Source organism: Ammospiza caudacuta, chromosome 2, assembly GCF_027887145.1.
Source record: "Ammospiza caudacuta isolate bAmmCau1 chromosome 2, bAmmCau1.pri, whole genome shotgun sequence".
Classification (NCBI taxonomy): domain Eukaryota; kingdom Metazoa; phylum Chordata; class Aves; order Passeriformes; family Passerellidae; genus Ammospiza; species Ammospiza caudacuta.
This window is the reverse complement of record NC_080594.1, coordinates 15,827,042-15,890,653: the sequence shown is the minus strand read 5'-3', so window position 1 is coordinate 15,890,653 and position 63,612 is coordinate 15,827,042. Positions and strand designations below refer to the sequence as shown.

General features: G+C 43.0%; 1 protein-coding gene and 1 non-coding gene across 2 annotated transcripts; one reads left to right on the top strand and one right to left on the bottom strand.

Moving 5' to 3' along the window:
• The first annotated feature begins 3,833 nt into the window (after nt 1-3,833).
• THAP12 (THAP domain containing 12) lies at nt 3,834-18,758 on the top strand. The gene is made up of 5 exons (XM_058825220.1): nt 3,834-4,064; nt 12,922-13,042; nt 14,547-14,654; nt 15,600-15,636; nt 15,920-18,758. The coding sequence occupies exons 1-5, from the start codon at nt 3,976-3,978 to the stop codon at nt 17,863-17,865; spliced, it is 2,301 nt and encodes a 766-aa protein (XP_058681203.1). The 5' UTR covers nt 3,834-3,975; the 3' UTR covers nt 17,866-18,758.
• A 31,582-nt stretch (nt 18,759-50,340) lies between these two features.
• Nucleotides 50,341-50,522, bottom strand: LOC131555003 (U2 spliceosomal RNA). Its single transcript, XR_009274498.1, has one exon. It is a non-coding gene; the product is annotated as a U2 spliceosomal RNA (small nuclear RNA).
• Nucleotides 50,523-63,612: the final 13,090 nt, after the last annotated feature.

Genomic DNA, 63,612 nt, shown 5'->3' with positions numbered 1-63,612 from the left:
CACTAACACACAAAATTCCTTTAAGAATAGTTTATTAGAATACAGCTTATATGTTCAACACTAATACAGTATATAATCCCTGTTAAATGTTCCTTAGGCACACTTGGAAACACACTGTGAATAAGACTTGAATAATCAAGAGGATTATTTAAAATATGTATGTGCACTTCAGAGGCTACTGTACAGGAAGAACTGTTTCAGGGATTTCTGCACTCTAAACAGAAGATAATTTTTGAAATTTCTAAGTAAGTAGTAATGTAAACTAATTTTTATTTTTAAAGAAAGTGCTTCTAGTATTACTACTGGGTTTTGAAAACTATAAAGTCTATTAAGTCTATTTTCTTTCCATTATGTAGAAGGCACTTAAGAATAAGTCTCCACATAAAAACCACTATCCAGCAAACCTCAGTAAGTCCACTTTATAAACAAGTCCTTGTGTTCATTAAATTTCATTAGGATAGTTCCTATGCAAATATACACATATCTAGAAGGTAACAGCCATACCATACTTTTATAGTGCTTCAAATGATACAACCAATATCATGGAGACTTTGGTCAGAAGTGGCAGCTCAGAAATATGGCTAATTTAATTTTAATACTGCCATTCTGATCTGACTTGCTCAGAGCCCCAGAAAGGAGTTTAGCATGCCAGTACTTCTGTTTTGTGAAGCAATTTGGAGGAGAAAAGGTCTTTCAATATTGGGCAGAACATAAAATTTTCTTATTAGTTATATGAGAAGAAGTAATTTTTTTCCTACTGAAACAGATTTTCAGTGTTTTAAAATTCACGCTAACATTATGTAATTGTGCTCCTATACTATTGCTACAATTGAAAATGATCCTGCTCTCTTTTTTTTTTTAAATTTCCTTGTATCAGCATGAACATTTATGCAACCTGCACAACAGATCAGATGGCAGCTATCTGGACTAAATCTAACCTGAGTTTATTTTAAAAAAGTTTACTTATCTGATTAACTCATTTATACAGTTCACTGTCCATGAATGTTGGTGGCTGCCAAGTAAAGTCAAACCAATGGGGTGCAGCAGTTATCTTTAGCATTAACTTAAATGACCACTCAAAACTACTTCAGCTACATACCCAAGGTAGAATTCAGGCAAACAATTAATGCCAAGTAAACAGATGTTATTATGATTGGTCAGGAGCACTTGATGACAAGACTTCCTCATGTAAAAGACACCTTTAATCCTGCTCATAGTAAACAAAGGAAGCTTAAAATATTTGAAGCTCAAAAGGAATCAAATAAGGAGGGTTTTTTTGTTATTTTTCCTTGGAAAACTTTTACTTTTGACCATTTTATGTCTTCGGATTGCGGTTCCCAGAGCCCAGCACACCCCCAGAACAGTAGGACTTTTAATGTGAAGATACATAAAGGATGTATCACAGCTGAATTCTTAAAACAACAGCAGTATTACACCTGAAACAATCATCACTTGCCATCAGGATTTGTAATTTCACAGGTGCTCTACCTACTTTTAAACAGGACATATTTGGTGAGGGAGCCCTTACCCACTCCCTACCATCCAGTTTTCTGTATCCTGTTTTTTTTTCTAAGCTTTATTTATTTTTTTACCTAATAATGTCTTCTGAACAGTACAACCTCTATATAATTATTTCATTACCTGAAAAGCTTGTGGCTTTTACCATTACTTCTTTAACTACCTGAAAGGAGTTTTAGCCTCTTCTTCCAGGCAACCAGCAACAGGATGAGAAGACAGGGCCTTAAGCTGTGCCAGGGAAGGTTTAGGTTGTACATCAGGAGGAATTTTTTTTCACAGAAAGGGTGATTAGATATTGGAAGGGTCTGCCAAGGGAGGTGGCAGAGTCACCATCCCTGGAGATGCTGAAGGAAAGCCTGGATGTGCTCTGGTCCAGTTGACAAGGTTCTGATCCATCACAGGCTGGACTCAGGGATTGCAGAAGTCTTTTCCAACCTAATTGATTCAGTGATTCTGTGTGGCACCATCCATCAGGCTGCAGAGTAACAACATCCTCCTAGAACCAAACAGAAGAAAATAAGACAAGAGAACATCATTACCACCTCGATGTCCACCCTATGCCTGGCTTTAAAGCAGACACAGTGTAGCACATATACAGATGGGAAGCAGCCCTGCCCTGTTCCATTCACACCTCTGTGAGTTTCCTCAGGGAGGGAAACTAAGGAAAACTTAGCCCCAAATGATCAGAACTGTAACAATGAGGTTGGCTGGCTGGCTGGAGACCTGTGGCTGGTGACCAGGAGCTGTGAGCAAAGAGAGGGGAGAAACCAGTCGTGGAGTTAATGGGGGAATGGGAGGTACTGTGCTTGGAGAGTGGGGGTTAGACGAGAGAACTATGTAGGCTGCAAATACATGAATGAAGAAAAAGAGATGATGTGGCAGGAGAGAGCAGGGAGACCAGGCTGACATGAATAAGCTGGACTGGAGAAGAAAGAGCTGTGGAGGAGAGAAAAGAGCTTGTCTGTACAAAAAATGTTATGATCCCCCTCCTACACTGGGTTCGGAGTGGCCACGGTGTAACACACGCATGCTGCGACATGTGCAGGCACACTTGGTGTCACACATGAGCACACGGCATCACACGTATAGTGCAACACACACACATGCTGCAACACACATGTGGCGTTACACACCCGGTGTAACAAGTATGCACATGGTGTAACACACACACACACACACACACACACACACACACACAGAGTGTAACACATGCGGTGAAACACACCCATAGCATAATGCCTACACAGTGGCACACAGCCACACATACAGGGTGGCACACATGGTGTAACAAATATGCACACGCTGTAACACACACACACACACACACACACGGTATGACAAATATGCACACACTGTAATACACACACACAGTGAGATGGACACATGCATAGCATGATGGACCCACACACGGTGGGATGGACACATGCACGGTGTAAGGGAACATGCATGGTGCGATGGACACATGCATGGTGTGTGACAGACACACGTGGTTAACACATGCATGGTGTAAGGGACACACGCTGTTAACACATGCATGGTGGGATGGACACATGCACGGTGTGTGACGGACGCACGCCGTTAACACACGCATGGTGCGTGACGGACACATGCCGTTAACACATGCACGGTGTAAGGGACACACGTGGTTAACACACACGGTGTGACGGACACGCTTGGTTTAACACACACACAGCATGACGGACACATGCACAGTGTGATGGACACGCGGTTAACACACGCACAGCATGACGGACACACATCGTTAACATACGCATGGTGTGTGATGGACACATGCACAGTGTGATGGACACGCGGTTAACACACGCCTGGCGTGATGGACACACGCACGGTTAACACACGCAGGGTGTAAGAGACACATGAGGTTAACATGCACGCTGTGTGATGGACACGTGCCGTTAACACACGCACGGTGTGACGGACACCCGCACAGTGTGTGTGATGGACACACGCCATTAACACGCGCACGGTGTGACGGGCACACGCGCCCTTAACATACGCACGGTGTGTGAAAGACACACACGCCGTCAACACACGCACGGTGTATGACGGACACGCGCCGGTAACACACTTGGTTTAACACCAGCACGGTGTGACGGACACACACAAGCCGCTAACGCACGGCGCAATTCACACACAGAGCCCGACACCCGGCGCATGCGCGCCCCCGCCGTGCCCGCTCCTCGCGCGCACGCGCAGGGCCGTGCCCGCCGCGGGCGCGCGCGCGGTGCAGTGTGGGAAGGAGGTGGCCCCGGCCCGGCGGAGCGCGGCGCTGAATCCTCCCGGCCGCTCACAGCACTGTGGAGCCGCTTCCCGCCCTGCCTCCCCTCCGGCCGCCGCCACCTCCTCCTCCTCCACCCCACACACGCACCCTCCCCCCCCGCCCCCCTCCCGCCGGCCCGCCGATTTAAAGGGGCAGCGGCGCCGGCCGGGGGAACCATGCCGAACTTCTGCGCGGCGCCCAACTGCACCCGCAAGAGCACCCAGTCCGACCTGGCCTTCTTCCGCTTCCCCCGCGATCCGGCCAGGTGAGACCACCGCGGGAGGGGCGGGCTGGGGGAGGCGCGCCCGGCTCTCCCCCTCAGGCCCCGCCGGCGCACAGCGCTGCCAGTCTGAGGAGACACCGTGCGGAGAGCCGGCTGCCTTCCCCCTGCCCGCTCTGCCTCTCCTGCGCCTCCCTGACCGCGCCTGCCTCCTTACCCGCGGGGCCGGCGGGCGCCCGGACCGCCGATGGTGCCTGCGGAGGCCGCGCTCGCTGCGGCGGGGCGGGGCCGGGGGACCCTCCGGGCGGTGGCGGCGGGAGGCGGGCGGGCGGCTGCGCCTGCGCCGGGGCCGCGGCGGCTGAGGCTGCCGCCCCTCGGGGGAGTGCCGGGCACGGCAGCGGCGCCGCTCCGGGAAGCGGAGGGAGGAGGGCACCTGTCCCGGACCGGGGTGGGGCTGTGTGTGGGGTGGTGCAATGGGGTGTACGGCTGAGACATGTGGGGCAGCCTGAGGGGTGCCGGAGCCATGGGCTCAGGTAGGGGAGCCCTCCCCGCGCAGCCTCAGCGCTGGCTCAAGCAGTGAAAGGTCCATCAGTCCTGCTCGGTGTGTTTGGCGATGAGGTGTGTGCGTGGCAAATGGGACACTCCTGCGACGGGAGGAACTGTCACAGGATTGCTGGCGTGGTGGCAAAGCGTCATGACCGACAGCAGAGGTGATGGCAGAAATTCCCAGTGGGGGAAAAGCAGGGGTGGTGTATTGGTAGAGCAAAAAGTGTGTGAGTGGGAGACACTGGAAAACGCCATGAAAAATAAATAATGTACTCAGACATAGAAACCCCCATGTAAAGGTTCACCCTTAAATCGAGATGACCCTCTTCAAATCACTTGATTTAACATGATGCTCACAATACTGAAGGGGACATAGGCACAGAGCAATACCAGTTACCTCTTTTTGAACAGTCAGTAGTTAAAGCTGGCCTTTTCATTATTTATACATGATATTTACTTCCTTCTTTGAAGATGCTTGACCTGATTTTTGGAAAAATCGAAACCCCGTGGGAATTATGCGTATGTAGTATTTCCTAAGGAAACAGACCCTCCAAGCAATTTCAAATGAAGATACAAAAAGCTTATATAGGTAGTAGCTGCTCTCTAAAGTTGTGATTTTGGATATGTTATGAAATTCTCTTGGGTGAATGCAAGGCCTTGCTGTAAAGGTTGCCCAGACCTCTTGATGTCTAGTACATGCAAGATATGTAATACAATCCATATTCTATATGATTTTGCTTTAATAAGAACTGAAATAAAATTGCTTGCTTATGTACTCTTATTCTTTCATTTTCATTATTTGCTCTTACTGTTGTCTCTTTCTACCATCCGTCCTGTGAGACCCTTAGGATCTCACACAAAGGAATGTCTGCAGTTTGTTTGGAATTTAGGAAAATTGGCAATGTCTCAGCTTCAGTCTTAATTTGTAAGAGGTCCATGCTGTAAAATGTGAGTCACATCAGGCTGTACAGAACTCCTCAGTAGATGACAGTTTGCTGTATGAAGAAAATACCCTCTGCAGTTTATAATTTTTTTTAATGGAAGGACATTTTGAATGAGTGTTTCCCATGGTGGCAATGTGGAGAGGTAGTTAAAGGTGTGCTACCAAATGATTACATTTTAAAGATTACTTTTTTTAAAACTCTATTTTATAAACTCTATGATGGTTTGGGTTGGAAGGAACCTTAAAGCTCATGTCATTCCAGGCCATGGGCAGGTCCACCTTCCATTAGACCACCTTTCTCCCAGCCAACCCTTGGAACACTTCCAGGAATGGGACAGCCTCAGCTTCTCTTGGCAACCTATGCCAGGGCCTCCAAACCCTTCCTGTAAAAAATTTCATTCATGTGTCTAACCTAAATTTCCCCTGTTATAGTTTGAAGGCATTTCTCCATGTCCTGTCACTACAGTTCCTGATGCAGAGCTCCTCTCCTCCTTCTCTGTAAGGCCCCTTCAGACACTGGAAGATGCTCTGAGGTCTCCACACAACCAGGCTGAACGGCCCTGACTTCCTCATCCTGTCTCCATATGGGAGATGCTCCAGTCCTCTTGCCAGCTTTGTGGACTTGGTCCAACATTTCCATGTCTGTCTTTATATTGGGGCATACTGTACACAGTGTTTCAGATGGGGTCTCACAAGATGGGCAGGAGGAAGGAGAAACTCTACATAAACTGTGGAAAGCGAAGGGAGACGACCCATCCTTTGATCAGCATCGAACTCCAATTTATTGATCCCACTTACACACTTTTATAGTGGTGTTAATTAAGCTTATACATATTACAAAACCCGAGCTCATCATTGGCCACAGATTACACATTAACCCCTCCTTTTGTTTTCAATACCTGTGGTTTGTTATTGAAACCAAGATTTGTTTTCTCACCCTGATATGAATGGTTCTCAAGGCCTCCATGTTTGTCACTTTTGCTTTCCCATACCTTATCCAAGGACAAGATATTTACTTGTTATTGAAGACAGGCTTGAGAACTCTTGCTGTTTACAGAAACGTGCCTGGGAAACAGGCTTGAGAATTAGCTGGTTACAGCTGCCTTTTACTTTTCCATCAGCTGTATATTTTCATGGCCTTTTTTCCTTCAAGCCATGTCTGAGCAAAATTCTCCAACAATAAACTGTTTATAGCATCTTTGTACTCTTAAAAACAGTCAGTGCCAAAGATGATGTTCTAGGTTCTCTAGAAGTTCCCCCCTTAATATTTTGCAACTTTCTGTCCAAAGTTGATTATATATTCTATTTTACCAAGAGCATTTAGAGACTGATAAATCTGTGCATCCTTTTGGTTTACAGACTTGAGGGTGTTTTATTCTGTGGGCTGGTCTACAGCAGTCTGCAGATGGAAATGAAAATATGTTCCTTGTAGTGCTTGCTCCCACTTTTGTAGGTCAGACTGGGATGGTGAGCAAAGTGCATTGTCCCAAAATGTTATTTGCACTTGGCAGGTTGCAAAGGGAAAGCTAAAAGTAAAGTTGTTGTAATACATCTTAAAATAAATTTTAATTTTAAAAAATCATTGATGGTAAATGCATAGTCTGGGTAAATTGTTTCTACTCCCTTACTGTTTTCAGTGTTTCCATAATAGCTGGTTAATTGCCTTTAATGTTTTCCCAGTTGAGTGCTAAGCAGTTCCAGTTAGACATTCCAAGTCTGATCTTTCAGGTGTTAGGAAGTCAGTGAGAGCTAACCTGTTAAGACTACCTGCTTTCATTTTGGCTTCTTGAGAAGATAAAGGGTTCAGAGATCAGCCTTTGGAGAAGAGCCACCAGTATTTGATGGGTGGCATATTGTCTTTTCATATCAAACTAGTGTAAGCAGCCTCAGCTACCTCCATAAGGTTTACAGTTTTATGCAGTCTAGGCAGTGATGCTCACAGTAAGGTATGTTTGTTTAACTCTCATCTGTGATTGTGACTCTGTTCATCATGGTGGCTCAAGTTACAGCTATGAGTGAGCTGAGCTATGAGTGTTTGTTTAGAACAAAATACTTCTTAAGCAAAGAGATGCTGTTCTGCTGCAGTTCACCAGTAGTTAGGTAATAGATACTCTAGCTGCAACTCAGTAAAATGCCATTTCAGCTTCCATGAGATGTCAGCAGATCTCTGAAAATGTAAAGTTTGTGACTGAAGAAAACCTTCTGAAAAGCAAATGAGCAATGCCTAAGAGGTATGCAGGAAACTTTCCTGCCTGACCATTCAGGAGCCACCCTGGGAGTCCCTTTGCACAGCCCTAGACTTTACTTGCCATGAGCAAAGCCCCCATTCAGGCCAGGGGGCTCCAGCCTCAACCCTGGGTTCTGGGTTTTCTCTAGCAGTCTCAGATGTCTGGTTCCTTTCAGCACTTCAATCATAATGTGGTAACAGCTTGAGCTGATGCCTGTGGGGATTGTCCCTGAACCAAGAAATCCCTGGGCTTTTATATCCCTACAGTCTCTGCACCCATTCTGTGAGTGCTGCCCTTATGTACAGCATTATTCCAAGTACAAATATAACAAAGCCAACAGCATTACCATAGGGTAGAGTGCAACATACCATAGAATAGAGTGCAACATTATAGATTCCAGAGCACAAATACTTTAATTATTACCAATAAAAAATCACAATCAACTGGTTGGTCATCCACTACTCGTTTGATGTGGGAATGGTGTATCCAGTTTCCTTACCTAAAATTTACAGCAAATAGTATATGGCAGTATATGGTCCTTCCTATTTAACTTCCAATTTGGATTTTACTGAAAATACCTTAGTTAATGTATGTCATGTAGCTGTATTTTGTTTTATTTATTATTTTGTGTGACGTTGTCTCCAACCATTTATTTTCTATGAGGCTGGTCCTGGATATAATTCTCTGCCAAACACTGTTCCTGTTGATGACCACTGTAGAGGCTGGTGAGAGTTATTTCCAATATCTTGCTATCCCATAGTACTGCTCCTAAACTCCAGGACTTTTAAAATCTACCTGTCTAAAAGTTTAAGCAGTTTTATTGTTTCTTTGTTTCACAGGAGCCTTTGGTATGAGCTGGACAGTGTACTAAAGTGATTTCTCTTGTAAACTTGGTAGCTTCCAGCAGCACTTGTGTTTCAGTTCCAGTAGATACATTTTTTTCTGCTGAAGTAAAGAACTGTGGTTCCTTCAGTAGTGTAGAGGTATGATGCTCTCCAAAAGCTAATTTAGAATTAGGATAGTTCACTCATTAATTACATCTCCACCAATTACATCTCTCTTCCTAATGCAAGGTAATTCAGCCTCTTGGGCATTCACCAAGGGTTGTAGAGGTTCTGCTTTATGCACTCCAAGTTTCTCATTCCTGTGTAGCCTGTGTGTCATTTGCCATTCGTGTATGAGGATCCATTGGAGAATGGGATTAGATCCAAGTTCTCTAGAGACTGATCATGCATATCTCTCCCTGTAGGTGGCTGAAGTGAAACACTACCTTAGCACATCATGGTGCAGCTCACTGGGAAGGGAATGGGAAATAAAGTTCTGGATTAAAAAAAAAATCTCGAACTAATCTGTGTATTTAAAATAATTTATTCACAACGATATGCTCTCCGTGGGGATGATACTTGTGAAGCATGTTTAAGAATCATGTCCATTTCATGTATATGTGCTTGTTGGGTTACTTGGACTTAAGTTTGCTCCTTTTCATGGTAATTGCTGTTTCTGCTATTGCTTTTAACATAGGGATTATTCCCTGCTGCTACAGCACCCAGTTGAGTTGAGTAGGAAGACTCAGGGCAGTGTTGTGGATGTAGGTTTTGCATAAGGACTTCACAAGCTCCATAAGCCTGTCTTCTCATGCAGAAGTAGTTGAATTCTGAAAGATTTGATAAAAGTTAATACATAATTTTATTCAGAGATCTTTCTAGTTGCTTCTTGGATAATACCATGCAGAGCTATAGTGGGTGATCTCAGGGGTCTGACTTTGTTTTTCTTTGTTATTCCATTCCTCAGAGAGTGTTCTGTTTGAAACCAAACTCACAGTGAGGCTGAAGGGCTGAATTCAGACTCAGATGGAGTTTTTAGGTTTGAGTTCAGTCATATAAACTGTCATCTCCTTTTAGTCCTGTAGCTCCCTGAGAGAATGTCAACATTTCAGCCTTTGCCATTAGAGCTTCCTAAATTTCTAGAACTCTGGTTGCTGATATGCTGCTCCAGTGGGTTGAGAAGCTTGGTGCCCATGTCTGATCCATGATATGAAATAGGGGAAATTTAGATCAGGTATTGGGAAGAAATTCCTCCCTGTGAGGTTGGTGAGGCCTTGGCACAGGTTGCCCAGAGAAGCTGTGGCTGTCCCACCCCTGGGAGTGCTCAAGGCCAGGCTGGATGGGGCTTGGAGCAGCCTGGTCTAGTGGAAGGTGTCCCTGCCTATGGCAGGGCCTGGAACAAGATGGGCTGTAAGGTCCTTTCCAACCCAAACTGCTCTAGGATTGTGTACTTCGGATCCTCAAATGGGGCTCTGAACACCAAGGGCTCATGTGCTCAGGTGATGCCTTAAAGGACCTAGAAATAAAACAACATACTCCTGAGATAATATTAGTATAGGAGGTAACACAAAGGCTGGTCTTCATTGGAGGCCTCCAGGGGCAGATATGGAAAAATGTCCACAAAATGCCCACCCTCCATGTGGTGAATACAGTTTTAAAAGTTTAGCAAATCAGCATAATTGAAAAAAATCACCAATTAGAGACATAAGAGGTGATGCCATTTCCCTTGGTCCAACCTTCTCTGAATCCTGCCTGTGCTCTCCCCGCCTTTCTCCTTTGATAGGAACTAAATGTTTGTGAAAATGTGTCTTGAAGAGCTGGTTTTTGGCCTTGGTTCCCAGAGAGAGCCAAGATAGGCTTGGAGTAGACTAGGGGGCCTTGGAATGTGGGTTTTTTTCTGCTTGGAAAAAGGTAGGGTAAAGTACTGGGGAAAACTAACCACAAATAGAACAATAGGCTACAAAGTTACAAATATATGTGTAAGAATACAGAGAATATATAAAAGAAAACAGGCAAAATAATTTGGTATCACAGGCAGTGTTTACTTCAGCACAAAACGCAGCAGCCACAGCCAGTTTTTGTGCAACTGTTGAAGAACTTTGTAAGGAAATGATGCCTTGAGAGGCCACCTAGAACAGAGGCTAGACTGTGTTAAAGGAATAAAGTAAGTATTTATTAAAAAGGCCTTCAAAGGATACACCTTGGGCAGTACAAGAGCCTGGCTGAGGCTACACCCATGTTGGACAAGAGGTCACACATTTTCACACTTTTGTAAGTTTTGGTCCATTTCCATATTAGGTTTACTTGTCCAGTTACAGCTTCAGGTGATGAAGTCCCATCCTCCCAGATTGCTCTCCTCAATTTGCTGTTGTTTGTACTTTTTGGGCCTGAAGCTGCAATGGTGTCCTTGGTTCTCAGGCTGGAAAAGCTTGTTTTGTCTAACTAAACTGTGAGGAGGACTTGCTAACACTTTATATGAAGTTCAGTTATATACTAATGCAGTACAAAATCTGGATAATATGAAAGCTAAAGTTTAAGGCATCAGGAGAGGAGTATTGGGTGGTTAATGAAATCTGTAAAATCTTTTTTGAGTAAGCCCCCTCTGAAGAGCTGGTGGTATCTCTTGTCACTCATTGATCTGATCCTTGACTATTACTAAGTACTAGGTAGTACTTACTGAGTACCTACTGAGGTTCTTTGATTGGCCAAAGAATTCAGGTTGATGTTTGCCTGCCCTTGACAACTGTGTGCCAGTTCTGAATGCACCATTCCTGCCACCAGTTTGTGTTCCTGTGATTGCCAGACGGTGATTCAGGGGAATTAACATGATGTAAGGAGCTCTGGCTCTGCTCTCCCTCAGTGTTTGTCAGCATCCCTGAATCACTGAGAGAAGCAGGTAAGACCATGGGGTCAGGCTCTTTCTCTGCACTGAAACCTTCCCCACTAACTATAGAGGAGGCTGATCAGCCTCTGTGGTCACATTTAATGAGTTGTTTAGTAGTCAACACCCACTGAGAAAGTCTGAGAGCCAGAGGCAATGTAATTTACATGCTACAGGTCTCCCAGTTTAAGAGATTGTTTATATAATTTGATTAAGTGAAGAAAGCTCCCCTGTTCTCTTTTTGGGGTGATTGCACTGCCAAGATTGCACTGTTGTGCCAAAAAATCAGATTTTTTTAAACATTGTTTTCTTTCCTTATTTTAAGTCATTACTAAGCATACTGTGTATGGATCTCCAAGAGCAATATTAGAAATTATTTTGATTTATGGCATTTGCTATCACTGTTATTTTAATATTTTGCATGAGCAAAAAATTGAGCTTTGCAAATGGTTCAGCCAGCAGAGATCAGAATCAGATTCTTCTCTTTCATCTGCACAATTGCCCTTTACTGAGCTAAAGTAGAGGTGAATCCACTCAGACCTGTGATTTTCTCATCTGGGCTGCCCACCTAAACATCTGACAAGACGGCTTTTGTTCTTATAGTTGTTTTTCTCCCTCCTTACTGCTATAAACCATAATTTCATGTTTGCAATCAAAAGAAATAGTAAAATTGCTTTCTTCTAACTTCTAGCAACAGAACAAGTAACTTTGTTGCTCAGAGAGTGGTGGCATGTACCCCATTAGGGGAAGCTGAAGCTCACTACTGTATTTGCATCAATTACTGCAAGTGGTTTACTCACCAGAAGAGGCAGTCTCTTGCATACCTAAGTGGAGTCCTGTCAGTAAAGGAAATATTTCTTTATCCTTGTGGTATCTCTTGGAGAACTAGTCCAAAGCAAAAGTAAATACATGTAAAAAAACATATCTAAGGAGAACTTCTGGAGTGGAAGCACTGTCTGTGGAATGGTTGCTTTTCTATTGTTATTATTTCACTTTCATAAATTTACTCTAAACTCCCCCAGTGACCACAATAAATAAGAAGAATACTATATTTTGAAGGGAGGTGGAAAAGGCAGCTATCTTAAAAACTGCCTAGAAAACGTTATGACTTTAGACTACAAGCACAACTCTTTGGTTTTTAATTTTTCCTTTTAAGAGCAAATTCTTTAGAATTAAATTGTTAAGTTTCATGAGCACCTGTGCTACAATCTGCTCTGTGTGTGTGTGTGACAAAGGCAAGAATATATTAATCAAGGGAAAAGACTCCTGAATTTGATGAGGTAATGTTGAGTGGTGAGCAAAAGTAGAAAAAGTAGTTTTTACAAAAATTTGATGGGATGTTCCAAAGGAAGTTGTAAAGAACTTTCCCAAGTCTTGTATCAAGGTCACTTGCACTCACCTGTGCTCCATTTTGAGTATGGTTTGAATTTGTAAGGGATTTTGTTTTATCCTATTACCTATTTCTTCTCCTTACATGCAGATGTCAGAGATGGGTAGAGAACTGTCGAAGGGCAGATTTAGAAGATAAAACTCCAGATCAACTCAACAAGCATTACAGATTGTGTGCTAAACATTTTGAGACTTCTATGATATGCAGAAGTGTAAGTAAAAACAAGCATTTGTTTACTGCATCTTGCAAAATGTGATTGACATTTTTCACCAGAATGCTGCCTTTTAATCTTTGAGCTCCTGGGTAATTCGTCCCTAGGAAAATTAATTTCTTAGTCTTAATTGGGATCACTGCCATTGTCTGGGGTTCCACACAGGCTCTCAGCCATTGAGAATGATAATAAAGATGAATAGTCAGAGGAGAGAGAAAAAATGGTGTTCCTGGCAGTTTAATGTGTTAGTTGAATACTGTCCCCACTGCAGTGCTTTCCTTGTTTCACTTGTTTCACTAGAGATTACAAGATTATATAAATTTATTGGGTGTAATTTTGCATTTCTCTAATTATTTAAACTTATTAATGTCCTGTTCCTGAAGAGTGTACATGGTGTGATTTGGTTAAATTACACTCTGTTGTGGCCATAAGATTTAAATACTCTTTACATCTGTCAAGCTATAATTTCCTGTTACATTTTCATCCAGCTAAGGTCAAGGCACTGTTTTTTATTAATGAAGTAACAGCTTTCAGTTCTTTTTGTCAACAATATGATTTTAACAGCTTGCATAAGAGTAGGAAAAGGTGAGATTTTGTATCAAGTTTTCATTTCTAGGCTGAATTTCACTCTGGTACATAAGCAAAACAGATATTTTAGTTATGAAGGATAATTAAAATATGCAGGTCAAGCTCTGAAGTCCTAGTGATATTACACGTGATGAGGTCTCTAATTAGCCAGCATCCCTGAAAACAGATGAAAATTGGAAGTAATTATGACTCTGAAAGGAAACACTATGAAGATGGGTTTGTTTGAAATGTATTTCAATCTAATGACAAGATGACATCAGTTACAATTTTGTACTTGGTAGAAATTAGCCAGGGTAGGCAACACAGGTTTACAGTGTATCCAAATATAACATTTTACTTTAAATGTTTTTTTTAACTGGGAGCACTTACATGGTCATCTAGAAGTCTTTTCTTCTTTTTTTTATTCACAGATAAATTTTCCCTCAATATGATCTTTCACAGTAGTGCTTGGTGGACTTCATAGTTCTACAAAAAGAAGCAATTGAACATTTTCACAACTAAGTGTTTCCAGAATTGTGAAATAAGTGATTAAACCTAAAACACAGTAGTGACAAAATGTTTCCTTTCTGATGCATAAATGTGTTTTTATCCAGAATGTTTATTTTTTTAAAAATAAATTAATATTAAATATTAAAATTATTGCACACAGGGTCTTTGATACAGAGATAATGGGGACAAAAAAAAGGGTTTGTAGTTTGGATTGGAGTTTTCTGTAGTATCTGTCTTCCTATTTTCAGTGTTCTCTTTATATCCCTGAAATGTAAATTGCATAGCTTAGCTTTCTCTTTGGTAACATCAAAAAGTCAAAGTACTTTAGAATAATAACATAAACAAGAAAAGAAGGAGAGGAAAAAAAGGGCACAATGTGTGGAATTTCTCAAAGAATTCCCTAATGGAGATGTCTGTTTTCTTACAGAGCCCATACAGAACGGTTTTACGGGATAACGCTGTGCCAACTATATTTGATCTTACAAGTCACCTGAACAATCCTCACAGCAGACATAGGAAAAGGATAAAAGAGCTGGTAAGTTTTTTATGTAAAATTATTGGTTTATTATTAAAAGAAAAGACGACGAGTAAGTTAATGTGAAACTTTTACACAAAATGTGAAATAAAAATATTTAGTCACTTGAGTGTTTGTATTTTCTATGCTGCCTATTCCTGTATTGTTTTTGTTGATTATAAGTTAAAAGCATGATAAAAATTTTATCTAAAGAAGTCTTGAAGAAATAATCTGGAAAATTAAATGTGCTGGTCCAGAATTGATTCTTTCATCCACATCAAATGTATAGTTTTCTTTTCCTTGTTACTGCAATGCCAACTGACCACAACTGAAGCTTGATATCCCAAAATTCTCGCTGCATATTGATCGTGATCTTTGGTTCGCCCATTTAACTTCTGAAATCTGAATCAATTCAGACATGCTTGTTTTAGCTTATTGTTGTGAAAAAAGGGTGCATGGATAAAATCAAGATTGAGAAGTTTTTTGTGGGATTGTGTCTTTTGTGTCATTTGGGGGAGACAGCGTCTCCATGGTTAGAAGTATACTGACAATTAACAGGAATTCCACTCATAATCTCTTTTTATACTTGAAAAATTGCAGACAATTTCTAAATACTTCTTTGTGAGTTTGGTTGCATCTGTTGACTGTTAATGGAGTTAAAGATGGTTCTGTCTACTGGCAGCACATTACCAAATTGCAATAGAAACTATTTAATGGAATCTATTTACTAATGATTATACATATTGAAGAACCTCCTAATACAACTGTTGTCATGTAGTTGGTAGATACATGTCATGGCTGTAATAAACTACCTCAAGAAACCTCCTGGTGTTAAAATTTCTAGCACTTTTTGGCAAATGTTAACTGGTCTCATCTACAGTATTTGTATCTCATCTTGATATGTTAATATTTTAAGGTCACATGTTAAACATTGTCATCAATATGAGTTTTTTTTGTTTTTTTAAGAGTGAAGATGAAATAAGAACATTGAAGCAACAAAAGAGTAAGTAATCAAAATAATTGAGGTAATAACTTTATTTCCTAAGGCTGATGAGGTAATGCAGGACTCATAACTATTAGTTTATATATAACTATTAGTTTATATTAGTTTAGCAGGAGGATAATTGACTTCCTTCTTGATTCAGCCAGCCAGTCTAAATTGTTTCCAAAATACTCATTCACTTTTAAACTGGAAACATTCTTCTCTGGAGTTTGGTAACTGAAAGGTACTGGGCAAGTAAATGTTATATTTTATTTTTGACACTTACAGTATTTTCATTTTGTAGTTGACGATGCTTTTGAACGGAAGCAGGCAACTCAAGAGTCAAATGAAAACAATGAGCAAAACACTGTCTCAGAGGAAGGAGGGGAAGAACAAGAGGAAAAAACCGTCCCCTTAACACTGGAAGAAAGAGAAAACAAAGATTACCTTAAATCATTATTTGAAATTTTGATCTTAATGGGTAAACAAAATATTCCATTGGATGGCCATAATGCTGATGAACTTCCAGAAGGCATTTTTACTTCAGATAACTTTCAGGCTCTACTGGAATACAGAATAAATGGTGGTGATGAAGTTCTGAGGAAACGATTTGAGATGACTGCAGTCAACCTCGAGTATTGTTCAAAAACTCAGCAGAAACAAATGCTTGAGATCTGTGAAAACTGTATTAGAGAGGAGACACTGAGGGAAGTAAGAGACTCACACTTCTTTTCTATTGTCACCGATGAAGTCGTGGACATAGCAGGAGAGGAACATCTGCCGGTGCTGGTGAGGTTCGTTGATGAGTCTCACAATCTCAGAGAAGAATTTGTAGGGTTTTTACCATATGAAGCTGATCCTGAAATTTTAGCTGTTAAGTTCCATGCAACTATTACTGAAAAGTGGGGTCTAAACATGGAGTACTGTCGGGGTCAAGCCTACATTGTCTCCAGTGGATTTGCTTCTAAAATGAAAGTTGTGGCTACAAGACTCTTGGAAAAGTATCCGCAAGCTGTGTATACGCTGTGTTCCTCATGTGCCTTAAATGTTTGGCTGGCAAAATCTGTTCCTGTTGTTGGCGTTTCCATTGCATTAGGAACAATTGAAGAAGTTTGCTGTCTTTTTAATCAGTCTCCACAATTACTAGTAGAACTGGACAACACAATTTCTGCTCTTTTTCAGGACAATAATGAAAAAGGTAATGAGTTGAAGAAGATCTGTCGTTCTCAGTGGACAGGCAGGCATGATACTTTTGAGGTATTAGTGGACCTCCTGCAAGCACTGGTGCTGTGCTTGGATGCAGTGAGCAGTGACTTTTCTGTCAGGTGGAACAACTTCATTGTCGGTCGAGCTTTTGTACTTTCAAGTGCACTAACAGATTTTGATTTCATTGTCACTATTGTAATTATGAAAAATGTTCTGTCTTTTACAAGAGCATTTGGAAAAAATCTCCAGGGACAAACATCAGATGTGTTCTTTGCAGCTGGCAGCTTAACAGCAGTATTGCACTCTCTGAATGAAGTGATGGAGAATATTGAAGTTTACCATGAATTTTGGTTTGAGGAAGCCACAAACTTGGCTACAAAACTGGATGTACAAATTAAACTCCCAGGAAAATTTCTCAGGGCACAACAGGGGAACTTTGACCCTGATATGACATCAGAAAATTACTACAAAGAAATCCTAAGTGTCCCAACAGTAGAGCATATTATTCAAGAACTAAAAGATATTTTCTCAGAACAACATTTAAAAGCTCTGAAATGTTTATCATTAGTGCCCTCAGTCATGGGACAGCTCAAATTCAACACATCTGAGGAGCATCACGCTGACATGTTCAAAAATGACTTGCCCAATCCAGACACACTTTCTGCTGAGCTTCACTGTTGGAGAATCAAGTGGAAGCACAGAGGAAAAGATATTGAACTTCCAGCTACTATTTATGAAGCACTTCACTTGCCCGACATAAAGTTTTTCCCTAATGTTTATGCATTGCTTAAAGTCTTGTGCTTACTTCCAGTGATGAAGGTGGAGAATGAGAAATACGGACTAGGACGAAAGCGCTTAAAGGCATACCTGAAAAACACCTTGACAGGGCAAAGGTCAAGCAACCTTGCTTTGCTCAACATAAACATTGACATAAAACATGACTTAGATTTGATGGTGGACACTTACATTAAACTCTATCCAGATAAAGTGGAATTTCAAGACTGTATTCCTTCAAACAATTCTGAAGTAACAGATAATGCCTAACTTTTTAAGCTCTAACCAATCTATAGAAACAGCTTCTTCTTAATTAAGTTTCAAAGCTGGGGAGAAAAACCGGTGAAATCTTAAAAAATCACTGCAATTGTGTTTCCATTTTAGGCCTTGGGCTGAGCAAGCTGTGGTCAAAGACCTAAATTATGTGGTGTTAGTCCATACTAAATGTGTTTGGCAAACAAAATCAAGCCTGACACAAGCCCATGCTCTTGGCAGAGGTGCTTTTTACATCTGATTGGCTTAACTAGGTGCTCTTTTACTTTATTGCATCGTGGAAAAAGTACATTATGATTGTAGATCTGATGGGGCTGTTACATATTCACCGATTAATTAGGATAAGAAAGAAATTCAAACTATTAAAAAGAATATAATCTATTTCAGTTCTGTTACTTAGGATTTTTTTAAAAAACCCAAACTTTTAAGGAAGTCTTTGATGTATATTTAAGTGGCATTTTGGAGAATGGATTCAACTATTGCACGATGCCCATGCTGTGGACAGGTCTCGGTGTAAAGTGAATGTCAGTGATATAGGGGTACGTTTACGGTTTTGTTGGAAGAGTCAACCTCTTTAATCTCTTGATGACTGTTTACATTCCTTTGTGTCAGACACAAAACTTTTTTTCTTTAGGCTTAATAGGCATGGCAGGGTATTTAAGTTTTTAAAAGACACTAAAAACTTAACATTTATTCCACAAATGTTTAAATCTCTTTGCTCTGCCCCAACTCTGATGCAAATGCCATCCATATTATGGTATGTTTATTTGTAAACTCACTCTGGAAAGATGAAAATAAGAGTTTGTTGTTTGTCTAGAAGTAAGATTGGAAATATTGCTGTTATTTTTGGTGAGAATGAAACCTTTTTGTACAGTTTATGGAAATTTAAAATAAAATGTGAATTGCTTTTTACGTAGCATTGGATTTCCTAGTAAAGCTGCGCCTCTGGAAATGTGTTCTGTAAAGGTGCCTTTTTATTTTAGCAATTTTTTCTTCATTATTTTTGCAATTCTAGTGAGCAGCATTTTCTGAAGACGGAGGAAACTGTGTGATAGTACCACTGATCTGCATGTTCTGCAAGGTTTTTTAAAGTATTTTGAGATAGCACCAACTACAGTGCTTGTACTGATAGAAGATCTGACAATCAGGCATAAAGAGATTAAATTTGAAATGGTTCAAAAGTAAAGTTTTGCAGTATCTGATAAATGATGGGTTTATAATTTATTTATTGAATCAAACATCAAAAATCAAATGGCTTGGGTTGAAAAGAACCTTAAAGCACATCCATTTCCAACCCCCTGCCATGGGCAGGGACACCTTCCACTAGAGCTGGCTGCTCCAAGCCCCATCCAACCTGGCCTTGAATGCTTCCAGGAATGAGGTATCCACAGCTTCTCTGAGCACCCTGTGCCAGGGCCTCACTGCTCTCAAAGCCAAGGATTTCCTCTGCTATCTAATGGAAAATTTCCCTCTTTTGGCTAAAAGCCATTCTCCCTTGTCCTGTCACTACAGTTCCTGATGCAGAGTCCCTCTACAGCTTCCCTGTAGCCCCTTCAAATACTGGAAGGCCCTGTGAGGTCTCCAGACATCTTTCTCTTCTCCAGGCTGAATTCTCCAGGCTGAACAGCCCTGACTTTCTTGTCCTGTCTCCATATGGGAGGGGCTCCAGTCCCATTACCAAGTTCATGTCCTTATGTTGGGGGTAGGTGGGAAATTGCAGTACTTTTATGTACTTTGCAGCTGCAGTGAAAAAGGCCCCCAGCAAACAGCAAATTGAATGATTCTAAAGAATATGAGTTTGTAGTGCTCTAATGTAGCCAAAATAATAAGATCAAATTTGGAAAAAACCCCACCTTTTCTAAACATTTTCTTTCCAGCAGTATTTGTATATGCTTTCTGACATACTTTCATGTTAGTGCAATTCTTGTCTCAATAGTAAAAAGTATTTCAGCTAATAGCTTTCTCTGTTCCCCTCAATATATGAAAATTGCTGCCAAATCTTGGTTAATGCTATAAATAAACCATTTTAAAATTAAAAGTCATATGGAAAATTGGCTCTTTTTAAAGATTATCTCAATTACAATTTTAATAAATAAAAAAATATCTCCCATCTTGGAGTTGTGAGTTCCCCTGCTAAACACAGCAACATGGTGGTCATGACATCAGAGGTCGTGAGCCCTCTGTTAGTAAAGTCAGGTTGGACGAGCCTTCAGGCAATCAGAGAAGGAAAATTTGTATCCAGTACCACAAAATTGGCCAAAAGAGCTGAAGACTGCTTTCTGACTGGGTTAATGAGGCCTTTCTAACCAGTGCACTGAGACAAATTGAAGAAGGGAAGTGCAGTAAAACTGCTAAAGTTACTAAGTGTCTGCTGGAGCTCAGCTGAAGACACATGCTTGTGATAAGCGTTGTTAAATAGCTGGCTCAATGTTTTGGTTTTGAACTGCCTTTCACAGAGATATTTAGCTTGTCTGTAATAAATCTGGAGCTCCTGAGCTCCTGATTTATTACAATTTGATTTGTCCTGTTAGGTGAGGAATCTCTTGATTTTTTGATACCTATAGGAGTTAGTCTGAATAGTGATGATTTGGTAGGATGCTGAAAACTAAAAGAAGGGAGATTAGGATTAGATGCTGGGGGAAATTCTTGTCTCTGTGGGTGGTAAAACACTGGCACAGGTTGCCCACAGGAGCTGTGGCTGCCCCATCCCTGGAAGTGTCCAGGGCCAGGTGGGACACAGGTTGGAGCAACCTGGTCTAATGGCTGGTGTCCCTGCCCAAGGCCAGGGGGGTGGATTGAGATGGTCTATAAGGTCCCTTCCTACCCAGGTCATTCTGGGATTCTGTGATTGGTCTGTGATGTGGAGGAGCAAAGGCATAGCAGGTTGCAATGATAGGTGCCTCTTCAACAGGAGCGGTTTCTGTGGAGGAGAACAATTTACTGAAACTACAGTGTTTCCCATGTGATTTCTAGGGGTGCCCAGAAAGAATGCAACTGTAGTGTAATCCAGTTACACAATTTTGCTACAGCAGGTCTGAGAGTGATAAAAATGTGTCTGAAAATGAAACAATCACTGAAGATAAACTTGGATTCTGTTTTGTTGAACAGATTCTGGAGACAGGGAATTACAGTTTTTAAATAGTCTGTCAATGCAGGGCAGCGTATATTTCCAAGTTGTATGTGAGGTGTTTACCTTAGTTTGACCTGGCATTTTTGCACAATCTGTGCAATGAAGTAATTGGTCTGTTACAATTAGTGTAAGTATTGCTGCTCAGATTTAATTTTTATTGAAAGAAGACTTCCATAGCTGCTCAGCCTGTTGTGCTCTGTGAAAACAATGCTTGTTTTAATAGACAAAATGTATTTCCTTTTCCCATGCACAGAATTCCTGCTAGAAACCAGTATTGATACTTTGAAAAAGAGTATATATCATTTTGTCTCTTATAGTGTTATTTCTGTCATTGTCTTCAGAAATCCTATATCCACTTGTTCAGGTGCCAAGGTTGTGCTGTAAAGAAGTGGAGGAGCAGAACCACTTATGGATTCTAGGTGCAACTATTCTGTCTTCCACAATCACTTTCTGTGCAATACTGCAAAATCTCAGAATGGCCAGAAACATCCCAATTACTCTTAAACAGAGGAAAATAAATCTCTTTATTGCATGTTTCAAGAAACAGCCACTAACCTAGAATAAAAATAGGTGTTGTCCCAAAGAAGCTTAACATTCTGTCATCTCCAGACCTGTAGTGCTCTCTACTTTCCCTAAGGAAAACAGTTCCAGGAAGGAATAGGGATCTCCCCAACATTTTGCCTAAATGTAATTACTGAGACATCAGCAAAAAAAAAAAAAAAAAAAAAAAAAGGGGGGGGGTTGGAAGTTTTAAACACGTAGTTTCAAAACATGTGCATGCTCTTTATAAGGTTTCTTTACTTTGAAAAATAACACTGTTAAATAGAATTCAGTGTGCATGTTCTGTGACACAGTAATTGTTAATTTGGTTTTTGCCATATTGTGCAGTGTTTCTAATTATTTATTTTCCTGCAGCAAACTTGCTTTTTCTAAAACCATGCCAATGGGTCTTCTGTTTAAGCTGGCAAGAATTATCCTTGGAAGTGTCCTTGCAGTCAATGTGAGTACTAGAGCAGTTTGTTCAGGGAGATTGAGAAGCAGCAGTGACAGAGTGGATGTCCCTGTAATCCCCTATTCCTCTGTTTTGTATTGTCCCAAAGTTAAATATATCAGTGAGTAAACTGGCCATGTGACTGCTCATGGGATCTTAAGAGTAAAGGATATTCTTGAGTTGCTCCCAATGCCCCCTGCCCCCCATGCATGTTAGCTGACATAAATATCCTGGGAAGAAATTTGTTTTCTAATTGTAGAATTTGAGGTACAGAGTAGATGATGGCTGTTATTATCCCCCAAGGCCACCCAAGCACTCTACAGACCTTCCTCAAACCCTCATGGCCACAGGCTCCAAAGAGCAACACTAATAAAAAATATGTTATTAGCATACATAGCATTAGATGTATTAGCAACACTAATAAAAAAGATGAAAACATCTAATTAAAAGATGTTTTTCAAAACCAGTTATTTTATATAGGTGCCTACTTGGATTCTTGCTATGATACCATGCTCTCAGCCTGGCACATGGAGTCCCTGCTGGAGCCCAGGCTTCCCTTAGGGCACCCAAGAGAGGGGCCTGTGGCAGCTTCAGCTTTATTAAATGGTGCTAAGAAACACTGATTTACATTTAAAAATGGAGATTCCTGTGAAAGCCAGTGCTGGAGGCAGCTCAGTGCGTCTGCCAATAGTTTCAGGTGTCTCATGGCATCTTTTTCACTCAAGAGGGGACCGTGGAGTCTCTCATCATCTGTGGCAGTCTACAGATGGAGCTGTAGACTGCTGGGACCACACACCACCGTTAGAGTGAAAATTCAGCTTGTCACCTCTTCAGCCAGCAAACATCTGAGGATCTTGGCAAAGGAGGGTCTTTCCTTGCCTCTGGAAGAACCTATAGATCAGCAAGAGAATACCCCAAAACATGCATGACCTCCAAACCTGAAGGTGATTTCTTAGCAAGTAGATTCTGATAGCCAGGAGTCTGCAGAATCTGTTGTCACCAGGACACAGAGACTGAGGAAGAGAACTCACCAGGACCTTGGGGTTTTTTTGTTCCAGTCTTACTCCTGGAACACCACTTCAGTCTTCATAGCTGTTTCCTACGTAAGCATTTCCTGGAAGCTCCTACTGTACACAGACACTTCTGTACAGTAAGCCTTTCTATCTTGATGAAGGAAACATACTTGGGAACTACTGGAAATGGATTTGGGTCATTAGGAAAGAGGGAGAGGGATGGGGAGATACGTGAGAGAGGTCAAGGACACCATTTCATTGGCAGTGTGATGCTGGAAGCTCTGTAAATTCTGTACCAGAACAAAAATGGAGTCCTGCTCTTCTTCATCTCCACCTGCAGTGGTGTCAGTCCTGATTCTTTGCACTCTTCAGGCAGGACAATACTGCAGAACGTGGATGCGGTTTTCCATCTGAGAGTACAACATTCGTCTTGGGAAACTTCAAGGAAAAAAAAAGTGCTGAAAATGTAGACACAGACATTTTCTCTCCTATTTGCTTCCCCAAGGTATGCATAAACTCCTGAACACCTTGCTGGTGTGGTCCTTCAAGTCTCACTGGTCTTCTTTTCTTCCACAGCTGACTGATATGCAGAAAGCTGCAAGGAGGACAGGTCTTTTTCCACATCTAGGTGCTAGTTTTCTGTGCCTGCATGCCCCATAGTTTTGTGCCCAACTTGCTGCCCTCTGAGGTCATGCATTTTGAATGTCAGTGTTCTTAGCTGCCTGTGTTTTACATTTCCCATTTTGGAGACCTACTGAAAGGCTGTATGTGTTTGAAATTGTTTAGCACTACTGCTCTCTGGAGCTTGAAAGGAGCTTGAAAAGTGCAAGCTGGAAAAAAAAGGAGCTTGACTGCAATGTAGTCAAAGGCAAGAAAGAGCACAGACTTTGAAAATTTCATTCAGGAACAAACTTCAGCATCTGAATAGAGCACTGGGGCTATACTTGTTTAGCTACCTTAGTATTTAATTTCATTCCCCAGGTGGCTTTCTGTAGATACTAGGAAACTTAAATCTTTCCAAGCAATTTCAAAGTTTGCCTTTTTGATAATCCACTCATTTTAATGGTGGATTGGAGAATAGGAAAATCAGACTGTACTACATTTTGGCTATTAGATATTACATGTGCTGTATTTTTTTCTACTTTACATGTTTTCATACTCCCTTCCCAAATTCAGTCCAACAGTTCTCCATTTTATTTGTCTACAAAGTAACCTTTGCTTCTCAGTTCACATGTTGATCAGTCATTGCTTCTGACAAATGGGGATACAATTCAGCATTATAAAGTCACCTGTGGCTATTTCCTGAGTTTATTTACTTTTACTTTTAGGAATAAACTTTGCCTGTATCCCATTATGGATGAAAAATTACTGGCAATTCTCTTCGTTCTTTTGCAAAGTGCCCCTTTGTCACTGTGATCGCACAGGATTGGGGTAGGGAGTGGGAACTGAGGTGGGGACTGCTGGTGTGACAGGAGAATTGTGTTGCTTTGGGATTAGCAGAGCCAAAGCAGCTTCATTTCATCTTCACTCGTGTTTCCAAGGGGAGCTCACCTGTGTTGTGTCTCTGTCTGTTAAAGGGTAAGCCCATATCCAGCTGTGTGCTCTAGCAAGATGAACTTCAGAGTCTCTGTCTCTTGTGGCTCTGCAGGACCCATCTTTCCTCCCCATATTTGTATGAAATTGGGCAGTTGGTTCAAAGATTCTAGTGGAATCTTGGTAAGTTCAGACAAATAGCCCAAAACATTTAAAGAGTTTAAAAAATCGTTTTCCTTTTAGAAAGTGGGCTGAAAATATGAAGTTGGAGAACAGTAAATGTGAGAGTGTGCAAAACTGTTGTCACCATTTCTGTCTGGCAATTTAGTATATTCTAGCAGACAAGCAGTGTAATTAATTTACTTTTGTTTCCTACTGAAAAGTCAGGCATATTAGGATTATTTTAGCTTTTAAATATGTTGCATGTACTAGTACGAAATAGCTTACTGAAGGCTAGATCACTAGACTTGCTGATTCCCAATAAGAGGCTGAAATTGGTTTTATTCTGAAGAATTCAATCTTGCAGCCCAGTCATGTAAGGACCCATTGTAGTGTGACCAGTGTGATTCTGGTGCAGGGGTTTTGTCCCTGCATGGTTGCTTTAGAATCATTCTGGACACTGGCAGCCCTAAAGGACCCTCAGGCTGCTGATGACATTTATCAAGTGCAGCTGCTGAGGAAGGATGCTGAATGTACACAGCCCATAGTATGTAAGGGAGAAAACATTTCCTCCTTCTGTGCTTTCCAGGTCACTGAGGTCCTTCTGTGCAAACACAGACTATGCTAAATTGCTGCTTGGCAGCCTTCAGGATGGCCCTGTGGAGTTATTTGCAGAGAGCCACCTGCATATAAATAACAGCCACCTTCTTTGCATTAATCCAAATGTCCCAGCGATGTCTCATTGTCAAGGAAACTGTGGGAAAACCAAGCAACTCTCCAACAACATTGTTAGTGTTAGAGAATCAAGGCATTACTTCATTCTGGCCAGGATATGCAACAGAAATAATTTCATCCACACAGTGCTCGGGTAGTGCAGAGAAAATAATTTCATCACACATGGATTTTATTAGATTTTTCATATATTTCACACAGTCAAAACCTGTAGAAATTCATTGGTCATTGGTCCCAAATTGTGCAGTTCTTAGTATTTGGTTTCCTATTGGATATGGATTTCTTCACCTCTGATGCCAACTAGGTTCTCATTCCTATCTTTTTTTTCCCAGACTAGGTGTCTCCAACCATGCCAGGTGTGATGTTTGGAGTTGATGTTAGTGGTCAGTAAATGTTGTTATCTTTTGTGTATCTTCTGTACTATTCCCAGTCTGTTGGGATGTTAACCTCATTAGACTTCACCTAGCAGAATAGTCCCCTGAAAAGAAACTTCAATTCCCTTCCCCCAGGGCAAAGGGGAATAAAACGGAATAAAAGGCTTTTTCACCACACACCCAAAACTTCTCTTCCTCCCTGCTTTGGTGTGAGGGTCTGTGCAAACTGGGCAGCAGATAGCTATGGCTGTGGCTGTCATCTCCACCCCAAAATGCTAGGCTTGGTCCTCCCGTGATCTCCCCCAGCCCAGACTTGAATAATTTTATCTTATCTCCATCAACTTGCAGTCCAGGGCCTCAGTCAGAAGGCTGATTCAGGGTGTGGTGGTCTTCCATGCAGCTTTTGTTATAGTTTTGCTATAATAGACTGTTGCTATGATAGGCAAGAGTCTTTCCTAAAAGTGTTTTGGCCATGTGAGAAATAGTTACTCACTTTTCATAGTTTAGGAAGGTTTATTAAACCTTATCAAAAGTGCAAAAGAAGACTGAATAAAGAAAAAAGGTTACGGCACTGGGAGCAAAAGATTTTCCCCACCATGTGCTCAGCCCCCTCACAATGGAGGTTATCCCTTTTAAACTCTTTAACTCCTCCCAAAGTTCTGTCTATCAACCCCTTCTTCGCTGTCCAATGATGGAGATCTCTTTCTCAAATCCTGATTGGAGGTCAGATGTCACCATAATGACAAGCCAGCCCTCCTAGATGTCCCAACCCAGCTGTCCCTTGATAACCACACGAAGGGGTACAATGTAACTATAAACCTATAAAACTTTTCTTAACCTATATATGTGATATTTTTCTGTTAATTGTGAGAGTCAATCATTGCATTACTCATCTATCACAGCCATAAATCATAACATTTCAGTTTCTGACAGAAGGACTCCAGGAGTTAACAGGCTTGGAGACAAGGGTTTGACAGGGAGGGCAGGAATGTTCAGGGTGGAAGATGGTTGCTGTCAACAGGGTGATTAATTAGCACTAGAGCAGGTCATTAGAAAGCAGGATGGATTCTTTATCATGTGAAGGCTTCAGAGTGAAATGAGATATTTTTCTGTAGCACAGTACTCCAGTTGGGTGCAGAGGCATTGGTGGATGGAGGGAGGCTGTGGCTCACTCCAGCAGTGTCCTGCCTCGAGGTTCCTGCAGGCCAGGGAGAGTGGGTGCTGTTTGCTGCTCTCTGCAGGATTTGCAGTCTGTCCTGCACAGGAGATCAGGGGAGGGAACAGCAGCAGCCCCTTCTAAGGTGAACATCCTCTCCACATTCTTCTGGGTGATACCCCCTCTTCCCTATGAGAGCTGGTTCTCTTTTGCTAGCACAGCTGATGTTTGGCAGACTTTCTGTGTCTCCTTGTCTGCAGTTGTGGTTGGAGGTGGAGGAGACTATCCCTACTGGATGTGACAAGTCAAAATGAGAGGAAGAGGAATGATAGTGAGAGGACCAAGGTATTCAGCAGAGCATCTATATGCACAGCTGAAAGGTTGCAGACAATTTAAAAGTGGTCTTCATTGGTTTGGTTAATGGATTTGATGTGGGCACTGCTAGTAAAAGTGGTCTTTCTCTTTGCAACTTAAAATGTTGGAATTACTCCAGCAGAAAACATGACTACCAGAAAAAAATCACTGCTAAAATCTCACTACTTAAGTTGAAAGGGTAATTTAAAACCTCCCTCATATTTCTTTTTCTATTGATTCTTCTGAACTTTTTAATGTTCCACAACTACATGGAATCACATTAAATATCTGATTCCAAATATTTTGGAATGTTTTAGCTGTCTCTTTGGCTCAACCAGTGGGTGATTAGGTGTTTCAGTGTTTTACTTTGTGATGCCTAATTGACTTCAAAGCTTAAATTTGACTTTTCCAACCTGAGCCAGCAGTTTACTGGTTTTCAGTTGCAAATGAGTTGAGGGAGGACCATGGATGTAGTTGGGTACCACAGACAAGGTGATGAGTAGAGATTTCCTTACTTTAGTCATAGTACTGAACATTGCTAAATACCCATTATAATTTGGGCCACAGCCACCTCTTGTTTGAGCAACTATCCTGCTATTGCAGCAACAATCTCCCATTGTTGCCCAAAGGTCTTTTGTGAACCCTGCAAAGTCATAAAAGTGAGAATTCCTACCTGGAGTTAGACTACCTAGTCCTAGACAGTGTTCACATCGTTCATTTGCAGCATTCAGTGGATTTACCATTGTCTGTGACTGTAGTATAAATGCAGAGTAAGCACTACAGATTTTAATGAAGGTAAGTTAAATTGTAAACCTGATAGGACAAGAGGAAATTACTTTAAACTGGAGAAGGGTAGATTGAGATTAGGAAGAAATGCTTGGCTGTGAGGGTGTTGAGGCCCTGGCACAGGTTGCCCAGAGAAGCTGTGACTGCCCCATCCCTGGAAGTGTGCCTGGCCAGGGTTTGGAGCAAACTAGTCTAGTGAAAGATTATTCAACATAACAGGTAATGTGAGTCTTTAAGCAAAATCCAGTGCCATCAAAGCCAAAATACAAAAAGCTCTTAAAATTTTTTTTTTGGAAAGAACAGATGAAAAAAAAAAAATTCTTATGAGCTGTATAACAGGATCACATCAATCAGCCCAGCAGCAATGACATATAGAACCCTTCACAGGTGGACAAAAAACATAACCAGAACCAGACACAATAGTGATATGTCCAACTCCTCAAAAAGAAGAGAGTCAGGGTGAACAGTGGCTTGGTAGACTGAGGACAGGCAGGAACCACAGTTATAGTAGTGTTTCATCTCCGTAAAGCTGCAGTTTGGAAGATACAGGAAAGCATAATTTCAATACATTTTTTCAACTGATCAGTTCAAAATATATCCTTGAGCTCTCAACCAGTCCTTTTTATGTGTGGTAGAAAGAAGGTGAGAATCGAGCTGTCCAGAAAACGAAGCAAACCTTCAGAGTCCAGTATTTTCTCCTGTGTATTTCAATGTTATTCTGCCACTAGATGTCCTGCTGACCACACAGAGCAGGGGATGAGCTGCTCTCCCTGGTGAGCAGCAGAGACCAAAGTAGAAATCAAGCTGTGACAAAACCTGCTTGTAACTTTTAATTTCTTAGGGAGTGTTTTTTCTTAATAATACTTCTTAACACAAAGAGACAGTGAGAACCTTCTCACCTGCCTCCTTTTTTCAAGTGTCACAGTGGGAATAAGACTCTTGCTGTCATCCATCACTGATCCTTTTTTCAAGCACTTGTTTTCTACTTTAATATTTTGTCTTCCATAGCTCACATCCCTGATGGTCTCTTTGCTCATTTCCAGGGAATTTGTTCTCCTTGGATCTCATATGCACAGGTGCTGAAGACTAAGAGCAGCTCACCACTCTGTGTTTCCATTAATTCTCGACAGAACTGAGAATCTTTCAACACCAAATGGCACCTTCCCAATCTCAGTATGTTTCGCATGACAGTCCAGGACAGTGTCCAAATGCAAGGAAATTCCAGGGATGCTCAGTAGCCTATTGCTAGGGAGGAGCTTGGGAGAAAATATCAGAGTTCATGTTTTAACAGACTTTCCTCAAGACAATGGTGAGAGTTTTCTCCCCTTTCCATGAAACAGTTCTGTATCTCAGTAGCAATTATCAGAAAGGAAGTGCTGTGCAGGATAGGTGGGGCTTTGACAAACAAATGTGTGATATAAATTCTAGGACTGACAAAAATGGACAACATATCTTCTGAAAAAATATGACAGCAGACTCAGCCTAAGGGCAATACCAGTAGCTGCTGGACTAGAAGATGGGATCCAGAGCTTGGGCTGCTCCCCAAGCCTGATATGGCATCCCAAATAACAGAGCTGGGAATGGGAGGATGTGTGGATATCTCCTCTCTTTACGTGCTCCCATTAAGGGAAAAGCTGTGCCTAAAACTGATGTGTGTTTGAGTGCAAATCCCTTTTCTGCCTTTCACATTTATTCTCCTTGCCTTCTTTATTATGACTTGAGTCAGTGGCAAAACTTGGTATAGGACTGGGTGCTGTTCTGAATTGCAAAGGAATACTTTCCCACTCTGCAGGCAAGGTAATGAAACAAAAACACTGAAAACATTCCCACTCTGCAGGTAAGGTAATTGAAACATGAACTGAACATTTTCACTCCTCAGTTTCACTGTCTTAAAGCAGAGAATAGCAATAGTGACCCAAAGAGTTTGTGACATTGAGATGCTTACAAGTCCCAGGGGACAGAGATGACACTGCACTGCATGAGCTCCTGTGGCACAGCAAGCAAGAAAACTAGTAAGGTTTGATGTGCAAATCATGCTGCAGCATTGAGACTGTTTCCAGGAATCAAATAGTTAAACACCATACAAAACCCTTAAATCTCTGATTTTATCCACGGAATTAAATGGCTTTATCTGTGCTTTTTTCTAGAAAACTGATAATGCCCTTAGCACTTAAGAGGAGTTACATGGGGATTTTCCTCCATTTGAAGTCTGGTTGAGTCTAGCTTCATTATCTAATTTGATCTAATTCATTGTCCAGCTCATTGACTTTCATTTAGGGGTTCTTACAACGTGCTCCAAAGCCTGTGGTGCCTGGACTCCTTTGATCATGGATAGAGGCAGGATGTTACAGCCATAGGCATGAAGACACTGAATTGGCTCATTGCTTCATTAAATTAGAGCAAAGAGCTGGAACTCAAGTGGCAATGTGACACACTTTTCTAGTCCCTGTCAGCTCATCCATTCTGTAGCTCATTCCAGACAGATGCTGATAGGCATTGTGCAGGATATTTGAATGCCTGGTATATTGACAGAGAAGGCCATAAGCACAACATAAAAAGACATGAAACTGAGGATTTTTTAAAAAACATCTTCATTCTCCTCCTCATAAATAATAATACCAATTAGATTTTCGTTTCTCTCTTTGTCTATCTTTGCTTCTAGGCAACATCTTGAGCTCAATCTGACCCCTTGACCCTCATTCCTGTAGTAAGATCTGACTAGTGTTCACTGATGAGGCTGTGGCACCATTGTTCTTTCAAGTAAATAAAACTCCCTGGCTACATCCATACTAATAACCAGCACAGGTTGCAGCTGACTGTACAGTTAAATTTTATGCAAGGTCTCTGGAACAGCTTTGGACAGTCCCAAACAGTCCTGTAGTTGTACAGGCCCAACAGTCTTCCTGGTGATGAGAATGGACATGACCAACCTGTTCTGTAAAGAAACAGAGATTAATAATAAAGGTATAGAACCTTGCATCTCATCTGGCCATCAGACCAGGGGACAGACTTTAGCAATGTCTATTTTTGCTGGACAACTGCGATGCTTAAATATCTACCTTAGAAGATGTGCTGCTAAGATGAGCTGCAGAGGTCACAGTCTTTATGTGTTTGTTCATGTCTTGGTTTGAAAAGACAGGTGTCTGCTAAGGAAGGCAGGAGCCTCCCCTGAAATGGAAAATGTAACCCCCCTCCCTCTGAATTATTATACATTTGAAATTAAGGGGGGCTCTCAGGCAAAGCTATGGGAGCAGGAATAATAGTTCTTTATTAGGCAAGAAAATAAAAAAATAAAATAAGCAATGCAGTAATACAAAACAACACTGACAAAGTCAGAACACAACCTGACACCCTGTTGGTCAGGGTGTTGGTAGCAGTCCAATTGGAATTGTGGCTGCAGTGCTCCTGGAGTGTCAGGTGTGGTTCTGCTGGAGCAGGGATCCTGTAGAAAAGGGTGTAGTGTTCCTATGAAGATCCAGTGGAAGAGGCAGCTGCTCCTCTGGGAATCCAGTGGAGAAGCCGTGCTGGTGTTCCAGAATCTCCAGATTATATCTGGGTAGGAATGCTTGGCTCCTCCCTCCAGGCAGAGCATCTCACAACAGGATGCTGTAGTTCTTATCAGTCATGCAGTGACATTCAATAGCCTGTTATCAGCAGATGTCCCCCCCAGAGGAAGGAGTGGTTGTGGAAGAGATAAGGAAAACTGCCCAATGAACAGAAGACAACTGCCACACAGATGGCAAATAGAATACTATTTGCTTGGCAATCCAGGACAGTTCAGTTCTCTTGCTTAATGCATATTAAGTGTATTTAGGAACTTAATCCTAAAGCTGTCAGGGGAGGAATGAAGAAAAAGCAGAACAGCATTTATTGGATCACTTTTACTTGAGGCTGATGTTCCCAGCTTTCCAAGGACACCTTGCATATCATGACTTTGCTCAAAGCATGAAGTCAAGGAGTTTGGCAGCAGGTGAGAAGTCACTCACTCCTCTCTGCTTTACAACCGTCCCTAGTTCATCATTCCAGGAGGAACCATGGAATTCAAAGTGGGAGATCGTATCCGTAGTGGATGGGAAAGGCAGGGATGCAGAAAAGATTTTGAGTAAAGTTTTCAAATGGCTTCTCAAATATCCTGAAATAGGTTCCTTTGGTGGCATTTTAGTTGTTTCACCAGCCAGTTCCTCCTTTGCCTTGTGAAGAGTTTGTACACAGGTAAAGCTACATTTATGCTTTGGAAGTGTTCTGTTCACATTTTCTGTGTTGTATTTGGGTCAAACCAGAGATGAGATTTCCAAACTGCAAGTAACCCACTCTTTTGATAAACTGACTTGATCCGAAGAGCTTACCTGGTGATTCCTGGGACAGCATTTCCAAAGAAAGCAGGAAAAATCTCTTTCCCAAAGCTGAATTTTGCTTCTGTAAGAGCAGCTGTCACACCCAGGCAGCTCTAACATGACATCAGAGCCCAGCATTCAGCTCCCACTGAACAGCAGTGCTTGCTGAAGCCAGGCGAGTACCAGGAGAAAAAGAGAGGCCCCCAGCATCAGACAGCATCAGACAGATGGGAAGCTGCAGGAGCAAGTGCAGAGGAAGTTATGAAGATGCTCCAAGGGCTGGAGACAGGCTAGGAGAGCTGGGGATGCTCAGCCTGGAGAAGAGAAGGCTCCAGGGAGATCTTAGACCCCCTGCCAGGGCCTGAAGGTGCTCCAGGAGAGCTGGAGAGGGACTCTGGAGAAGAACTTGGAAGGACAGGACAAGACAGAATGGCTTCCCTCTGCCAGAGGGAGCCATTAGGTGGGATTTTGTGAAGATGGGGTGGGATATTGCGAAAAAATTCCTGACTGCAAAGGGGGTAAGGCCCTGGCATAGGTTTCCCAGAGAAGCTGTGACTGTCCAATCCCTTGAAGTGTTCAAGACCAGGTTGCAGTCTTGTTCGAAGACAAATTCAGGAGAAAATCACTCTGAAATGAGTGTTTATTCACTACAATGAATAAAGCTGCTACAGCTTTCCTCAGAGGCGGCTGTGCAGATGCTTCTGAATGAAAAGGAGTCACACCATGAGCACCCAGCTTTGGGACTGACTGTGGGATCCATGGGGTGGCGCAGTTACCCTGGATGTCAGCTCGCAGCTAGCTACACTCTGGCTGTGTATCTTCCCAAAATATGTGTCCACTCCCCAGCTGCATAACTACTACCACATGTTAAGGAGCTGCTGCTTTATACACGCTTTAGCTGCATCACCTTTTTGTTTTGCCTTCCAGGGGGTCAGTGAGGTACCATGGGAGAGGAAAATGCAGTCAAGCATGTTGTGCTCTCATGTTAGCAACTGCACCCCTTGCAGGGATCCCTTTCCTCTCTTTTTCTTAAACAGGACTTAAAAAAATAAACTAAATCCAAATGCATTTTACGCCTCATCCCCCAGGAAAGCACTTCAAGGATATTGCTTGTTTTATTAGTGAGGCAGCAGGATGCAAGCTAACAGATACAGACCATGTGGCAGGAGATGGTGGTGGTGGCTGCGCTCCCTCTGCATGCCCCATTTCCACTAGTGCTAAAGAAAAGGTTGGGGAGCTGTCTGCTGTTTGTGAGTAGTGTTCTTTGCTCTCTGTCTTTGGGTCTCTTTTGGGCTTGCAAAGGTGTGATAGGTGCAGGGCCCTGGCTGACTTCCAGGGAGGGGGGATCTTGGGACTTCTGCTGGTCAGAGTGACCCCGAGATGTGTTAGAAAGTCTCTTTCCCCAGCCCAGGGGTTGAGGAAGGTGTCAGAACTCTTCTGGTCTCATTCTCAAGGTTGTTTATTGTTTATTATCCATAAAATTCTTTCTCCTCTCTAAGGTCTGTTCAGTAGGCCAGACAGAGGCACTCTGCCTGCCCCCAGGGTGGTGTTATTTTTTTTATACTAAAAACAACGTGTACAATATTTACAATTACTTCCCAATACCTATCACCTGTGTTAGACAGTGAGCTTCTACTCTAAACCAATCTAAAAGCGCCAGCATCACAGCAGAAGATGGAGGCCAAGAAGAAGTAGGAGAAAGGCTGGACACACTCAGATTCCTCCATCTTGCCTCCTGAACCCCCATTCTAAAAACACCAAAAATCTATTTTTCACCCCGTGACATACTAACTATTATTCTACTTAGACTTCCGTGGCTTGCAGATCCTCATATAAGGTTGGTATTTTTTCCATGGGTCATAATCAAATCACAGGTGTCTTGGGCTCTGTGCCAAGGTCTCTGAGCCCCCTGGCAGGGGTTTGGGCAATCCAGGACAGCCAGAGGGATGTCCTGAATTCTGACAGGGGAATGCACTGAATATCCTCAGGTTCCTCCTTGGCTTGAGGCAGAGCTGGTTTTTCTTCTTGCTTCTTCTCCCCAGTGATTGCAGTGCTTTGCTGTGTTCTCACTGACTGCCACAGAGGGGGTGCATTCCAGCAAGAAAATCTGCATCTGCTCATGAACAGGGAGGACAGCACATGCAGAGAAGACAGTTTGGATCATGTGTTTCACATGAGCTCCGTCCTGGGATTAAAAATACTTTGGGATACAAAAAGCATTTCTACCCTGGGATGCCATATTTGCTCATGCAATGGCTGCAGCTCCACTCAGCTGAGAGTTTGCCTTCCTGTGGTGAAGCTGAGGCAGATGGATCCTCTCCTGCTGCTGGCAGTCTGCATGGCTGTGGAGTTAGTTTATTGTGGTGCCATGCAAGCACTGTGTGCAGAACACACCCTACCAGGAAGCTGTGGTATTCTTTCCCAAGAGCATCACAGATCTCAGGTGTGATAGGACTTGAACTCACCCTCCTGCCTCACAGGCATGTTTTGCTTTGTCTATAGAGGCCCTTCCAGTATTGTGGGATGCTGATTCTTATCACCCTGTACACTTGAGAGATCAAAACAGCCTTGAAAAGCACCTCCAGACTCTGCTATGAGTGCCCTGCAGCCTGCCTGGTCTGGCCACATTCCAGCACAGGAGAGGAGCTCCACACTCTCCTCTGAGAGCACCACCCCAACACCATCTCCTCTCTTGGCCACAGGTGCAGATCTCCAGAATGTGACGCAGAGCAATGCTGTCCATGAGAACCAGTGGGTGCAGGTGCTGTCTTTGGCTCCAAGTGCCCCACATGGAGCAAGGACCACAGGGGCTGTTTGTCTGGGTGTGCCCATCTCTGCTGAAGTGCTTTGCAGCTGCCTTCCAAGCTCAGTACAGTGTCCCTATGTCTCATCTCAAGCAGCACCAGTTTTTTGGCAAGGGTTAGACCAGAAGAGTTCTTTCATGACACTGCTTCACCTGACAATCACTGCACTGAAGCCACCATCTAAGCCATGAACCTAGCATTCCTCTGGGCACCTCAGAAGTCCAACTAAATCCACGTGAGACCTAAATCTCCCTTCAGAGGTGCCTTCCTCCACTGATCAGAGCTCCTGAAAAAACATGGTTCAAGGTGCAGTTAATTGTTTTAACATTTAATATTTAACGTTTTCTTCCCCTTCCAAAATTGCTTCCCACCTTCCCTCAGCAATTCATATGATGCTGGTTCCAGGACCAGTTAACCGAAACCTAGCAGGTCTCCCACTTGGTTGTGCTGAGATGTGGAGATATCACACCTGCACTCCCCTGCTTTATCTCTGGCCTTAAGACAGTGCCTTGGGATCAAGGATGGGAGCAGCTGCTACAGCAGGACCCTGACCACCCTTGAGACTGGGTGTCACTGCTGGGGTGCACTCAGCCTGCCCCCAGGCACCAGATCTGCTTTTGCTGTCAGCTCCTGGCTGTGAGATGAGCCCTGCAAAGCCACAAATTCCTCCTTGCTTACACATCACAAGCTTTATTTGTTTTAATCAAAGGGGGCCCTGATAATTATTAACATATTTAATTATTTTTACTCTGAGTCACTCAGCTCAGGCTGAGTGGAGTGATTACAAGGACTGCTTTACTGCACAGCCCCAGCCCTGGAGCATTTGCACCACCAAGTAATGACTCTTTGTAGACAGAGCTCCCATTGACGCTGCTCTCACACCCTGCCTTGCCTTCCAGTTTAAGCTGCTTTTTGCTTTGCTCAGAAGTGCCAGTCTTCACAGGACTAAAATTGGGCACATTCAGACAATTTTCAGGGCTGAGACTTTGCATGCTGAGGTTGCTCACTCTGGGGCAGCACTGGCAGGGAATGATGTTCATCTGAGCTGTGCTCCAGCCCTGCAGCTCAGGAGGGTGTTAGTCCATCTGCAGTCCTCAGAAACTGCATCCCCCCACCCAGGACCTCCCCTCCCCTCCAGGCTTGCCAGGGATTGCATGGCCTCCCACCAGCAATGACAGCAGACTGCAGTAGGTGGTCTCTGTCTGAGGAAACTCATACCTCTGCACTTCCACGTGATTTATGAGGTTCTCCAGCCTGGGCTGGCCCATGAGTTGCAATCATTCCTGGCCTCATGGTGACACTGCCTGGAACTGTCTCTGTGGTTTCCTCCTTTGTTGTCCATCAGGGCTTTGGAAGGAGGTGCTGCCCTTGGAAAATACCCACCATCAGTTTGGAAGGCCTGGGCAGTTTGGATGGGGACCAAACCCTTTTTTCTGGGGTGCCTTTGCATTGGGGTGCATCTACACCATCCTGAGTGACCTGGGACTTTCTCCCTAAAATACAACCGGGCTCTGTGATAATGGATTTGCATTTGGACAATGCTCTCAGGAACATGGTGTGACTCTGGGATGGTGCCATGCAGGGCTGGGATTTGGACTTGATGATCCTTGTCACTCCCATCCAACTCAGTCTATTCTGTGATCTGGGATTCTGTGATCCCATGGGACTGCCTTGGTTCTGAGCATCCAAGAGAATTAACATGGCTTGTGAACAGTAATTGCTTTAATTCTCTGTCCCACCAGTGATGTGAGATTGCCAAATAGGTAGGCACAAGGAAATTGTGGAGAGTCTCAAGGATGTACAGAGGAGGCCTTGGCAGAACTGGGAATAGAGAAAAAAACCTGCAGATTCATACAGAAGATGCTGGCCCCTGCTGAAATAGAGCACTTTTGTCTTGGCTGATTTTACTACAGACTCCAGGAAACAGAGCTGGGGTCCTGGCATGTAAAGGCTTGTACCTATCAAAGTCTGTTTCTAATCTTGATCAGGAATTTGCACGGGCAGCAATCATCCCAAAGTCCTTGTATTTTTGGTGTCATCTCATTGCTCTAAAATTCTTGTGTGTGTCTTGAACCAGTCCCCAAAAGCCACATGGCCACAAGCTGCACATGAGACCCTGTAAATATGAGGTGCAGGGGAGGGGGCAGAACATGTGCTTGGAGCTGATTTTAGCTCCTGCACCTTAAGTACATCCTGGCCCCTGTGATGGCCATGTAGCACTTCTGGGGTTATTTTAATCCAGATGGGCTGCCTGAGCTGATTCCCAGCTTCCAGGAGTGACTGTTCTGGCAAAATTAAATGAAAGACCATGAGTGGTGGCTCTCTCCATGCTGCTGCTGCTGAGACCTGTACCCACACTGCATCCTCCCCCCACCACTGCTCTTCATTCCCTCCACAAACAACCAGACAAAGCTCCTTTATTGCACAGCCAGAGCAGGTAGGGGAAAAAAACAGAGCAATTAAAGCCGAGACTGTATTAAGGCAGAGAAAAACACAAAAATCAGTGCCTGCAATCCCAGCAGTGCTAAACCTATCTGCTGACTTCCCTTCCAAAAGCAATCTTGACCCCACCCAGGTGGGAAAACGCCTGCAGTTGTAACCACCCTGTCACAAAAACACAAAATGAGGTATTTGTCTGAGCATTTGATTGCAGAGCTTGGCACTCAGTTAATTCCCTCCTACAAAATAATAAAGCCAAGATGCTTCAGGTAACAGGGTAACAGTCAGGCCAAGAAGTCTGGGAGTTTCACTTCCTACAAGTAAGTTTTGGCACAGTAGCTGCCTCACACACAATTAATTACTTCAGCACCAGATTATAGTTGCGGGCTCAAATAGAAGTGATAATAGGAACCAATTAAATTAATCTATATTTACTTTGTAAGCATATTTCCCTGTGGTAAGTCTTTGCTTTAATTTGACAGATTGGACTCCAGCATTTTGTTTTTATTAAGAGATACAACCCTAAAACCAGAGGATGAAATCCAAACTTGTAAAGCTGAGAAATCCCTCCCTTTCATGTTCAAATCCATGTATGACATGCAGTTAAAAAAAAACCAAACCAGAACATATGCACGTACCCAGACTAATAAAAGCATACCATGAAATATGTGGTGAAGTGCCAGCATGTCTTGCTGGAAGTACATGAGCATGAGCTGGGCTGGAGCTGGTGGTTGACACAATCTTCACACCAGAGCTTGAAACTGAGACAGACTTTGGTGTCACAGTGGGCAGGCTCACAAAACAGCTTGCATGGGAGAGAGCCACGGTTCAATGTCATCTGCTGGCAGGGAACTGGCTTGCTAAGTGCAGCTGCTTAAAATGGGATGGTCCCACTTTATGCCATTATATTTTGGCATAAATCACAAATGGTTAAATGCTTTTGTGTTTCAGTAACACTGTCTGCTTCTTTTGGATGTTTCTACAGCACATAAATCTAGGAACAGCAGAAGGCCTTTGTGTCTTTTGTGAGCTCCATACACAGCGACTCAGAAGTGAAAGATTTATAAACCATTGCATTACCATATCCACATCTTAGGGAACAACCCTAATAGCACCAGTCAACTAAACAGCCACCTGCCATAGACAGAGAAAGCCATGAAACCTGTGCCCCAGCATGGGATGCATTTTTATCGGTTCTTATACCTGTTAGCCCTCTCTATCTCACTGGCAGCCCTTCTTTCCTTGCCTTTTCTGCTGCAGCACGGTCCTCACAATCCTCTGGGGATTCATGAAGTCCTTCTTGTCATCAGTCAAACTGTTCCTGAAATGTTTTAGGAGTCCTGTCCCATCCTGTCCCAAGCCAGGACATCCCTCTGGCTATCCTGGATGGCTCAAGCCCTGGGCTGGGTGTTCAGAGGCCTTGGCACAAGGCCAAAGACACCTGTGCCTTTAATTTTAACCCATGGAAAAAATCACCAACTCTATATGAGGATTAACAAGCCACGAGAGTTTAAGTAGAATGATAGTTAGTTTGTCACAAGGTAGAAAAATAGAATTTTAGGGTTATTAGGATGGGGGTTCAGATGAGATGTATCAGAAACTCGGCAGGCGGTGGTGCAGCTCTGGAGCAGGGCAGGGAAAAGCTCCCTGGGAGGGGAAAATGCTTGGGATCCTGGGCTTTTCCCCAAGGCATCCCAGCAGATGGTGGAAGTCCTGCTTTTTAGTGAGGTATTGATAAGGCCCCAGTTCAGTAGCTGCATTCATGAGCAGAGGCCCAGCTACAGCAGAGGAAGCAGGACTGGGCCGCGCTCCAGCTGTGGCAGGGAAGTCCCTTCTCCAAGAAGTTCCACCCTCCTCCTCCAAAGCCGAGGGCAAGAGAGAACTAGTAGCTGCTCCAGCACCTTTTTCCTTTTTTCTTTTTGTAGTATCTCTGCCCCTCCGAGATATGGGGCGTGCAGCCAGATGCTTTCTTCCCCTGAGTTTGGCAACTCCTTTTCTCTTCCTTCAGTACCCTTAACTACCCTTCCGGTAGTTATTGTTCCTTAGCAACAAAAATTGGGGTAAATTTCTGAAGAGAAAAGAAAAACAAAAGGAAAACCCCTAAATTCCAACAAGAACAATAAATGCAGCAGAGCTAGGGATGCCCAAGATGATAGTGTGACTTTGTGACTAAGAGATTGGGAGAGAAATTTATTTGCACTGATAAGGGTGGCCTGGACGTGTGCAAGGTGGCAGCAAATATATGTCCTCATGGACTGGCACTTTTACTTCATGAGGAGGAGTCAGGCAGAAGCCTCTGCCTTCCTCTGAGCTGACAGGAATGGGGAGACACAATGGGGAAAACTTGCCTCTTTCTTTCCCTGAGGTGTGAAATGAAGCTCGCTAAAGTTGCCAAGGACACCTTGCAGACACTTTAATACCTTTAGAAAACCATTGAGTTTCTTTTGGGCTCTGGAAATATACTATTTCCAATGTTGCTATTTTGTCAGCTGAGCACAGTGTGTGGATTTTATAGCCATGGAATTGCTACTCAATTTTTACTCTCTCTATGGTGATTTATGGATTCCGTAACAAAGGTTAAACCCTCTTCTTGTTTTAGTGCTGTTTTACACACTTCACACAGATCAGTGGCACAGCACTTGGAAGAGTTTGTTGGCCAAAATCCCATAAAATCCAAATTTCTCTTCATTTTGGATCTGCCATGCTTTAAACCAGGGACATGTGTGGCAATCTCATCTCAGCAGACCCACAAACAGAAAGTGGAGAAGGAGTAAAAGAAAAAAGATCTGCAGGACAGCACAAGGACACTTTTCTGGTATATCCTAATGAGACAATAACATCAGGCTGCCACAATGTGCTGGATAGCCCCCTGTTTTCTTTGCCCATGCAAAGATATGTTGCTCACTCAACAGCATACTTGGGAAGATAGAGATAAAATCATACAATCATAGACTATCCTCAGTTGGAAGGAACCCACAAGGATCATAGAGTCTACCTCCTGGCCCTGAACAAGAACCACAACACATGCATTTGTTTGTTGCTGACCTGTTGTAGGTCAGCAACATTGCTTGCTCCCCTCCCGTGCTCCAAAAAAACCTCCCAAACCACGGAGACAAAGCCACTGTTAAGTGAAGGACATGCTCCATCTTTTCAGTCTAGACTTCCCCTGACCTATTTGAACTGATTTCCCTTTCTGACTAATAGTTTTCCCTTTTATGGCTCAGCTTGCTTTCTGGTGGTGGCTGTGATGAAGAAGCTCCCGGGAATGGTCTCTCTGACATTAGCTGCTGTATTCCCATCTGCAGGGCTGGGCTGTGGATAGGGTCAGATACTGAGAGCCAGAGCTGGGCAAAAGGCACCAGTACTGATCTGTGTGTCCCATGATCCATCTGCTGGTGACTGTGATGGAGGAAGCTGTTGTGGGTGGTCAGTGTCCTGAATCTAGAGAAAGGCTCCAATATGTGGTTCCTCCTCCACAATGAGACATTTTGCTGCTTTACCACCACACCCCAAGAGCCATTGTTATATTTGACTTATTCTTCCACCAGATGTAGGTTTTCTGTTTTAAACAAGAACTTAAAAATGAAAACTATGCAAAGAGTGATTAACCGTCTGTGTTAGCACTGGGCCAGGAAGTGAGGGCCTGAAGAGGTGAACTTAGTCTCCACAAATCCTCCACTTCTGCTTTTCACCTTCCATGAACTCCATCAGATTGATTGTGCATAGCCTCTGTGCACTCTTTTCTACTGCAGTTGAATTTGAACATCCTTTAGAGCAGGAGATCTTGCCAGGCTGTCCCAGAAGAACTGCAGAAGTGAAACTTCCAGTATGAGCCACCATTGCTGGGACATGCTCAGCAAGCCATGAGAATATCACATTATCATATCTGTGCCCTCAACCCTTCTCCATCATTATTGGAAACCTGTTGTGAGCCCTGAATGAGCTTCTTCCTCTGTCTCCCTTTGAAAACTAGCTTCTGACTTAATAATTTTAGGAGAGGAAATATGCTTATTGAAACACATGAACACTTTAACACTGTCAAATGTCCCCACCAGACAGAGGAATTAAACTCCTGGGTTTTTTCAATTCTTGTCTCTTCACCCCTCACCCTTTTCCCTCTTGTGCATTGACTGCATCAATAAAAGTCGACTTTGTAAGTTGTCCAAGCTATTATTATGGCAACATATTCTGAAAGGCCCTTCAAAAAAGCAAAAAGTCACAAAAAAAAAGTTTCAAGAGCTTGGGAAAAACCTAATCTCATGGTAGATCCTCACCTGCTTCACTTAGCAAGGAAGGGGCAAGAGGAGGCTCAGAAAGGGAAGTTTGTCCTCAGGAGAAAAGAGCCAGAGGCAACAGAGCCTTGTAGTCTATCAGAGGGCCAAGGCTGGAGCCCAAGAGCAGACACATTTCATTTCAAAAAGAGCTTTAATAGTGGGAATTATTAGGTGTTGAAACGAAATACCAATGAAAGTAATAGAGTGTTCCTCCTCAGATACTTTCAAATTGTGAGCAGATGCCTGCTGGAACACAGGTTTCAGCCAAGCACAAGTTACTGCGTTCCTTATTGGAGTATGCAATTTTATAGTCCATATTATATGGAGCTCAGACTAGATGATCTTATGGCCCACTATGACTTTAAAATCTAAGAAATAGGTAGTTCTGGATCAAAAGGAGCCAGGTTTCCTCTGGATTTGTACTTTGAGGCTGGCTAACTCTGCTGCCTAAGAAGACAGAAAATCCGATTGAAGGCTTTCTCATTTTATAGCTGTGCTTTTAAAAAAGCAGACTATTTTCAGGTTGTGTTTGTCTGGCTTCAAGTGTGGTTATGGGTCTGCCTCTCTGCTTGACTGACTGGAAAGCCTTTGCTCTCAGGAGGATACCAGACAAAAAACCTTTTTGTCCTCTGATCTCCTGCAAGAGTGGTTGAACTTGGCCAACAGAGTCAGATGCTGTTGGAGTGGGAGTGGACAGACATGAGCGCACACATTCTCACAGTCTGACTGAGAGAAGTTTGCAGTAGCTTCCTTCCTTCAGACTAAAAACAGAGAATGATAAAAGTTAATATTAAAGGAAAAATTTTGTCTTCAGATGGAGGCTGATATGTCTGACATTCTTTGTCAAAGCAGTTGCCTCTGATAGCAATCAGATGACCCTGAAGATCTTGTCTGTTAGGGTTGTATACTAAATATTCATGTTAGCCTGACTTTATTTATTCTTGGCTTTGTAAAATACGAGAGCCAATCAGTAGAGAAATCTGGTCTCTACTCAGTTTTTGTGAGAGGTTGGCAGCTCGCCGCCTTTAAATAAAAGCTAAAGTGGAATTCATTGTCCACCTCATGTAACCCAGTTAGGATTCAATTAAGAGCATTTCTGGGCTGTATTTTAGGAGTTAGAGTCTGTCAGGATTTCACCTTGCTTTAAACCCTTCCTGTCTCCGTGTCATGCTGTGTGGAAAAGCTTCACCCTTTGAAGGAATCGATCTCCCGTATCTTTTGCCCTCCACCCTCCCCAGACACGAGGGTGAGCTGATTTTTGTTAGGTAGCAATAACAGCTTCTCAGGATGCCAAGTTCAAAGCTCCTAACTTACTGCCAGTGTGAAGCCCAAGAGTGAGGTCAGGGCTAATCTCAGACTTCTGACCTTCCAGTCACATCCACCATCCCTAGATCAGAGAACAAAAGTGGAAGAACTTATTTTGAAAGGTTTCAGATTTCAGGTGAGGTCAACAAAAGATTTGCCCAGATGGAAGAAATCAAGAGGATAATATGGCACGTATTAGAGGAGATGAAAGGCATTGTGTAAAACAATCTCCTTCTTAACCTAGAAAGGAAAGTCTAACTACCAGGGTAATCTTCTGGTAAAGACAAGTAAGCCCAAACATCGGAAAATGTAGCAGAAACCAGGAAAAAGCAATGCAAGATTAGAAATTCAGAATTGCATTGCTGGGATTTATAAAATCTTCCAAATAGAGTATGCTCCAATCTCTTAAACTGGTGGGATTTAGGTGTCTTGGTACTTTTGATAGTCCCATGAGGCATCTTTTTGCATTTTAAGCAGTGTGAATATCTTGGTAACCCCACTGTGGGAGCTTGATTTGCTACATTTTGAAAAAATTTTGAAAATAAGGGTCATATGGAAAGAGAAATATTTGGGCACTTCACCCAGAAGACCCACAGAGAAAGACATTTATGTAGCATCCAGCCCACTTCAGCTCAAGAGACGTTCACAGACTTGGTATCCCCACACCATTTTGCAGATATGTGTTCCCAGCTGTACTGGGAGCCTGTAATGGGATTGGGAATTAAAACCAGATTTCCTGACTACCAGCTCTGAGCCATTGATTAAATGGAAAAAGCATCAAAAAAATAGATTTCAATTTCTGAAACCACCTTTTGGGAAAATGACAGGACTTTTTAGGAAATCTATTTTTCTTTAGAGGAAAGCAGGGAAAACCCCACAGAGATGTAACTAGAGTCCTCCCCTCTCCTGGTTTCTTGTGTATGCCACCTTGCAGTTTTTCTTGCACCTGAATTTGCCTCAGTTGTGATGCCCTGGAGGAACAGGAGCACTAGTGAGTCCCTTGCTGGGGATACAGCACTTGGACTAGCAGTGGGATGTGTTAGCATTCAGGGCTGTGTTTCATCTGCACACAGGACTGCATCACTAGAAGACCATGTCCTAGGGTAAAATGATAAATTACACAGAAAGTAAGTCAATGCTGCCTTTTTAAGAATAATACAGAAGTTTTGCTAATCTGAGGTGACAGATGCATAAGCAGTAGTGGACACACGGATCTTGTGGGCACTTGGAGAGAAATCCAGCCCCAATGGGTATTTGTTGCTCTGCTCAAAGCACTCTGAAAGGTCTTGTACAAGAGACCTCATTTTCCATTCCTTGGACACTTTTGTTAGTGTTTTGGATGAAGACAAATAACAGAAGATGCTGCTGTCAGTCTCTGTGCCCAGGATTTTATCTGGGGTTAGCTGGGCTGTTTTCAGCTCAGAGTGGATAACCACACTGTATGGGATTACCATTTATGTGTTGCATTTATTAGTATAAACATAAATGTTGTTACAGGCATAAATCAAATTAAAATTTAGACTTTTCCATGTAAGTTCAAATGTGTATCTGTCTAAACCTCTCTCTTACATTTGTTAGAAGCCACTCCTGGAGAGAAAGGGTCCTGGCTCTCTCACAAATGCCTGCTTGATACCCACCTCCAGGGCAAGGACCCCAAAAACCTTGCTTTGGTACCATCAAGTTGTACACCTGCACCCATGAGGTCCCCAAACTTGAGTCAATCAGGCAAGGGTAGCCTTGCCAACCTGTGGTGTAGCATCTTTTCACAGACAGCAGTGACTGTCAAAAGACAGGGACTCAGTGATGATCTTGGGCTCCTCTGCTGCTTGTGAGGGCCCTTGTACCTGATGGATTTCATACTTTCTCCTCTGCCCAGGGGCGACTGCTGCTGGCTGTGGCTGCCCTTGTGGTGTAGCTGGAACCTGGATGGCTGTAATATCTGTTGGTTCTATGGCTGTGCTATCCACCTTTCCCTCAGTGGGAGGGATGGTACTGCTGGGCAGTGCCTGCAGCCTCTGTAGCAGGTTTCTGGGCAGCATTCCTAGTCTCTGGGGCAGGTTTTGAAGCAATTCTCATCCTATCTTTAAATGCTGAATGGACTGTATTGAATAAGATTAGCAAAACATCAGCAAAAATGTGGTGTCTTTAGCATGTAGAGGGAATTTAAACACTTCAAAACTGTTGTGGTAGGCCTGAAGAAGTGTTGGCAGAAAACACCCTTCTGCATTCCGCCCCCACAGTAGGTACTGTCATTAGTGAAACCCCAGCTTAGGCTGTGGTAGTTGGACAGCCATGTGCAGACATTCAAAAAGAGATTTACAAGAACTTAATTCCTCATCTGACTCATTCTAGAAACTTGGTAACAGTCACAATGGCCTTAGTTGTAGGGCCTATGTTTAGATAATGACCCGCAAATGGAAAAAACCCTAAACAAACATAAACTGGACCACATGGTGATGCCTAACAAGGTTTCTGTATCCAATACCCAAATGGGTCACCAAAAAGAAGTGTTATTCTCTTTTCATCCTTTCCTCTCAAAGCCTTACACTGAGCGCCAATTATTGTCTTGGCTTAAAAGCCAAATGTCTGCCAAGGAAGGCAGGAACCTTCCTGGAATGGAAGACTCCTCCCTCCAAATTATTATAACTCTGAAAATTATAGGGCTTTCAGGCAAAAATGTATTAAAAGGAAAAAAAGTTCTTTAATATAAAACATATAGATATCTGAACAGAGCAAACAACAAAACACTAACAGAAAGTTTCCCACTCGCTAAGCAGTGTTTCCCCTTGGTGTAATTATGACCACGGTGGCAGCTTTTGTTTCATAATCTCTGTATATTAACACAGAAAGCCACTCCCTTCCCCCTTTCCAGTGTCTCCCTGACGACAACAGGAAGAAATTCCCCAAGAAACCTAACACACAGCAAGATCAGAGCCAGCAGGGTGCTTCATTCAAGTGTTTTGTGGCGTTTTTTCAGCCTCGGGCTAGAAAATAAATCAAATTCTGTTACAGACTGAGTGAGACATGTGAAGGCTGCAGACATCTCACAGATATCCCTGTGAAATCTGATCTGAGCACTTTTTCCCCTGACTTCTGGTGGAGCAGCCTCCAGGTAGGAGGTGTGATGTCTTGTGTGAAAATTGCCATCCATCAGCAAGGAGTACCACAAGTGGTTTGTGTACAACTCCTACGGTGATGCAGGCATTCTCCTGGATAGATAAGCTCACCATGTCTCAGGCAGACAACCACTGAACTTCCAAATGAGCAAGATGAACACCATATTTTCAATTTCAATCCAAAAATCTTCAATCTGCTGTAGAAATAAGACTATAAATTATAGTGGAAACGAGTCTTAGCCGGAAATGTGCTGTATCCAAAAATGACAGCATTTAATATTTAACTTGGAATATAGACAGAGTGAGGAATGCTTTACCACTGGGAGCAGCGTGAAGTCCTGAATCATCAGGGAACAAATGGACATTCCATTGAGACATTGCTCTCTGGGCAGATCAGAGAGAGCATCTTGCCAAAGAAATGAACACAAATCTTTAGGAACAATTAATTCTTTATATAGTCCAAACATGTTTGGGTTTTGTTGGTTTGTTTTTTTTTTTTTTTTTTGCCTTACAACCTGTTACATTTCTCTGCATTTCCCTCTGAATGCATGGTGACCCATTTGCTGTAGCCTGTTTTGTCTGGTTGCTCTTCTTAGAGCTTTCCCCAGTGGTGGCACACAGTCATCTTTCCTTCAGATGTGGTATTATCTACAAAAAAGGCACATAGTTAGATGTGGCAAATTCTAGTATATTACCTGAATCTATTTCTTAGGAGGGAATTATGTCCTTTAAGGATATGGAGGGCAATATATGGACAGTTCCATCTCTGTGGCATCCTGTTGCATTCAAATTCACATCACTATTATATAACAGCAAGTGGTCTTTAGTCTCCCCCTGTTGCAAAGTTGTTTTTTGCCAAAATACTGTCTGCCTTTGAAATGGCAATCATAATGTTAGGAAAATTACTCCACAAACACCAGAGGTTTATGTCCAAAAAGGAGACAGAGGAGTCCCTTTTCTTTATTTGAATAAAGGGAGAGGCCATGGGGCATTCCCCTGGGATCTCTCAAATTTTTGGAGGACACAGCCTCCTTTTTATCCTAATTTCCTGGGCACGTTTCACTTCTTTCTTTCCCCATTGGCTGAGGTACTTGAGAGTTACAGACTTCTCAGACTGATCCCAAAGATTTCCCTCTAATGTATAACCCTTCCTTTTCATTTTTAATTCTTACAGAATTTAGCGGTTTTCCCCATTGTTTCTTTCATCTCTCAATGTCTAATTTCATTTATCAGCAAACCTAAAGTTTATTTGTAAAAGCAAATATCTTTTTCCATTCATCAGTCAGTGGAACCCTTCCCATTGTTTCTTTTATCTCCCAGTGCTCATTTTATCTACCAGCAGACCCACAGCTTGTTTGTAAAGACAAATCTGCCATTCCTCTCAATAATATTTTCATGAGATAGATGACAGAAAAGTCCTATTACAGACAATTAGTACAAAGACATATTCTAATGAAAATCCTCATGCAGGGGAAAAGCAGTGGGTGATGTTCCTAAAAAGCTATGAATGAAATCTTCACTTGTCCTTCTTCTTTCCCCAGTTCTTTGATCATTGAACCCACTTACAATATTAATATTTTATTTATAATTTTGTGGTCATATTTGTTCTAATGAAAAGGAAGAGATACAATCTCCTCCATTACAAATGTGTATTTCTGGATTGATTTTCCTCAGAAAATAATATGAGCTCTTTTTAGAAAGGCAAGCAGAAAGGGATTTAGATTTCTGCATTGACAAAAGAAATGTGAGGTACTGGGCTGTTATGAATAAGCCTAATTTGATTTAAGCAGAACAGATTTAAAAGTGGAAATTAGGACTTGGCATATCTTTTCTTCCTGAGATGTAATGTAAGATGGAAATGATAAATATTAAAAAAGATCTGATATGATACAAGAGAGATGCTGACAGAATTGTTCTTCAGTCATGCTGCTTATTATTATACATGGCTTTAATTTCACAGGAAAAAAACCCCTCCTAGTTACTTTATTAATTTTTCAAGTTCCAGAAAATGAACGTGTTGTTATTCAACCAGTTTCTCTTCATGGGAAACCTTAAGCACTTAAATCAATTTCCTTCAAGCACCAGTTATTAAATCTGCAAAAATACGTTTCTCTACATCAGAGCAAAGAGCTCGACTTAAGAAAGATCACCTCCCCACCTCCAAAAATATTATTTTGGGAATTTTATTTTTTTTTTAAATCCTGAACAATTTTTAAAATTAAAGTACTTTGAGCAATATTTATTAACAGGATCACTACAGAGATACCAGAGTGGGAAGGACTGGGAGAACTGTGTGCAACATTGTGTTAGTATCTGCCTAACTCCAGTGATGACTGGCACAATTACTCATCCCACAGCAATACATTTGGCACAAGAACAAGGAATTAATGCTTCTGTGACCAAATGCACTAGCGAGCAGCAGAGGCATTGGGAAGGCTGGTCTGAGTGGTTTTTGCTTGGCTTCACTTTGGCACCCATCTCCAGCTCCTGCTGAGCCCATATTAAATGGTGCAAAAAAATCAAACTGTTTCATACTGATTTCAAAGGAGGTGAGTTTTCACAGCTCCCTGGTCATTTCTAACAAGCTGTGTCTATAGCAAGTCCCTTCAGGGTCTGGCACAGCTACTGTCAGCTCTTCTACCAAAAACTAGTAGTCCATGACTGACGATGTATAAAATGAAATATTACTCTTTTTTTGTTCTTGTTTTTCTTTGCTTGATGCAAAGCTCACTGTAGGTCCCTTTGTTCTTCAGAAGAATGGAGATTAATAGTTTTTATAATGAAAGACAGGCTTGAATGACCTCCCTCTGAGATGAGCAAAGGTGACTGCAGAGGGAGCTGCAGGAGTGCTGGGCAAGTGGCCTAGTTTTTTTTTCTCCTTGCTATTTGCTTTTATATTATGAAGGACGAATCTGGGACTATGCATGGCAAATCTCAGCCAGGCTGAAATCTGTGTTTTCACCTACTGAATATCGAATTGCCTCTGCTGAGGATCAGGATTCAGCACTGCCACCAGGCATTTCACAGCACATTAATTAATCTGGAGATCCAATTAATACACCTCATGATCCTGACAATACTTTGTGCCATGCTTTGGGCCATCTCATCCTGAATGCAGCCTGACTTTTTATGCCAACACACCAAGAGCCCAGACCTCCTGCAGTGCTGATGGATAATGCAGGACCCAGTGGAGCCTGTTGTGACCAAGACAGCTCCTTGTGGAACCTCAGAAGGCCTTTTGTAAATGTGGTCTGCAGTTCCTGCCAGCTTTCTTCCTCTTGCTTGTTTGGCTTTATCTGCTGCCCAAGGCCAAAGAATCCAGCACCAGCTTCTCAGTGAGCAGCTAAAGGTGTTTTCAGTATTTGCTAGGCATGTGTATTCCTTGGGGACACAGAATGCTGTGGCTTGGAAGGGACTTTAGAGACCACATGATTCCAACCCCCCTTCCATGGGCAGGGATGTGTTCCACCAGAACCAGGCTGTTCCAAGCCCTGTCCAACCTGGCCTTCAGCACTTACAGGAATGGGGCAGCCCCAGCTTCCCTGGGCAACCTGTGCCAGGGCCTCACCAACCTCACGGGGAAGAATTTCTTCCTAATATTTAATCCAAATTTACTCTTTTTTACTTTAAAACCATTTCCCCTTTTCCTGTGACTATATGCTCATATAAAAAAGCTGCTCTCCCTGTATTGAAAGCCCCCTTTGTTCACTGGAAGCTCTAAGGTCTCCCTGAAGCCTTCTCTTCTCCAGGCTGAACACCCCCAGCCTGTCTCCAGAGCAGAGGGGCTCCAGCTCTTGGAGCATCTCTGTGTCGCTACTCTGGATCTGCTCTAACATATCTATGTCATTCTTATGTTGGAGACCCCAGAACTGGATGCAGAACCCCATGTAGGCTCTCATGAGGGCAGAGGAAAGAGAAAGATTCACCTACTTTGACCTTCTGACCCACCTCTCTTTTGGTGCAGCTCAAACTTATCAGTGCACCATTCCTAGAGTCACTGCAATGCTGGGGCAATGCATGGAGCAGAAAGAACAAGCTCCAGGTCCAACTCCCATGCCCCAAAGTCTGTTTAATATAAAATCCTCTCATCAAGGGCATATCAGATATTAAACTCTTAAGATCAGACACTACACTTGGCCAACACCAGCAGCAAATCAGTCCTTTCTTTTTGCATGGTTCCTTCAAAGGAATAGATGCAAGTAGATGACCCAGCTGGTGACAATACTTATCATTGTTAATTCTTATCCTGGAGTTTGTGAAAGGAAAAAGCTGCAGTAAAGCCACTTCAGTTCTCTTTCTGCTCATCTTTGGGACTTTTCATAAAACATCAAGCTCCATCCCTTGCTAGAGGATTCATGGGGCATTTTGGATGCAACCCAAGCAGCGTTTTGGCCTTTCTTGTCCCAGACTAAGATGCTTCCATGGCAGCAACATCAGCTGCCTGAAACCAACCCCCCACCTCCAACACCCAGCACACAAACTAAAGCACATCCCTGATGCCAACAACATTTGAAGACTCCATCAGAACTGTACTAAAAGTTCTGATAAAGTTCTGCATTATCAGCTGTGAGGTACATGTCATTGCTCAAGGTTTGCAGTAGGGTAATCAAGATCCAGGCTTAGGGGCAGATCTTTCACATTCTGCATGTCAATGGCCTTGAGAAATGTGAAGTTTTAAACAGCAGGTAGTAGCTAGTGGAGATTTTTTTGTTAACATGGAAAAAAAAAGGTACAGGAGGAGTGAAATTATTGTTCTGAAATGGACTGCCTCCATTCACGTACTGGCTGATTGCATACATCCATCTTCTGCAGTGCCAACTCCTTCTCCTCATATAGTTGTATTTTTGGCTTTGTTCCCCAGTGTAAATCAGGCAGAGTCTCCACAGTGATGGTGTCAGGTATCAGCCTGGTGCTTGGTTTCAGCCCAGCTCCTCGAAGTGTACCATAAATAAAGACATAGAGAGGCAGCAGGTGGGTGTCATTTCTTCCCCAGACCCTTGGCAGCTACTTGGGAATCTTGTCAGAGGGTCTTCAAATAGTGTTGGAAAAAATCCTCCATATAACTCCAATAATTTAAATAAGTAACTAGCCTGGAAAATGTCAGAAGACACACAATCAAGATAGCAATGCTCAAAGGTAATCGAAACCACAATTTAAATGCATTAGAGTTTCTGTGTTTTGGTTGTTTTGTTCTGTGCCAGTTTGGGATTGGATGGGAGGCTTATTCCATAGGGAAAACCCAGAGTATGACTCAAGCCTGGCAGGTCAAAAGGCAAATGATGAGTTTCTCTTTCTGCTCTCTCTTCTTCACAATGTTTTTTTTTCACTAAGAAATATAAGAATCAGAGGAACAACACCTCTTTCCTTCTCCATAAAGCTATCATGCTTTCCATTTCCCGCCAGTGATAAACTATCTTTTTTTTTTTCCCATAGGAAATTAGAAGAGAAAGAATGGTTGAATAGAAGCAAACAAAAAAGAGTAGATTTTCTTTTTCCATCGAAAATATGTTTTTTATCTCACCCCAAAAGGCCTGATAACTATTTTAACACTGTATTTGCAATTAACTAATTTTTTTTCTTTGAGTTAATCAACACATTTCATTCAAATCTGAGTATTTCCTAGCAGGGTATAACCACCAGATAATTTTGTTGCTCCTGTTCCAAACCTGCAGAAGACCTGGTGTGATGGAAATCTTACCTGCTAATCAGTAGCAGATTAGTGTGTAAGGAAAATTATCCCCATCACAAACCTAGCCTGCCAGGAGTTGCCCTTACAGCAGAGCTGGGTGTGAAGATTTCTGTCCTGCTTTGTGCCTCAGATGGGGCAGCAGATGTGGAGAACTTCTGTGGCTCATCACCACAGAGTAGCCTGCAAGGTTATCTGACTCCTCATGTCTGGGTGTCATCATGTGTATGGTGTCTGCTCCATCACCCTGTCCATCCTGCACTGGTTTTGTGTTGCTGAAATGGCTCCCGAGGTATTAAAAAGTCTTTTTTTCCCAGCCTTGCAACCAAAGAAGAAGTCGAGATTCTTCAGCTCTGGTTTTCATGGTTGTTTATTTTTCCTTATCTATAACATTCTTTCTCTGACCTGCTGAGGTTTGTCCAGCAGGTTGGGTTGAGGCACACTGTCCACCCTTGGGGTGGTGTTAGATTTTTATACAAAAACTACCTGTACTTTATTTACAATAACTTCCCAGTACTTATCAACTATGTTAGACAGTCTGTCTCTACTCTAAACAACCCAGAAGTGCCACCATCACAGCAGAAGATGGAGGCTAAGAAGAAGAAGAAGGACAGGACACGCCCAGACTCTTTCATCTTGCCTCTTGAACCTCCATTCTAAATCTCCAAAATTCTACTTTTTCACTCTGTGATAGTCACTATCATTCTACACAAAGGCCTGTAAAGGCTTGTGTCTTGTAAATCTTCACGCAAAGTTGGTAACTTTTTCCATGGGCTAAGATCGAAGGCACAGGTGTCTCTGACTCTGTGCCAAGGTTTCTGAGCCTGAGCCCCCTGCCAGGGTCTCGAGTCCTCCAGGGCAGCCAGAGGAATGTCCTGGGCTCTGACACATCCTCTCCAGGAGAAGTGCATGGTTTAGAAGAAGACATGTGCCTTCTTCTGTGCATTGAGCACCCACAGCATTGCAGCCTTTCTTCACCCAGGATCATCATTCACCAGTGCCTTCACCCACCCATCAGCATCAGTAATCCCCTGACTGCTCCTGGGGACAACCACCAGGGATGTGCTGCAGGGAAAGGAAGCAATGCTGTTTCCATTGAATCAGCAAATGGTTTGGCTACACAGAGATCTTCAAGTGCATCTTTGTTCTTGTTCTAACCTCCCTGCCATGGGCAGGGACACCTTTCACTATCCTAGGTTGCTCCAAGCCACATTCAGCTTGGTCTTGAGCACTTCAGGGACGGGACAACCACAGCTTCTCTGGCCAACCTGTGCCAGAGCCCCACCACCCTCACAAGGATGAATTTCTTCCCAATATCCCATCTAACCCTGCCCTCTGGCAGCGGGAAGCCATTCTCCCTTGTTCTGTCACTCCAGACCTTTGTCCAAAGTCTCTCTCCAGCTGTCATGGAGCCCCTCTTGGCGCTGACAGGGGCTCTAAGGTCTGCCTGGAGCCTTTCCTTCTTCAGGCTACAGCTCTCCCAGTGTTTTAGTGTCATCCCAGTGTCTCTGCAAGGGTAAGGGGAGGCTGCTGGTGACAGTGATTTTCTGACCTACCAGAAAGTGGATTGGAGATTCATGTCCCACCAAACAACACTGTGATCCTGTGGCAATTTTTGGATACAAATATACAGGTTGAAAATCTTTAATTTGACCCATAGGACTGACACATCACAGCATCCTGCAGATGGTAATTTATTTGAAGGAGAGAAGAAGTATGATGTGGAGCAAGGGATGGGGCAGAAGAGGACAGCTGCCTGGCATTCACAGGCAAGGGTGGATGCAGGGAAGTTTAAGAAGAGGCAAAACTCATTTCTTAGCAGCAGCTGAGGGATAGGAGAACTGAATAGCCATAAGAGGATGGCTTTGCCAGCCACAGGTTTGTATTGTTAACTCTTCTGCAGCTGAACATTCTGGTGATGTATGTGGTTGACACAGATGTAAAAGTTATTGGTTAAACCCACTTAACCCCCCTCTCTATTTCAGCCTTTTCTTTGTTGTACTTCAAGATTTTTTTGCTTTGCTCTGTTTATTCAGCCAGCTTCAGTTGTGGATAAATTTTGTCTGTTTCTGGTCACAAATATGTCCCTGTTTAAATGTAAAGACTGACTATTCAGGAGATTATCAGCCTCAGGAAAAAAATCAGCACAGTGTAATAATATGCCATGACCCTGGCATGTTCTCACCATGGCAGTGCACGTTTATGCAGATAACAAGAGCATCAGGAAATAAAATAATAAACTTTTATGATACAAAGAAAAACAGAGATTCTGAAGGGAGGTGAATCTTCAGTCTCCAGCACAAATCTGATGTACAACTCCAATTGCCTTTTTTACTTTTTTCTTTTCAATGTGTCATGTTTTTTTCTCTGAGGGAGGTGGAAGGATTTCTGAACAGAGAGACCAAAAATTAAAATACTTGACCTTTCCTTTCAGAAGAGAAAAACTCAGAACCGTTGAATAGAAACAAATAAAGAAGAGTAGATTTTCTTTTTCCATTGAAAAGACATTTTAATCCCTCCAAAAGGTCTGATGAAACAATATTTGTCCATGTCTGCTCTGGGAGTTTAAGTCAATATTTGGTGGAAGTTAGAAAGAGATTCCTGCTATTGACCCACATTTATTATTTGTCAGAGTCTGAGGCAGGACATGGGATTGCTGAAGGCTCTGATCCATTCCTGGCAGCCCCTCTCACTTTGGCTCAGTTTGCATGGCACAGTCAGGAGGTCAAAGCAGGGTCCTGCTCTGGGGAAGGATTAAAATGTGGAGAAGAGTTCTGGATGTGGAGCAGAGAGCAGAGCTCAGCCCACACAGCTCTTGGGTGGAGGGTGAAGTGTTGTACCCACTTCAAAGGACCTGGCTGGACCTGTTGGCTGGACTGGACACTGAATGGCCCATCTGCATCCTCCCAGGCCCACAAACCTCATGGCAAGGCAATAATTTATAAAAACACTTGCCAGGAAGGAATTCAGCATTTCTAACACTCTCATCCATGGATTATTTCTTTCATATTCCACATCTTTTGGCATCATTCTCTTCCATCCTGTGGGTGCTTTGAGACTCCAGAACACAAACACAGGTACAACTATAAGAGCTGGAAAAGAAGAATTTTGCTGATCCCTGTGCAGAGGACAGGCTTGAGACATCTCCCTAGAAAATCTTTTGAGGAAAATATCCACCACCTATGCCCTTGTTTAATACTCTTCATCTGGATAAAATAAAGCCCCAACTCTTTCTCAAAAAACAAGCATTCAGCAGTTTGCAGAAAGTCAAAATTAATTTATCTGTGAGGAGATAATATCTCTTACATATATGACCAGTTTACATACCAGAGTTTGTGTGCTCACTGGACTGTACTGCGGTGTGGGCTGAAGCTCCTTCCTGTGTTTGCACAGGAATAGGTGGATATGGATTGGCACTCATTAAAACACCTTGGAGCTGGTTTATTTCCTCTTTATCTTCAAGCATCCCCATGCCCTGTGATAGTGAAATAAATAGTTTAACCTGGTGACATAGAGATTTGGGGATCTTGGTACAAAACAGCTCGATCTGGCATGAGTAGGGACAGGTGAGTGCAGCACAGAAGTCAGGGACCTGCTCATGTTGGAACAAATATCAGTATAAGCACATTAAGCACATGATGAGTCCCTCTTCCCCCCTGGCTGCATTCAGTACAACTCAGTGTCATCCAAATCCAATCCAATCTCTGACTGATTTAGGCTGTGAGGCTCTGGAACATTTCCGAATACCCAAATGATCTTTTTGGTGTCTCTCAGCATCACCCATATAAAGCAAGACTTGTCCTCTTTGAGATTTCAAAGGAGGAGGATGAGCCCTATTGGCAAAGGTACTGGGCTGAGACAGAAATTAGGGAAAGTATAAGCAAAGACGTGTGTGAAGAAAGGTATCTGGGGGTTCAGGTGAAGGGGGTAAGCCAGGGCACCTCATATGAGGATGCACCTTTGGAGTATGTCCAATTTGGTAAACTATCGGGAACCGTCACTATAGGACACAAAATAACATGATGCGGACACACTGCTCTTTCAGGGTGAAAAGAGGGTTTTTTAATTTCTGACTCCAACATTTATAGATTTCCAAGAGTGACAGTGGATTGGAGGATGACAGTGCCACCTCTCCAATGACACTGGACAGACCAACAGTCCATCAAATTTCTCCTCCTCCATAAAAGAATGCAAAACAATGAGTTATGTACAGAAAGTGTGTGAGAAAGTTCTCTACAAGAATGTCAACATCAGAAGGCTGAGAAAATCTTAAAAACCAGGGTGACATGGAACCTCCTTCATTGTCTTAAAGCATGTCTGACTTCAATAGCTGCTCCTGGGGGTAACATTTAGGGTTTGCACATGGGATGGCTGACACTGGGATGTGATGGGCTGGCAGTGCACACTTGGTCCTAAAGCAGAGTCACACTCAGAGGATTGAGGAAATGCTTAGTGGGGCAGTGCCTGGCACAGAATGAATCAAGAGCAGAGGGAGGAAGAGAAAGAAACCCATGCCATATTTGCTGCATGCCAAGCAGATTTTTTAGTTCACTTAGTTCAATTTTCTTACAAAAAATAGGATTGAAGCATTTATTTATGCAATAGATTTTCACAACTCACATTACAAAACTATGGGGTGATCTGATTGTCTCTCCACATATTGTTTTTCCCACTTGGCCTTCTTGTTTCTTCAGCTTTGGGGATAGCTAAGGAAATTCCAACTACAAGTCAATGCATGGGGTGTAATTCCCTTCCTGCTGCTGTTGTGGGCCTCATACATGCACCATCAACACTCCAGGAAAAAAATAAGACTGAGAAAGACACAGAGAGATTTTAATGAGGACTATAAAATGGGGGGACCTCACCATTCCAAAAAGCAAGGGATTGCTGTGACCCACTCATCTGTGGTGATACCAACAAGTTGTGCAGTGCTTTAAAGAACATTCTTCTCAGTCAGCTTCAACACAAGGTCCAAAGCTTCAGCCAGGGTAAATGTCTGTGACTCCATGACATGGGAGGCATTGAGAGCTACAAAACATCTGGGGTCTAGGCTCAAATCTCCCAGGAGTGAGAGCTGGAAAAGACCTGGGAGAATTTTGATCCATTTGTCTTGCTGAGGCAGAATTGCTACTCACAGTGTAGTTTCTGTTGGTCTTATTTTAAAAGCAAGGGGTTGCTCCCCAAGGTGCTTTTGGGGGATTCTTTACAGCTTGTCTTGTCAAAGCTTTTGAAACAGATGAACACAGTGAAGGCAATGACTGGGAAACCAATCAAGCTCCTTATGTATGGAAACATGAAATTGGACCCACCACGAATGATCCTTTCAGAGACCAAATCCCATTGCCTCCCCATATCCGTGCTGGGTTTGAAACTAGTAATTTTCTTTAATTGTTTTAGTGCATGGTCCAACTGTCCCATGTCTCCTTCTGTTTCTTCCTGTTACAGCTTGGCATTGAGTTCTCCAAGGTCCAGGCTGCAGAAGGAAAGACAGACTTTATTGGTTTTTAAGCATTATAAAGACAAATGTGACCATGATCATGGTTCCACTCAGCACTGCTAACCTTTCTGAGTGGTTGCAATGGTGACCATGGAAAGGCTCTGCAGTCAGTGAGGAAAAAAGCCTTCTTCTCTTCTCTGCATGAAAATTCGCACAGCAGATCTATGCATTCATGCCAAAATCTGTGCCAGGCTATGTTGACTTTGAGCAGTAGGGATTTCAGCTTTCAGTCCTTGTTGTTATTGCTGCATTAGACTCCAGAAGTTGGATCTGGGTCGTGTTGGGGTGGAGGACTGAGATTTGTGGTGATTCACATTGATTGAAGGAAGACATATGGGAATGCCAACCAAAAAAAACCCAAACCCTAAACAAACAAAACCACCCCCAAACAAACAACTTCTCTCCTCCTCCCCCTTCCCAAATTGTTGTAGGAAGTCTGCAAATGAAAGCATGACAGGGAAAAAATTACCATCATGTGGACTCATAAAGGAATGCAAGGGAAAACCAGGGAGATTTGAAAGGACTCTGAGTTTGGCTCAATCATATTAATCAACAGCTAGTTTTGGCCTCCTGTAGCCTCCTTGACTGAAAAACAACCCAAAGGGGTTTCTTCTCATGCACAAATGTCACTTTGGTCATCAGTCAAAGGCAACTTTCTGTTGTACACAGCACAACAAAGCAAATCTGGAGAGGAGACCAAAATAAGAAATAAAGAACTGGACAGCAAGAATGGGAAGAAGCTAAATGTATCTCCCCTTGGAAATACTCTGAAGGACCCGTCTGAGGCTGACTTTTCAAAGGGCCACGTGAGCTGGCAGTCTGCACTGGGGCTGCTTTTCAAAGGTTAAAATGAAAGTTTTGAAACCATCAGAAGACAAGCTCTGATTTTGTGCCAAAATAGTGGTGGAAAATTGTGGCATAACTGTTCCTAAAATAACCTGATTTTAATTTTTTTTTAAACTAAATTGGATGGATCATTTGGAGAAGCAGGCACATTTTTAGGTACTTGTCAGCTCTTGAAAGGCACGACACAATTCTTTGCAATCTGGTTTTCTTTCAAAGGCTTGCATGGGAAAGTTATAAACAAAAGTGTAATTCTAGATCAATGAGTTTCTGCTTCTCTTGTGAATGTATTACTTCGTGTGTCCTCTGCTCATGTGGATATATGACTGCTTTTTTTTTGTTGCTTCGGATCCAGTTTCTGCTGAAATTGTGTGACTGTGTCTGAAAAGATCTTCTGGGGGCAGAAGGCTGGGGATAAAAGCCCTTCCTGTGGGAACAGCAAACAGTTATGCTGGTGATCGAATGCACAGCACGTGGGTACACTCAGTTTTGGGATCTCCTCTCCATCACTAAGTGCTGCCCTGTTGATGTGATTCAAAGCTGAAGCCTTGGCTGCTGCCAGGGGCCACAGCAGGGTCCTGATGAAATCCAAAACTGGGCAATGAAAATTTTAGAAACCACAAAAGATTGCTCCTGTAGACCCAGCTGAGCCTGGGCCCGAGCTGATGGAGCCAGTACTACATCCCACCAGAGCAGCCATGGCTTTCTAAGCCCCAGTGTGCAGGTGCAGCAGGGGATGTACCAAATGACCCCCTGCACCATGAATGTGCCAGACTGCTCAAATCTGTGGTTAGTGCCCCACCAGTGGCTTGTAATAGCTGGTTGGGGTGACACATCAGCCGGATCAGGGTCCCTTGCTGATATTACTGATAAATATTACTGATTTCTGTAGAAATTTCAACATTTCTATCCCATCACCTTTCACCCAGTCTGGGTCACCCAGATCCTCTTTGCTGCCCTCACCTGTTGTGTGCTCCAGCACCTCTGCAATTCTGTGCTGGGGAGACACCACCACATGGTAAGCCTGGGGTGTCCTGTGGGGCTTTCCTGGCACCTTCTGATGGTGCAGGGGGTTAAATGTTCTCCTCTATTTCTTTTGCTTCCAAATGAGGGATTATCTGAGTTTTGGGACCTGGTTAATGGGGTATGTGAAATAGCCAGGGAGTAGGTGTTTGTGGCTTGCATGTTTTAGCAATCATACTTGATGATCAAAGCATGAGGAGGCAGGCATGGTGGGATTTATATACAGCAGGGTCCTTGCTGACTTCTCCAAACTGAGCCATATAAAGTATTACTACCTTCCAGCTTTACTATACCTTTACTAACCTTGAGTGCTTGTTTTCCCTTCTCCTTCTCCTTCTCCTTCTCCTTCTCCTTCTCCTTCTCCTTCTCCTTCTCCTTCTCCTTCTCCTTCTCCTTCTCCTTCTCCTTCTCCTTCTCCTTCTCCTTCTCCTTCTCCTTCTCTTTTTCCCTCTCTCCCTTTCCCTTTCCTTCTCCCTCTTTTCTTCCCTCTTCTCCGTCTCCCCTACCCTCTGGTGGCAAAAAATGCAAGGTAAAAGCAAGCCATGCAGAGGAGACAGAGCTCGGTTCTCAAAGCCACACTTTGAAGCAGGTGACAGTTGCCACCTAGGTGTAAATCAGGGTTTTCCATCACTAGGACTGTACAGTTTTGCAGCAGCTTACTGTCTTCCCTGTTTCAATGCAAAAATGCTCAGGAGTGGTGCAGTATCTCTGAGTATTACAAGAGTGACGATTGAGATGGTGGGATGAACCTTTCTGTCTCTGAAGCTGGCCAGGATGGTGAGATGAATTTTTCTGGGAAGGATACGTTAAGGTTCGTTTCACAGCGCTTAAGGCAAGGGCGAATAAATCATGGGAATTATTGAGGCTTGGATAGAGAAGCTTAGTTTAATCTCTTCCTCTGAATGGAAATAATGCCTGATTGGAAGAAGCCTCTAAGTGCTCCAGGGCTGGACATATCCTGTCACATATTGTAGCACAAGCCCTGGCAAGGGATGCTTAATCATAAACTAAATAAAACTAAATAATGTAATCATGTAGGGAAGTCTTGAAGCATAGAAAACCAGATTCTGGGGCAGATGAGCAGCTGGCTGGGTAGGATCCCATCTATCCAGCTCTTTTGTATGTATTCTGCAAGGCTTCTTTATCTTTCCAAAAATTGGTATTGTGTGTGGAAGAGGCAGGTCTAGTGTCCCAAGTGCCTGGCATTTGTGCTGGGAAGACAATTTTCTGACTCTGATGACTGTTCAAATGGAAAAGCATGGCATCTCAATATACTTCAAGCCTTGGGGACTCATTTCATAGCTGGGGCAGAAAGGGTGAGGTGGATTCTCAGTCCCTACCAGCAAATTTCTTAGCTCTTACCCCTTTTATTTTTGCTTATCTAATTGTTAAAAATAAGTTAGAAATGATTGTAAAATAGCTGATAATTGTTAAGCATGTACTGTTAGTTTGGTTATGGTAAAGGGGGTTAAAAGGGTTGTTATAAGAAGTACAGTACCATGTTACACTAAGTAAACCATCCCCCTGGTGAAACGAGGCAGCCTGGACAGAACTGTAATGGGCCAATCAAGCACCTTCAACCTTCATGCAAACGAAGGTCCCAAAAGGAAATCAATCCAGAGGGACAAAAAACAGGGTAAAAAGGGGCATCTGACCCACTGAACCTGTGCCACTCCACCTGGAACACCGGGGACATCTGCTCAAGGGTCCCCAGCACCGACGCTGCAGCATCCTCGACGGTAACGTTCCTGCTCTGCCCGTGGGCCCCCTTGCTTTGGGCCTTTCTTTGATTATAATAAATGCTGAAATCACTTTAGTACCAGGAGTCTGGTCCCATTTTTAACACCTAGGTATCACTGGTTGGCTCTGAACCAAGAGAAGCAAAGGATGATAGGGTCAGTTTTAAAAGGGCCAGGCATAAAAGGAGCCCTTATCTCCAGCTAGGCTTTATCAGACAAGCAGGCCAGCCTTTTCCCAGCGGCCTAATCCCCTCTTCTGGAGGCTCTTGAATGCCAGCAGGAAGAAAAATGTGCTGTGTAGTTACTGCTGCCTGAGGAAATGTGAAATATCACATGAGGGCTCCCTCCCTTCCCCCTGGCCTGGCACACCATCCCCCTTGGCCATTGTCACATTTGGTCAGCAGATAATTCCTCACTCTGCAGTAGGAAAAGCTGAAGCATCTTCTTTCTTTACCTGGCTCATTGTCCGCAGGGAATGGGTGGATTATCCTCTTGGTAGTCTCCTTGAAAGAGCTCATTAATGTCATCAGAGAGTGTTTCTGCTGTAATAATGCTGGTGGTGTATTGCAGTGACTTGCGAGGGTTCCTCAGGGTGAGAGAGATGGACGAGAATCTTGCTTCATGATCAGAAGGCTGGATTTATCGATTTATGATATATAATACATTATGACTATACTAATAGGAATAGAGAGAAAAGTTGCAGAAGCTGCTAAGCTAAGAATAGAATAGAATCTAAAAACAAGAGAGCTCTCTGAGAATCTGTCCCCGAGCTTGGTCCTGTGATTGGCCCTTAATTGTAAACATGGAACATGAGCCAAACACAGGTGCACCTATTGCATTCCACATCGGCAGATAATAATGGTTTACATTTTTCTTCTGAGGCCTCAGCTTCCCAGAAGAGGAAAAATCCCAAAGAGAGGATTTTATGAAAAAATGTCTGTGACAGTGGTGTTTCAAGCCTGATTCGTAATGTTTTACTTCAGATCAGGTGCTGGAAGTATTTGATGTGGTGCCAGCCAAATACCAAAATGTATTCTGCAGAGGGGCAGGCTGAAAAGAGAAATCCTACCATGAGATGAGGGTTCTGAATTGAAAACTGTCTTGGGGTGATTTATGATGATTAGACTCTCTACTGATCATTTGCTTTATGCCCAAAAATGAGTGCTGTATCTTTAAGGGGGGTCGGGAGGATGGAGAACCATGGGCTTTTCTCAAAGCCTCACTCGCCAGGTGTTATACATGGATAATGAGATGATTGACTCTTCCAATTAAGGGATAACTATTGTGTGAATATTAAGAGAAGCTTTAGTGATGTACAGTTATGTTACTGTAGTTTAGATGCCCTCTGCTCTCCCCACAGTTCCCTTCCCCCTGTATTGCTGCCGTCACACAGCCGGGGCTGTCCAGGACAGGTACAAAGAAGCTGCACAGGTGTCCCTGGCATGGGGCAGTGGGGAATGGAAAAGCTCAGGGGTTGCTCAGGGGGTGCAGCATGGCAACACCTGACCTCCAATGGAGTCACAAGAGAGCAATCTCCACTGATAAATGGCAAAGAAGAGCTGAGTGACAGACTTTGGGAGGGCTGGGCTGGCTGATGCAAACCCCAGGGGTGTAAAAGACTGAGCATCCATCTTGAAGATGAACTGGCCATGTGGTATCCATGAGGGGCAGTTCCCAGCACTGCAGCTTTTTCCTTATGTAGTCCTTTGTTGTATTTTTGTCAAGGTTTAATACATTACCAGTTATCCTTTCCAAAGGACAAATCAGTTAATGGTTACGGAGAGAGCTGCTTCCCTCTGCTATGGCTGTGCTCCTTAGGTCTTCCTTTCCTGGTGGTCTTCGGGTGATGAAACAACCTCATATTTGGGGAGACTTCTCTAGGTTAATTCCACTGTTCATCCACTGAATGTGATCTTCAATGTATGACTGGTGTGTGATGAGAGGAGGAGTGCAGGATTTCCCACATCCTGCAGAAAGAAAGGTAAATTGTTTTTCTCTGCCTCAGGCCCTGGGTTTGGACCTGAGCACCAAAATCTGCAGGTAAGAGATTCACAGAGACCTCCATTCCCAGAGACTGTGTCTGTGCGAGGTGTTTGGGTGGCAAACCTGCAGGCATTGAGTAGGAAAAAAAGTCAGTCATCATCCAGATAAACTGATTTACTGACAGATCCAGATGGCTGGAGGAAGACCAGCTGTGTTTGATCTGGAAGAACATACTCTTCCACCATCACACCTCCTGGAAGAGTCTGTCCCATGGCTGGGGTTGTGTAGTATAATCACCATGCTGATGAAATGCTTCCAGGGTAGAAAAATGGCAGCTTACCCATATGGAAATGCATCCACATTGAGAATGATGACAAAGACAAAGCTTGACTGACTTCACCTGCCAGCAATGGCTCTGGAATTCTGAACACTAGGCTGCGTTCTGTCCCCTCACCCATCCTACAGCAAATCCC

What these genes read in the sequence shown, in the direction of transcription:
- THAP12 (XM_058825220.1), top strand. Translation starts at nt 3,976, where the DNA reads ATGCCGAACTTCTGCGCGGCGCCCAACTGCACCCGCAAGAGCACCCAG. An exon ending in TTCCCCCGCGATCCGGCCAG is followed by an intron (nt 4,065 to 12,921) that starts GTGAGACCACCG and finishes CCTTACATGCAG; the next exon opens with ATGTCAGAGATGGGTAGAGA. An exon ending in CTTCTATGATATGCAGAAGT is followed by an intron (nt 13,043 to 14,546) that starts GTAAGTAAAAAC and finishes GTTTTCTTACAG; the next exon opens with AGCCCATACAGAACGGTTTT.